The 72089-nt window shown below is 36.0% G+C and overlaps 1 protein-coding gene across 1 annotated transcript; it reads left to right on the forward strand.

The window, feature by feature from the left end:
* Positions 1-9984: 9984 nt before the first annotated feature.
* On the forward strand, positions 9985-34882 carry LOC138713507 (ankyrin-1-like). The gene is made up of 2 exons (XM_069845674.1): positions 9985-10100; positions 31406-34882. The coding sequence occupies exon 2, from the start codon at positions 31440-31442 to the stop codon at positions 33456-33458; it is 2019 nt and encodes a 672-aa protein (XP_069701775.1). The 5' UTR covers positions 9985-10100; positions 31406-31439; the 3' UTR covers positions 33459-34882.
* The last annotated feature ends 37207 nt before the right edge of the window (positions 34883-72089 follow it).

Consider the following 72089-nt stretch of genomic DNA (forward strand, 5'->3'; position numbering starts at 1 on the left):
AGTGTTGACGGTAGGACGTAAATCTGTGTTATCCCTTGATGTTGACAAGGTTGATATATTTATCCAAGAGAGGGTTTGGTTTGACTCCAAAAACTGTCCGTAAATACGCATACCAATATGTATCTACACGTGAAATCCAACATAATTTCAACATCCAAAATGAAATGGCAGGTGAAGATTGGTTTCAGGGATTTTTGAGACGTAACCCTGAACTTTCACTTAGGAAATCCGAAGGTCTTTCCTGAGCTAGAATTAATGGGATGTCACGTGAAAATATGGACCAGTTTTATGAGCAATTAAAGAAATTGACAATCGAGTGCAATCTTGAAGGAAGATCCGAGTGCCTCTACAATAAAGATGAAACTGGTCTACCAATGAACAATAAGCCACTAATGTGGTTGCTCAGAAAGGCTCTCGTGACGTTGTTTCATTGACGAATGTGGAACGTGGGGAAAATGTGACAGTTATGGCGTGTGTTTTAGCCACAAGTGCATATATCCCGCTCTTTGTAATATTTAAAGGGAAAAGGTTGAGAGTTGAACTCAGCGACAACATGCCACCAGAAACGGAGGTATGCATGACAGAATCTGGATGGGTGAATGAAGAAGCTTTTGGAAAATGGTTGAAGCATTTTAATAAGCATAGAACGCCTGGCAAAGTAATTCTCATCATAGATGGACATCATTCTCACACGTCGTTTGCAACAGCTGATTTTTGTGCGAAAAATATGGCATTGAAATCTTACTTTTACCGCCACAAACAACACATGCGCTAAAGCCCCTTGATGTCTGCATTTTCAAGCCACTGAAGATCTATTACAATTCACACGGAACGTCATGAAAACACTCTAATCCAAATAGAGCAATTTCAAAGTTGAGTTTCGGCAGTATTTTCAAAAAAGCCTGGGACTCTGCAGCAACAGTGGGAAATGGAGTAAAAGGGTTCGAAGTAACTGGCATTCACCCACTTAAAAGAACAGCTATTGCAAGCCACAAATTCGTATCAGAATTTGGACCCAACCAAGACAATTCATCAGTAGGCCTAAACGATGTGTCACCAGAACCAAAATCTCCTGAGCAACCTCCCAATTCATCGCAACTCAGTAGGCCTACCGCAACACATGAAGCATCCACTAGTCATAAAGACGTCAGAAGTTTGTTACCATCTCCAGCAAAGATGACGCCAAAGAGACCTAGGAAAACCATCAGACCTACTTCCTTGGTATTAACTTCACCAGAGAACATTTCCCCTTTGAAAGCCAAGGCGGCCGAAACTAAGAAGAAAATCGCCAGAGTTCAAAAGAAGGGGGATGTAAAAAAGAATTAGCAGAGTGTTAACATTCTCTGCGATTCAAGTGAAGAAGATGAAAAGACCGAAGAGGAAAGAGACGAAGATGAAACAGAATCGGTCTGCAACTTCTGCAAAATGTCATACAACGATGATAGATGTAGTAATGCAGGTGATTGGATTCAGTGCCAGAAATGTAAACTGTGGTACCACGAACGCTGTGTTAATGCTTTTGGACGTAAACAGTTCGTCTGTGGAATATGTATGTGGAAAAAGTGAAATTTCTTTCTGACTCGATTTACCCCAGTATTGATCCATTTTACCCCGTATCATTGGGGAAAATCGGATCAGAACAGACTTAGGTTTAACAATTATTATAATGAGTTATGAGATCATTATGCAGTCTGTTAAGCACCTCTTAGATACTTCAATATATGTATTTTGTATTGGTTATATAGATTGTTTAATAAAATTTCGTTTTTACCAAAATAAATCAATTTTTTTGAAAAGTGACCCGATTTCCCCCGGTCTACCCTATTAATATTAATACATAGTAGTTATTGTATGTGTTGCTTTGTGTTGTGGTTACAATTTCAAGATTAGAGTCGGGTAGGCTAAGTGTAATATATATATATATATATATATATATATATATATAACATATTTCGTGTAATTATGCCCTTGAGTAATCGATAGAAATACCATTTCACATTTTAATTAATTTCTTTCGTGTTTAGACTTTTATTACAATAATGTAGTAAATAATATTCTAAAGCATACATTTCAAAGTGGCATTCGTTTTCGGTATTCAAACTCATCATTTCACGTGATCAAACAAAATACATTTTTAAGTCAGGTCTCGTGATTCGTAAACTGTTTAATCAAAGCAACAGTAGCGGCTCGCGGTTACAAAAGTTGGTAGTTCTGCATGAAAAATAGTGTATTTAGCAAACGCATGCTGTTTATTGCATCTAAATCGGGTAACGCGTGTAATTACAGTCCCTTCTCGAAGTTGATTGTGCACCCGAAATTGTACTCCAACCATACGTGCGCTACACCTCACCTACCTGGTACAACTAGTCACGTAGTGGAGATGTGCCCCACATGCTTTTCTAGTTTTTTTTTAAGTCAAATTAACTAAATCCTTCACTCCGGTGTTTGTCCATGTAAACAGAAGACACGGGTGGGGAAGAAAGCGTTTTCATGAGCGCAGCAAAAAACCAATCGTTTCCATTACACATTTCGGTATTAAAATGACTAATAGGCTACATTATTTCCTCGACTTTTTCCAGAAATTTCAATATTTAAATTTTGTGTAGGACGTCCTAATTTCTTAAGTTAACATGCAATTTCTCTTTTAATTTCGAAAAGGGTTGGTCGATTAGGTTTTCATTTCATTCATTTTAATATAAAATAATTCCTTAGACACACTGACTAATCACATCACACCACCCACAGTACCATAACGCACTGGAACTGTAATGATATACAGTAGCCCAGAAGCCTATGTCTTCTAACGCAGGTCACAAAGGGCCGTCCGTATTCATAGACATTTTTAGCGCGGGTTTCCGGTGGATGATCAGCGTTTTTCGTATTCATAAACCAGTGTTAGCGATAGAATATGATTTGAATTCTGTACAAGTAACCAGTGGATAGCCGGGGCTAGCTTAGTACGCTCGTAGCGCGTGATGCGAAATGTCTATGAATAGCACCCAAAGAGATGAGGGTGTTGAAGGTTCTTTTGTATATTCGGAGAGAGCTGCTTTGGTTGCAGCTCTAATGCAGTCTTATGGGACGGTGAAGAAAACCAGTTTTCTGCTGCCGACTACCCTACGTTGAGCTTCAGGAACTGCCGATCACAGATCCGAAAAGTGCACTACAGATAAAATTCTCGAGCAGTTCAAGGCTCCTACAGACAGTAAAATCTCGAATCGAAGGAGAATGAATTGGAAAAATAAATAAAACGAACTAGATTACACAAAAGCACGTTTTACATTTTTAATTTTTTCAGGTCCATTTAAATGGCGATTCTGCAGCTCTGCAGTTCTTATTGTAGAGTCGCCCTGCAAAGCAATTAATTTCATGTTGTCAGACAAAATATATTTTAATTTTAGATCATACACTAATCTACTAACATAATGTGCGAGAGGTCCAGAAGAAAAATATACTCTTTCACAAATTATTGAACCTTTTAGAAAACACCTCTCCAACATAAAGATGAGATGTAGTAAATAAGCAAGACATCGTTATTGTTAATACTATGTTATTATTATTATTATTATTATTATTATTATTATTATTATTATTATTATTATTATACATGGCATTGTGTAATTTTATCCTCTTTTGGTGATATGTAGTATTAGTTGGCAACACTGCAGAGACGGCCAAATTAGTCTTTTAGGAATTGCTCTTACGTGATCTTCAGTATAGTAAGAATGAAAGGAGGAGAAATGGGAGGAGAAGAATTAAAAAAGGTACGCGAGCCCGCGTCCTTGCAAGGGAAATTGGGGCTGAAAGGAAGTCTTTATGTGAGCTCCAAGCATATTGGCCACTTCTCTGACTCTAAATTTTCGACGTTCCGTTCAAAGTAACATAAGAAAGTTTTGAGGTGGTAAGCCCAAAATGGAAGTAATCTAGTAGCTATTACCTGAGAGGATTAGTTAAAACTAGATTATCGTTTATCTTTCGAACGTGAATAATTATGGTTTTATTTAAAATATTTTTGTACAAAGACGTGTGTACCACCACAGTATTTCAATATTGGAGTGCTGGGTGATGAAACAGGTGTATGAGTTCAAACCATTCTGATTATATACTTTGTTTCAGAAAACGTATTAGGTATCTTTCTCGTGTTAAATTTTACATTACTTCGTTAACATGTTTCAATCTGTTATCGGCCATCTTTAGAACTGGTTGTTGCTGGTCTTGGCGCCTGTTGTTTCTGTTTCCTGTGGGGGTGTGTTTGTGTAGTGTAATGTGTAATGGACTCTTTGACCCCACATTACACTACACTAGTAGTGTCAGAGTTGTAAGCTCCAAAACCGATTGTGGAGCTAGAGAGTGCAGTCGGAGCGTGAACTTGCTTATGTCTGTGGAAGCACCGGAGCACGCAACGAGGCATAGTGGAGCGCTCCGCTCCGTTTAGGCTCTGTCTTAACAACGCTGCACTACACAAACATACTCCCACAGGAAATATAAAAATAAGGTGCCATGACCAGCAACAATCAGTTCTGAAGATGGCCGATAAAAGGCTGAAACATGTTAATAAGGTAATGTAAAATGAAATTCTCAACACACAACTCAATTTCAGAACACACACACTTTTCGACTCCACATTACACTACACAAACACACCCCCACAGAAAACACAAACAAAAGGCGCCAAGACCAGCAACAACCAGTTCTGAAGATGGCCAATAAGAGGCTGAAACATGTTAACGAGGCAATGTAAAATTTAATACGAGAAAGACATATAATACGTTTCCCGAAGTGATATAGTGTTAAAAGTTGTGTAATAAAGATGTATGTATACTTTGTATTGGGCAACCCTGTGGTCCAGGAAGCACAGGGGTTTTCTCTGGGTACTCCGGTTTCTCTGTGACATACCCACAATTCTCCATCAACATTCATTACGAATGTAATGTGGATGTACAGCGTGTAGTGCATTCTGGATAGTGTCTGACGAACTAAGTGGTCCACCCTTCTTGACATCTATGAGCCACTCATAGAGTCAGTGCGAATACCACAAGTTAAAGGCCTCCCTCTAATGCAAGAATTAATTCAGTGTTCAACCTCCACTCGCTACAGTCAGTTCACATATCTCCTTCACTGGTGAAGAATAAAGAAAGATGAAAACGTCAGTTTCACATTAGCCATACTTTGCAATACGACTGCGAAAGGCAAGGGTCCGTAAGAGACCTAGAATTTATTTAAACATGTGCGCCGAGTTAGCTCTGTGGTAGCATGTCTGCCTCCAGACTAGCCAGCCCGGGTTCGATTCCTGGTGGGGTCAGAAATTTTCATGTAAAATTTCTACCTCGGGACTAGGAGAGATGGCGGTGCGCAACTTCTAATCGCTAGATTGTGCGCCAATATGCCTGGGTTAAATCCCAAATCTCTCCGCAGTGCATATGAAGAGAAGGCACTGTTGATAATGATTCGTTCGTCGGACGGGGACGTTAAGCCTGGCGGCACCCTTGGTGCTATTCGACAGGAATAGACTACATGCCGGCACCGGGTTTCCCCTTCTCCCTTCCTCATCTCCATCATCATCACTCATTCCAGACACTACACTAACATAATACACTCACCCTAGTACACGACATAACTTTCCACAGATACACATCATGTACAGTGTGGCCCGCCGAAGTGGTGTACAACTAGAAAATGTGTCACAGTCCTGCCATCTGTCCGCAGTATGCGGAATCCGAATCACGTAAAGTGAAGTGGGTAGGCATTGGATACATACATACTTATTTAAACAGACATATCAAGTGCTACCAATATTTGTGTGTGTATAAAGTTAAGGGCCCTGACATTATGTAATGGTAATATTTCATTTAACAAAGTTTTCAACTGTGGGAGGAGGGGTAGTATTCAGCATTAAAATACAACTTGGACTCACCGTTCGAAAAGGAACTCTATCTCTGGGAGTGAACACCAGATACCATTTTGGCCGCCATTTCCTATAAAAATTGAATTTCAAAGCTGCACACTCTCTGCAGTTTAACGCCTTTTCTTTTTTTACTTGGTTATTTAATGACGCTGTATCAACTACTACGTCATTTAACGTCTATGGAATTGGTGATAGCAAGATGGTATTTGACAGGATAAAACCGAAGATTCGCCGTAGATTACCTGACATTGGCCTTACGGTTGGGGAAAACCTCGGAAAAACCCAACTAGGTAATCAACTCAAGCGGGAATCGAACCTATGCCCGAGCACAACTCCGGATCGGTAGGCAAAACGCGATGTTAAATGAAATGCTACTTAGGCCCAGTTTCTTCAACTTTTGTTAAATTATAATAGAGTTTTATTCCATTTTAACTGTAAACTTGACAGAAGAAGCATTTCTTCAACTCCTGTTAGTATTAACAGGCTGTTAAAATCCATGTTAATTTAACTGCCCAATTTCATGCAGTTAAATCATTTAACTCCCTGTTAGCATAGAAGTATTCAATATGACTGGTGTGTTAGATGCTGAACTTCTATATCTTGATTATTTAGAAGATGATATCCATGAATACGAGTACATAAACAGAGCGGAGGATTTCAGTGATTTGACAGAAAAGAAGTTCATACAAAGGTATACGCTATTTTCTGCCAACCCTCACTTTTCGCTTTCAACGTAGATCAGTTTGTATGTTCATTCTCAATAATTGGTTTATACTGCGAAATTATTTCCAGCAGAAGGCTTCTCTCGAACAGTAAGAAATTAGTCCCACGATATCTTTTCGTTCCAGTGTTTTCTATTTCACAACAGCAATACCAATACACCGCTACATGTAATTGTGATACAGACGACGGAAAGAAGCATAAACCAAACCTGAGAGAATAGAAAGATTTCTATCCTCTCTGAATCAGAAACAAGCGAGAATGGCAATTGTCAGAGTTCAGAAAACAGAATTGAGCCTATACTAGGTTATAGGTTATGGTTAAACTCAAGAATCTCTGGTCCTAACAAAGAGTTAACAAACAAAATGTTAAAATATGAAATGTAAAGATGAAGAAACGCAATATTTTTAACAGCAATTTATACCTTTGACTTACAGTTAATTAATGCTATGTTAGGTGCATTTTAACAAAGGTTGAAGAAACCGGGCCTTATAGTATTAACACATACTATTCTGTCACATGCAATCTGAATAATATTCTGGGTCTACTTGTGATGGGAAGACAAAACAAATGGAAATATACAGGGACATCATTTTATTTTTACTTCAATTTTTATTGTACCTGAGTTTTTTAATGTACTTCACTCCCACTCCTTCAACCGTCTTCCACATAGATCCAAGACCGCATATACAGTCATAGTAGCCACAGTACGTTCCAAAAATATGTTCGCATTTTCCAGTGGCGAAAGAGCTTTCAATATTGAATCATTTTCGCACAGGTACTGTCGTCCATTTGCCTACGTCGTATCCCGGTTTCCCCAACCAGCTTTTATATTCGCCAACTAGTGGCTGGGCTGTCTTAGCTCTTTTCTGAGAACATTAATTTCTGTTAGGAATTGGACGTCTACGTAATATTATACAACTGTTTAAAATAACTTAAATAAAAGGGCCTCGTTAAGTAATTAACTGTCACTTGATTTCCCTCCTTTCTAAGACCCTACGACATAACCACTTGGACGGACAGTAGATAGTATGTCTGAGTAATTTTATCTTTTCGGGCAGAAGTGAAGATTGAATTTACAGTACGTAAGGTACTCTTTTATAGAGTAGGTACAGAATTATTTCAACATGAGTTACTAGTACGAAGAACTGGTAATTGGAATTAAGTACAATATGCTATAGTGTGATAATATGCACATTAGAACTGAAGCCTATATCGAAATGTGTTTAAATATCCATATTGTGATTATTTTTCAATTTAACTTCATTCTCTATATTGTACGCTAATGTGCTGTAGACAGTATAATATACACTGCATAATGAATACGTCCACATGGACAGCTCAGTTCTTGAGTAAAATCACGCATTGTTAATACTGTACTGTATTTTGATTAAACAAAAACCTAATGAAAATGATTAAACTCAAAAGCGCAATATTTTCTAGTTTATATAAATGGATGAACTACTTTTCTTCCCTCCTATACCTAGTAAAGTGATTTGTTTGTATTTTACGTCAGTATCATCGAACTCCAGTCGTGGAAGGGGATAGCAAACGGCGTTGATCCAGAGGTATAGGCAAGTTAATATTAAAAATGTTAGTAAAAATAAAATGATGTCCCTGTATAAAACAATATGAAGCAGTGAACTCTGATTTTTTTCTTTGATTGTGCTACCAAGGGACGAGCCGTATCAGAAGCAGGTCGTTGCTGTAGGTTTGTTGTTATCAGTTTGTGGTTAAACTGCAGGTCTACTAACTTTCATATATTCCACGCGAGTCATCCACAATTAGCTCACGACTTCCGCTCTCCTGTATTCACATGATAATCCCCGGAATTTAAAGATGATTGCATAACTTCCGTGTTTAATACCATGTTGTCGTCCCAGTATTATGAAGAAGATGATGATGATGATGATGATGATGATGATGATTATTATTATTATTATTATTATTATTATTATTATTAAAAAGAACATCAGCCACCGGCGTAGCTCAGTCGACAGAGGCGTTTGCCTGCTGAAGTTTCGCTCGGGCGTATGTCTGATTCGCGCTTAGAATTATTACTCATACTTAGTTGGGGTTTTTGAGAGATTTCTCCCAACCGTAAAGCGAATGTCAGGTAATATATGATGAAATCTCGGCCTCATCTCGCCAAATATCAACTCGCTATCACCAATTCTATCGACGTGCTAAATAACTTAGTAGTTTATTGTTCATTTATTGTTTTATTGTTCATTTATTGTTTTATTGTTAGTAAAATAACATGTACAAAAATACAGTCTTAATTCTTCCCTGAAGGAGTAAAAACTCATGCTCAGGGAGTTATCTGAACACATACTTAACAAAAATAGGGATAATTATTTGACACAAAGCGGATCAAGGAAAAAAAAATAGGAATAAATTAACTTTAAAAATACAATTTCAATTTTAACAATTTAACTCTTACAAATATATATATACATATTAAATCAATATATATTCTTTAAAAATTGAACTCATAACGCTTTTTTTAAATTTCTGATACTAAAATTTTCCAAATTTAGGTATTTTTCAATTATTTTATTATATAACAGGTACCATGGCTAAGAGCTGTGCTTGTGAAACACTTTGGTTCCTCTAGTCGTATAAAATCGGATCTTTTAGTTCCATATTTATGACGATACAATTTCAGTTTATTGTGATTTTTATGTATGAAGTTTAATAAGGGAATATAATAAATTTATTTAATTTTCAAAACATTAAAATTAGTGAACAAAAAACTCGGATGAGTAATCAACTGGTTTATTAAGGTATATTTTAAATATTCTCTTCTGAATAAGTATTAGTTGATACAGCGTTGTTAAAACAACTAAAAAAAGGGGATATCCAGGACTAATTTTAAATCTCCCGCATTTCATCTCTCGTTGGTTCGTAGGTCTGAAGTTATATGCGCTCTGCGATTATCAAGGATGAAATAAGACGTTTAGTTTACTATTTTGCCAATACTGCGAGAAGCTTGGTCGCACCACAGTCTAGTATATACATTCAAGATGCTCAATACGTAGTAAATATGCATCCATAAGATAGTTGCTAACCACTAGGATCGCTAACATCGCCTCATTACAGACAATGCGAAATAGTACCGGCACAGTCTATTGTTCCTAGCACCCTCACATCTCAATCTTCGTGACTGTATATACCAGACTGTGGTCGCACTATACATTTGAAAGAGCAGTACATTGAGGGTGAACATGAACATATTACAGGATCTAGGCGGAAGTAAAATAAATACAGTAACTCTAAGTTGTTGCTGATTTGACTGCAACCTATTCGACGCTACCAAGTGATCTTGACTTGAGCAGTATTCAGTTGATGTTGTCGGAGTGAGTAACGGACGTCTGTGTGAATGACTTCATAAACTCCTTCCGAAGAAGTAATGTTCACGAATATTACAGCATTATTTTGGAATTAGTTTTATTCAAGAGTAATATTTTAACGAGTGAGTATTACAGACAGGAAATTTGTACACATTCTTATTTATAAGGTTCACAAAGTTCAAAGTAACTTGTTGGTGTTTCACTTCGTATAGAGATAGCTCCATGGCAGTACATTAAGTCATCAACATTTAGATAAGATTTTGAGGACTTTTTGCATTTAAATATAATATTGATTTTAACTTTATAGTAGTTTACTTTTTTTCTGTTAAAGATTTATTTCGTAAAACTGTTCTGTTGTTTATAAAGTTGCATACGCTTAAGACATTTAGACAATTTATTATAAACTTATGCAAGGTGTGCTCCAGTGCTGAATCCTTGTTATAGAACACAACCGCATAGGTTTGGTTTGTAGTTTTACTTTTATTATTCTTTCTTTTACTTTATTTTAAAATTTAACTAAAGTGAAAGTTTTAAAACTAGGGTATGTCTGTTCAAACCATCTTTTTCTTGGCGGCTTGTGCTTCTAGGTACCCTTGGTGACTTATCTCTTGGTGTTTTCACTAATATTTTGTCGTTCGTTGTAGTAATATGTGCGTCTTATTTATTCCTTCGTACTTACATATAAGGTGATTCACGAGGATTTACCGTTCCTTACAGAGCTTATTTCCGAAGACATTCTAAGCAAAAAAGTTGTATAAAATTTGTCCTAATCTCAATATTTTCAGAATTACACTAATTTGAAGTTGTTTGTAAAATACCATCATTCTTGAGTTTTAAGGATAAAAGAATATTACAGATAAATAATGAACTATTCAGGAGTATCATGTCTTTAATTAGCTAGTATTCTGAAGCTAAAAATGTGTTGTGAATTCCATAGTTGCTTCGTACATATTTTGTAGTTAAAAATCGGAAAAAAAATTACATTTTCTTATGCACTTATCACAACAATTGTTACAAACAACGCCTCTCTTGTATGATTTGTAACAATTTTTGTGATAAGTACGTAAGAATGTCATTTTAGTTAAAAATTGAAAAATAAAATTTGTGAAAAACAATTAACACATTTTTAGCTTCAGAACACTAGGCAATTAAAGAAATTACACTTCTCAATAGTTCATTCTCTATTTGTAATATTTTTTTACCCTTAAAACTAAAGAAAAAAGGTATTATACTAACAACTTGAAATTAATGTAACTTTGAAAATATTGAGATTAGGACAAATGTTTGACATTTTTTGCTCAGAATGTCTTCGGAAATAAGCTCCGTAAGGGGCGGTAAATTCTCATGAATCCAATCGTGTATCCAATCGTTTATTGGTTGAATTTTACACCAGTACCTGATTGTATTATTTCTGATATGATATCTATGTGATTTATTCACTATTCTTCGTAATATTTTTATTTCAGTAGTTTCGTATATTTGTTTTGTTTTTGCTGCTTCTAACCTAGTGTCTACAGCGTTCGCGAATGTGGTATAAATTTATAAATTCTCGTTTTTGTTTCTATTTGTGAACATTTATTGCTCCATGTATTATTTTCTAGGGCTCCTGATATTCTCAGTGCTTCATTAGCCTGAGTGGAAACCTCATGATTAATACTTAATATTTATTTATTTAAGTTATTTACGGCCATCAGACCACCTCTTCCACACGAAAAGGAATGTAATGTAACTACAAGAAAAAGTGATGATCATCATGTAAATTAATCTAATTTTGACAAAAGAAATCATATAAAAAACAACGGTAAAATCAAAGAATCACTCGCTGCTTTTCCAGACCAATAAGAGATCGATGAGGCAATATAGGACGTCACGCACAATGACAATACTTCAAAATACTTTCTTTCTCTCGCCCTACACCATTCCACTGCACTCCCTTCCTCACATTTTCCTCTACTTCTCTCTTTCTCCCTTTACCTACTTTATTCTACTAACTACATTATATTATGAAAACAGAATACATAATAACCCTTGAATACGTCGGGATTCCATCCTATGACCTTTCGTTTAGTAGATCACTATCATAGTCATTTCGCTACGAATTCGTTGATGAAGAAACCTTTAAAAATTATACTTGCGCACAATTAACATCAAAGATATTAAACATACGACTTTATTATCATATAATCGAACTGAATTCATTATTCATTGTTCTATATACACTTTTAAGTTAATCAGTGAAATCGTTAGTTTGCTATTAACCTTATTACAGTTAATATGGCAAATAGATCACGGATTAATTAACTTATATTGTACAAGGACAAGGACTTAATATGATAAATTTCTGAATGATGGCGTTACTACACTTATCCCCTATCAATTGTCTTACTATAATTTTATTAAATCGATTCACTATACTACTCCCTTTAGTGTTCTATTAATATTATTGAGGTAAGTTCATTTTTTAAATTAAAACGGTGTTTTATTTCTGCAATGTAATGTGCGGACATACGTGGCGTTATACAGGATGTTTCTGGAATGGTGTTACTAACTTTCAGGAATGATGGGGAAGGGCACATGTATCAATTTGAGATAAGGAACCCTGGTCCGGAAATGACTGAGTCGAAAGTTATAAGCAAAAATAGTTGTGTGGAAATGGAATTGTGATTTCGCACCACGTGCCCTCCTTCCCTTAACCTTTGGAACAGTCGTGGAAAGATGGTATGGACCGGATGTCTCCTACGTGGGCACTTGTCTGATACAAACTGTGAGCTTGTCTACTGTTCCCATTGGCTCATCCGTATTCGAAAATGAGGTCTGCATATTCCACTCTCTTGTACTCCTCCATTTCACTAGGACTGATCGACTGGACACTGCAACTTGTACACATACACTGCTGTCTACAGACGTGCATATCAGGACCGACCATGTCCGTTACACATTACGCTATCTGCATTGATTTTAGTGTAGTTTCCTGTCCCCACCCTCAGACAGCGCACTGAATGGATACTGTAAGTACGAGTAGACAACCTAAACAAAGTCAGATGAATACAGTATGTGTAAGATGTACAGATAAATACACATAAATACACATAAATAAGATGTACAGAGAAATAAAATTATTTCATTTCATACAACAATTTTTGCTTGTAACTTTCGACTGTCATTTCTGGACCAGGATTCCTTATCTCAAATTGATACATGTGCTCTTCTCCATCATCCCTGAAAGTTTGTAACACTAGCCCGGAAACACTCTGTATAGGCCTATTACCTCATCCAACTTCTTGACCGGGAAAACAGCGACTCTTTCTTGGATTCTACCAAAACAACTGCACATAAAAGTATAAATTCAAAATAATAACAATTACCCTAAAATATTGAAGGGGTGATACAATGAAATAAAACAGATGCAACAGATATTTGTTCCTATTTCCCTCCTTCCTCTTTGTCTCCACATACTATCCATATGTATATCTTAATGTTGTCTATTAATCGGTATCTTCTTCTGTCCCGAACTTTCCGCATCCTTCAGTAAACAGTTTATTCTTAGCCAGTGATCCAACCAATTTATTTTTCTCTTCCTGATCAATTTGTACATTATTCGTTCTTCACCATCTCTTTCTAGCACAGCTTCATTTCTTATTCTGTTTGTCCATTACACACGATCCATTCTTCTCCATATCCACATTTCAAATGTTCTAGTCGCTTCTCTTCACTTCGTCGTAATGTCTATGTTTCTACTACCATACAATGCCACACTCCACACAAAGCACTTCACTAGTATTTTCCTTAGTTCTTTCTCCAGAGATCTGCAGAAGATTCTCCTTTCCTCACAGCTGTCATTTAGCTCCAGGAGCATGTTGCTTAGTATTCTCTCTTCTGCTAACAACGCCATATCAGCAAATCTTATGCACATTATTCTTTTCCTCCTACTAAAACCCTCCAAGTAGATGTTGAACACAGTAGGTGACAAAGGTGACAGTAGGTGACATTTCTTCTCGGTAGATGTTGAAAATGATCTCCTTATTCCTGTACACACATCCGTACCTGTCGCTCCACGTTTCTCTTAGTTTTTCTGCAACATTTCCTCGTCAATTCCATTGATTTCGGTTGTCATATTGTTCTTCAATTCGTCAATTGTTCGTGGCCGATTTTTATAAACTTTATTTTTAAGATAATCTCAAAAGAAATTATCCGGTGACGTTAAATCAGGTGATCTGGGTAGCCACAAATTTTTAAAAACTACTCTATCATCAAAGTAACTTGTGATCAGGCTGAGATATTCATGTGACGTGTCTGATGTCGCCAAGTTCTTCTGTTTCACTTATTGTTGTTCATTTGTTTTTTTTTTGTGATCAAAATGTCATAAGACTAAAGGACAATAAATATGAAATGAAAGTGACACTCAGCTTCAGTATAATTAATCAAAGGAACATAGGCTGTTCTTGTGTCGTGGCACAAACAAGAGAATGGGTTACTCTAACACAGAGAAATTATTACTAAAATACTAAAGATAAAAACATTATCAGCATAAATCTAGCAACATCTCAGTAACAGATTTCGTGAGATAAAACAAAATTTTCTAGTTTAATTTTATTTAAATCACTGTAAGAGGTTATTGGTCGCAATTTCGTGTCTATATTCCTTACTCTGTGGCTTAAAACACTTCAGACAAGATTTGCTTTTGGTCTCTACCGACTTCCTGTACTCGTACTCCTGTCTTCGCTTCTTATCAACCAATCACAACTTGACTTTCGGCATCCTTTCTTGCGCTAGACGTCATTTACCATACATTTTAAGAGGTTTTCCTCAACCCTAAGGCAAATGTCGGGTAATCATGGCGAATCCTCGACCTAATCTCGCCAAATACCATCTCGCTATTACCAATCCAATAGAAGCTAAATAATCGAGTAATTGGTATAGCGTCGTTAAATAACCAACTAAAACAAAAACACATTTTAAGGATTGTATTTAATTCGTAATTCTTCACCTTTATGCTTAATGATGCAAATGCAAGACTGACTTGCTATAAACCAATAGTCGCAATTTAGAATGCACCCGTTTTCATACTACAACATATTTTCTACTAAAAGAGAGAACTTTAGGTGGAAATTAAATCCACGTAGCTACTTTTTCCCTTATTTGCCTGTTACGGTAACGGCTTTTATTGCGAACGATAGAAAATCTACATGGATGTGATTCAAAATATTAATGTAACCATATAGGGGAGAGTCGGGTAGTATCGGATATCGGGTAGTATCGGACAGCGCGTTTCTTTCATCTACCACCATATGGTAGTACCTGAATGACATGGTTACGTTTTTCTATGCGAAATCACAGAAACTTAACTATGTCAATCGTGTACTATAATCGTGTGGCACATGAAAGAAACTCACTGTCCGATATTACCCGATGTCCGATACTACCCGAATCTCCCCTACACGTTATGAAAATGTATCAAAATATATTTTTATGTAAATACATTATATTTTGTGTAGACAAAGCCACAAATACTCCAAGAAATAGTTTCCCAGCACATAATTCAAAAGCCCAATAAAATCCGAATTACTATCCAGGATCGGTTTCTTGTAAAGGGATGAATTTATAAATCCCCCTCCCCCAGTTTGATTTCACAATATTATTGGATAGGTGATAAATGATAGAGAGTGATCCAGAGAGAAATAGACAACTACAGACCACTCTAGCGCTGACGGTAACAGGCCAGGACAAGTCTAATTATCCATGCATTAGGGATGAGAAAAGTAGTTATTTTCTCGTAACAGTTCCAACAGTTCCAGTTCCACGAAAATACTAGGTTCCAAATAACAGTTCCGAAATAACAGTACCACCATAATTATAATTATAATAATAATAATAATAATAATAATAATAATGATTTATTTAACCTGGCAGAGTTAAGGCCATACGACCTTCTCTAACACTCAACCAGGAGTAAAGACTGCGTTACAAAAACACTACAAATTTACAAATTACACTACAATTTTACACACAAAACTGAATAAGATAATAATAATAATAAAATATAAACAACAAATAAGAAGAAATCAGACATAATATATAACATACAGAAAGAAAAAAACATAATATGTGAACAGCAGGTCAAAATAAATGAGGCATACAAAAAAAGACAATTATTCATAATAATAATAATAATAATAATAATAATAATAATAATAATAAATAAGAATAGTAATAATGATAATGATAATAATAATAATAATAATAATAATAATAATAGTAATAGTAATAAAATAGTGCAGTACAAAGTATACAGTGAATACAATATTTCTAAGTACACACAATAAGGAAAATTAAGATTATATATAGCTCAACTTATCACATTAGAGATATAACATTATCGGAAAATATGAAAACAAAAATATAAAATAAGTTGAATATCATTAGAACATAAAAAAATGTGAATACGTGGAAACATGCAATACAACACTTGTCATAATAGTAAGTTAGTTTGGCAACTCGTCATAAGATAATTTTCTAACTTGGATTTGAAAGAATTCAATGTTCGGCAGCCCTTGACTTCAGGCGGCAGAGAGTTCCAGTGACGAGAGGTAGCAACAGTGAAGGATGAGGAATACAGAGACGATGCGTGAAGTGGAATTTCTAGCGTGTTATCGCGTTGTGATCGAGTATTAATATTATGATAGCGAGAGAGAGTATGAAAACGAGCGAATAAATAATAGGGGGATGAAGAGTGCATAATTCGATATAAGAGAGAAAGTGAGTGCAGATTTCTCCTCTCATGTAACCTAAGCCATGATAACTTCTTGAAATAAGGTGAGATATGATCATAGTATCGAACATTAAAAATGAAGCGGACGCATGCGTTATGAACACGCTGTAGTTTCTGAGCGGAATCAATCCTGAGATCACTGAACAAAACGTCGCAATAATCGAAGTGAGGTAGAATGAGTGTCTGTACCAGCGTCTGTTTTAATTTAGATGGATAATGATACAATCCTTTTAGTGAATGGAGAATAGAGAATGCCTTCTTACATGTATATTTAATATGCGTATCCCAATTGAGATTATACACTACGCCGAAGTTCGATCCACAGCACCGGATCGAATCCCTCTCCTCCAGTGGCCTGACCTTTGTGGTCTGACTCCATGTTGTTACCATAACAAATTCTGTAGGATCAGAAATTATATTATATAATTTGGAAACTGCACCAAAATAAAACATACCAGGAATGCACGAAACTTCTCCAGAGTTAAGTCCCTAAATTCAGTTCTGTCATTCTGTGAAGCGTATGATACAATTTATGTTAAAACCCTTTAATCAAAGTAGTTTATGCAAACATTTGGGTAAAAAAAAAGGGAGAAGTCCAGGAGTCATACTGACAGTATTGACACCACGTTACCAGTTATGTTATACGTATTTATGCACGACGCCAGTTCAGGATTAAAAGTTGGTATTGATTTTGTCCCTGAAAATTGTTAAAAGTAGGCAGATCTACGAGACTCGTAAGCAACGGTTGTCATAATGTAGTTCCATAACATCGAGTATATTTTTGTAACAGTAAGTATTTTGGAACTGAAAGTATTTTGTATAACCATTCCGGCATCATACAATAACGTGCGGTGTGCTTTCAAAACATAATTTTGCCGACCGACATAATTTTGCTCTGTAGGTTTCACTCAAAGTCACGTTGTCACGTCTACGTCCTCGATAAGAATAAGCACTAGTTTATGTTGTTAAATGGCTATTATTATTATTATTATTATTATTATTATTATTTCATTTACAAGTATGTTGACATTCTTAACTCTTAATAATAACTCTTTAATAATAATTTTTAAACACATACCTTAATGTTCGTCTTCGATTTTAGTCCACGTGGATCAGACAAGTAGGTGTCATTTTACAATAGAAGCAGCTTATTGGTTGCAACATTGAAATTGATTGGAGCGGCGACACAAAAAATTGGAAACAATAATACAATTAAATTTCAAAGACTTGCCGAATGTTAAGCATGAGACCGCGGCGATAATACTACAGTACTAGTATGTAATGTAACAGTGGTGTTTCGGAACAGGCCGTTACGTTATTTTATAGTCATAACTCATAATGTAGTTCCACAACATCAAGTATTTTGTAACAGCAAGTATTTTGGAACTGCAAGTATTTTGTGTAACAGGTAGTATGTAATGTAACAGTGGTGTTTTGGAACAGGTCAGTGAGCATAGAGCTCCCTGGAAGAGCCTCGCACGACTAGTATGTAATGTAACGGTGGTATTTAGGAACATGTACGACTAGTATGTAGTGTAACAGTGGTGTTTAGGACGCTAAATGATCACATGTATGTCATGTGATGCAGTATGATGTCATAATGAGTCGAGTTGTGAATTCATGGATAAGAAATCTTTTCTAATGCTAAATTGACTTCGTAGGTCAGGTTTGTTCGAAGCAGGAAATGTAATGTAATTTTAGATTATTTGTAAATTGGTCACGAAATCGAAGTGGATCCCAATGGTAAATGAAACCTAAGCTATTCTTCCTCTTCACAATAGTGTTCAATTTCTCCAAAAATTAGTAAATAAAAGCTATAATCATTTCGGCCGTGTTAAAATTAATATTAATACCGTCATGCAGAGTAATAATCTCATTATAATGAAATATGAAAATTTACCGTTGTATTTTTTAAATGAAAGAACTTCAACAATGCAGTCACGTTTCAACAGACTTCTGTTTCATTTCAAGAATTGGTAATGAAACTAAAAATGTAAAATATTTGGAAATAAAACATAATCTATATATTTTCATCTCCCTTGATAAAATTCACAATATGGTTTCTATAATACAGGCATTGTTATTTGATAGACTCTTATACTCAATAACATAATTTCCAAGATACATAATGTGTACAGCTGTCAAAAAAAGAAAAGTGGCCGCACTCGTGAACAGCGAATATTTTCAAAGTCCACTTCGGGTCGCGGCGATGTTACACGATGCATGTGCTTGTACAAGCAGTTCCCGAACTATGAAAGTGTTCCATGTCTGCGCCTCGTAGGCCAGCGGTAGAGTGCTTGTTTAGTGATTCAAAGGTTGTGGGTTCGGGCCTTCAAGTTTTCATTCTATTTTTTAATCGTTCTTTAGCGATGTAAATGCTATTCAAATTATCATTTATATTCAGTTATCGTTCTTTATGGATATCACGTTATTTATATTTTGTTATCGTTCTTTAGAGATATGAATAAAATTCAAGTCCTCATTTGTATTCTGTTATCGTTTTATAACGATATAATATATAATATATAATATAATATAATATAATATAATATAATATAATATAATATAATATAATATAATATAATATAATATTTATTAATATAATATAATATTTATTAATACTATACACTTGAGCTACATTAGGCACTGCAGCCCGAAAGAGCAGAAGCTCATGCTCGGGCGCAGTTCAGATCAGTTATACAAAATATATCACAAAATTACGAGAGTTCATTGAGCACAATAACATTAATAAATGGTAAAATACATACAGCATGTAATAACAGGGTCTATATACAAATAGAAAATACAGAAGTACATGAATATTAGAGTAACAATTTTAACTCAATTAGCTTAAACAATTAAATAATTAATCTGATTTGTTTCTTAAATCTATGTGTGTTAAGTGTACTTAGCTCAGGGTAAGCTCTAATTAATGTATTATATATTTTGGGTCCAAAATTTCTGCTGTGTTTTAATCCAGCAGTTGTGTGGCATTTGGAATAACAATTTTTATTATTGTATCTCCAATGGTGGTTAGCCCTATTTTACATATGTATGTTAGGGCTATAGTTTCATACACAAAAACGATAAGCATAAAGAAAATTAGAAAAGAAAATTAAATTAGCTTACGCGATGTAAACAAAACGTAAACAATCCGTAAATTAGGCACTGCGATTGCAAAATAAATATCAGGTATCAATTTGAAACATACAAAAACATTAACAACACACATACGTAACACTTCTATAACACAAATACGCAGCCTTCCGTACCATACATCATAAATTGATACACAATAGTCATACAAACACAATCAAACTATAATTACGACATTGCGACGACATCAAGCATCACATAACTGATTCACATACATAACAAATCAAGCATCCGTTACAACACATACACTTCAACATAGTAACCACACTTTTAAAAGTTACAAATTTGGCTCCAAGAAGAATAAATATGACACTGTTACTAATTACTATTCTTCTACAATTTCTTAAATATATCTGTAATAAATCTGTGAAATTCCGATATGAATAATATTCACGTTTTTTATATTGTTATCGTTCTTTAGCGATATAGATAATATTCAAGTTATCATTTATATTCTGTTTTCCTTCATTAGCATTATAAAATAATATTAAAGTTATTTATATTGTTATTGTTCTTTCGCAATATAAATAATCTGTATTTTATGTAAGTAATTATTATAACACAACCATCCTTCTTTGTAAAATAGGTTATATTATTTAGATAATGAAATAAGTATTATATAATATCTTATATTAATTAAACAAACCGATATTTATCATTTATATTCTGTCATCGTTCTTTAGTGATACTGTATAAATAATATTCAAGTTATTTATATTGTAATCGTTCTTTAGCGATATAAATAACATAAATTTAATATTAGGTTTCGAAAAATCTAGTTGCATAATACTGGTATTAGTTTTTCTTTTTGTATTATTACATTATACTATCTTGAACCACAATAAAATGAAAAGGAGTAACGAGGAATTGAACCTGAGACGTTGACATCTAAATTTCGACGTTCGTCCGCTGAGCTACGGTGCAAAAGTGTGGAAACATTTTCGGAAAAATTGGCCCAATCACACTCTAAGATTTTCTGATGATTCGTAGAAGCTAGTCCAGGATGCGAGGAGGGGGGAAAAGGCTAATTGAGATTTCCCGGTCTCTGATCGGGTCAAATATCCTGATAGAATTAATATTTAACCCTTGCCGTGACTTTCGGTGAAGTCCGGAGGGCCCAATTAGTCAAATCCACTCTCCTCATCTCCATGCTTGGGTCTCCTGGAATTTAATAAGATGCGAAAGAGATAGTGGTGTGCGGAAAGCAACGGGATGTTACCGCATTTAGGCCTATCCTTCCCAAGAAAAACTGCAAACATAAACAAAGGAATCTTTTAATAGAAGAAGAAGGATATTCTGCGGACCTCTGGAAAAAGAACTAAGGAAGAGACTAGTGAAGTGCTTTGTGTGGAGTGTGGCATTGTATGGGGAAGGAACATGGACATTACGACGAAATGAAGAGAAACGAATTGAAGCATTTGAAATGTGGATGTGGAGAAAAACGGTACGTGTGAAGTGGACAGACAGAATAAGAAATAAAATTGTGTTTGAAAAAGTGAATGAAGAAAGAATAATGCTGAAACTGATTAGAAAGAGAAAAAGGAATTGGTTGGGTCTCTGGTTCAAAAGAATAATATTCGACATTAGGATATGTGGATCATATGCGGAGACTAAGAGGAAGGCAGAAAATAGGAAAGATTTGGAGATTGCTGGGTTTGCAATGAAAGACCTGCCCATGGACAGAACATTTATGTATGTGGGTATGTTCAGAATGCCTGGAATATCGTGTCTAAGAACAGTCGCTATTTGCAAAGACTAGTCGATTCCATGCCCACTCGACTGCAAGATGATCGAGATAAGAGGAAGATAGACTAAATATTGAATTGTGGCTTTTTGTTTTGTTTTTCGAACGCTTAATTGTTTGAATGTTTTAAGGCCGACGCCAGTAAATTTGTTTTGTTTATGCCACGAAAGATATTTTTATTGAGAATAAAATCTTTTTTCTTTCAATTTTCATCCACAATATCATAATGATAAAGTCATGGCATAATATATTAATGAACCTGATGTTAATTACTAAACTAATCGTAAAAGAGAAAGGAGCCATTATGCATAGTTTGTCTCTCTCAAAAACATAACAAAAAAGAACATAAAAAGCACGAGGTTGTAGTCGAACGCAGGACCTCATGAATAAGAGGCCTGAACGCTACCATTACCCTATCGAATCACAGAATGAATACTTCAATTATAACTGTAGATATCAGGCAACGTGGTCCAACAACATGTAACATCGCCTGTCTCCGAATTATAGCGAAGATACCCGAAGGGAACTTTGTTCCAGGAGAGCGGCCACTTTTTCTTTTGACAGCTGTACATTTTTAAAGACGATCTTCGTATCTTTACTATTTATCTTTTACTTTAGTTTTCAAAATTTATTTCAGTACGACGAAAGGATTCCCAATTCTGCTTTCAAACAGTGGCGCCAACTTATATGGGCTCGTGGAATCCGAGGCCACCCAATAATTTGTTTATGTTATGAGATTTATTTAACTTATACCTCAAATGTTTCAGCCCACACACTTTTTTCCAAAAGTTGGCGTCACTGTTTCCAGTAGTGCCAAACATGTTCCGTTCTGTGGAACAGGCGTTGTCATAATGTAGTTCCAAAGTGAAACGAGTATTTTGTAACCGCAAGTATTTCGTACTAGCTCAGAACAACACTGTTATTTTGGAACGTAGTATTCTAAGGTGCTGTTACTTTTTGGAACAACTCCAAACAAGGAACTGTTCCAAAATAACCGTTACGTTATTTTTTCCCCACCTCTACCATGAACGGTCATTCAATCGAGCGCGTGCTTTATGTGGCCAAGATGCGAGTGTTTCTAGCTTTCCTTTGTGCTGAAGTTAATTCTGAACAAAGCTACTGTAGGTAGCTCAATTTAAATACTACATTCAACAAAGAATATTCCATGCACGGTCCATGTGTGTTAAGGAGTCAACACAGCAATTCAGAGACGATCCAGAGTTTTTATCGAATTAGGCTTTCACATCATTCACGGTATAAAACTTTGTGAATAAATTTAGAGAGAAGGTGGGGACGCAAAGAAAAACGAAGAATTGTCAATAGGATGTACAGCTGTAAAAAAAAAAAAAGTGGCCGCATTCTTGAACAGCGAATATTTTCTAAGTCCACTTCGGATCACAGTGATCTTACACGATGCTCGCGCTTGTAGAAGTAGTTTCGGAACTATGGAGTCACTCGATATGTGCGTCTCGTAGAGAAGCGGTAGAATGCTTGCTTCAGGATTCGAAGGTTGTGAGTTCGAACCTTGTTTGTTGTTTTATTTTGTTATCATTCTTTAGCGATATAAATAATATTAAAGTTATCACCTGTTGTAGTTCTTTAGCGTTATAAGTAATATTCAAGTGACCATTTATATTCTGTTATCGTTCTTTAGCGATATAAATAATATTGAAGTTATTATTTATATTCTGTTATGATACTTTAGCGTTAAAAAAATATTAAAGTTATCACTTGTATTCTGCTATCGTTCTTTAGCGATATAAATAATACGAGGCGCTTCCAGAAAGTATGTTTCCCGATTTTTTCCGCTTGAAGGTAAACGTGATTAGCCGTGTCAATTGCGCATGCGTAACAGATCTTTGACGTATCAATCATATGCCAGCCGGACAGGTCCCGCCTGGTGCCAGTAGCGTGGCAGCAGTGGTCCGAAATGGAAGCTCTTATTCCTTCTCCCGCCGCCTGCGAGGTTCGGTCAGTGATAAAATTCTTTAATGCACGAAGCATTGTGCCAATTCAAATTCATCGGCAGCTCTGTCAGGTCTATGGACCGAACATCATGAGTAAGCAATGGTGCGTCGCTGGTGTAGGCAGTTTTCCTAAGGTCCTCAAGGTGTCCATGATGAAGAGCGCAGTGGGCGACCGTCCCTCATCAATGATGATCGTGTTGAGCTGGTGCGGCAGTGCATCAAGAGAACCGTCGCTTCACTATTACGGAGCTGAGCAGCCATTTTCCGCAGATATCGCGATCCTTGTTGCATGAGATTGTCACTAAGCACCTGCTGTTCAAAAAAGTGTGTACCAAGTGGGTGCCGAAAAACCTGACACCCGAACACAAAATGCAACGTTTAGGAGCAGCACTGACATTTCTGCAACGGTATCACGATGACGGCGGCGAGTGCCTCGACAGGATCGTCACGGGCGATGAGACTTGGATTTCGCACTTCACCCCGGAAACAAAGCAGCAGTCAATGCATTGGCGGCATAGTGGATCTCCGGTCAGGACGAAATTCAAACAGACGCTGTAGGTACGCAAAGTACTGTGTACGGTGTTCTGGGACAGGAAGGGCATTCTGCTCATTGACTTCCTTCCAAGAGGTGAAACAGTGAACGCTGACCGTTACTGTGAAACACTGCAAAAATTGCGACGTGCCATTCAAAAAGCGTGGGATGCTTACTGCAGGTGTTGTGCTCCGCCATGACAATGCTCGTCCACATACGGCTCGGCGCACAGCAGCTGTTTTGACGGAATTTGGCTGGGAGTTGTTTGATCAACCACCCTACAGTCCTGATCTTGCTCCCAGCGATTTTCACGTTTTCTTGCACCTCAAGAAATTCCTGTCCTCCGGTGAGCGTTTTGGCAACGACGAAGAGCTGAAGACGTCTGTGACACGCTGGTTCCATTCACAGGCGGCAGAGTTCTACGACAGAGGGATACAAAAGTTGATCCCATGATACAAGTGTCTCAATTCTGATGGTGGCTATGTTGAAAAATAGCTGAAACATTGCTGTACCTGTTGCCAATAAAGGTTTTCCTAAAAGTGTGTTCTTTTTTTTAAATAAGGAAACTTACTTTCTGGACGCGCCTCGTATTAAAGTTATCGTTTGAGAGGGTCAGAAGCAAAGGGGTACAAATGACATTTATAAAAACATGAGTTAAGAGCTTCCTGGGCAAGCTAAGACATTAAAAATTTTAGTGGCAAAGGGATACATCTTTTAACCACATCACACACTAAAACTGAAATTTCACGGAATTTACGGAATCTTAAGTACTTTGAACTACATTTTTTCACAAATAATTTAAGTACACTTCTGCTCACCTCTCATTTGTATTCTGTTACCATTCTTTAGTGATATAAATAATATTAAAGTTATCATTTGTATTCTGCTATCGTTCTATAGCGATATAAATAATATTCAAGTTACCATTTATATTCTGTTATCGCCCTTTAGGGATATAAATAATATTCAAGTTAACATTTATATTATGTTATCGTTATTTAGCGAAATAAATAATATTCTGTTATCGTTCTTTAGCAAAATAAATAATATTAAATTTATTTATATTGATATGTTCTTTGGCGATATAAATAATATAAATTTAGCGTTAAATTTGGAAAACTACAATTGCATAATACTAGTGTTAGTTTTTTCTTATGTTATTACATTATACTATCCTGTAACTCAATCAAAATGAAAAGGAACGACGAAGATTTGAGCCTGAGACGTTGACATCTACGATTACGCTACAAGTGTAACATGTAGAATACTTTAATTATAACTGTATAAGGCAGGCATCGTGGTCCAACAACATGTAATATCGCCTGTCTCCGAATTGTATCGGAGATACCCGAAGGGAACTTGGTATCTAGAGAGCGGCCACTTTTTCTTTTGACAGCTGTACAGGATCTCACTAAATTATAGTGATCGGATATATGACTTTCTTTAAAACACTTTTGTTAAGGGGGCTGTGCAGTTACCTTTCAGTGCGACAAGGTTTTATGTGATTAATTGGGCAATCTTACAGGACGAGATTGAGGTTGTCAATTATTTGAAAATTAATTAATGAACTTAATAAACAAATCATTAATGATTAGGGAACGGATTTTTAGATGCCGAAAAGAGAGATTTAAGAATTTATAAAATACAATTTAAGGGGAGTTTGTGTGAAATTAATAATTCATAATTTTAATATTAGTAAATATTCCATTTCAGGTGAAGTTTGAGTATAAAGAAAATTCTACCAGTGAAAGAGACTGATTGCTGAGTGATCAGTTTCATTTTGCATAACGGGGATGAACTGATGCGGAAACTAATTAGTAAGCTGTCGCCTAACCTGAACAACCTTCAACCCCTTTTATGCTATGATGAATTTTTCCAAACAAACTTTGGTTTTAGAAAATTAGGTAAAATCTTCCTCCATCTCCTTGTAAGATCAATATGGAATGAACTTGCCAGACCAATGTTTGTAAGTGATTTTTCTCTCTTGCGTTTTAAATAGTATTTTGGGAAATTTTTGCATTTTCAGTAGGCCTACTGGCGCATTTTAGACAAAACATAGTATAGGAGTTTATGGTTCATTTAGACATTTAAGGCCCTATAGAATTTTAATAGGGGAATCCTGTTTACATGAAACGTAGACATATCTTCTGTTGTCCACAAGATGGCCTTAAATGAATGTTTTGTTTATTATTAAATAGATATGACATAATGCTGTAAGTCCACTTATGTAGAGCAACAGCTAGCTTGCCTGGCCGTGAAACGAGCGGGCCCGGATTCAAATCCTGGCTTGGAAAAGTTAGCTGGTTGGGTTTTCCGAGGTTTTCCTTCAACCACTTGAAGCAAAATTGCTGGGTAACTTTCGGCGTTGGACCATTAACTTCGTCATTATCATCTTAATAGTTTCAGGTCGACCAGAAGATCCAGGAAGACGTGGTTCCGAAATTCGCCTACGTGTGTCGTCTGTCTGGGGGAGCTGCACAAATCCCAGGGAACTGTAGGAACTCCTACAGTGGACTACGGCAGACCGAGGAGTGTAGCTCCCTCTAATAGATGGCGTCTTGATGAGTTTTGGTATCGCGCTTCCGCGATCTTCGAGTCGAAGAATGCAACAAAATGCAAGCATATGCCATCGAGCTGAGGAAGCGGCATATCAACGAGGAGACATGGACGTTTCTACATGGGTGTGGACTTGTCGGAACTGGATGCCATAGTCGAATCGACAAGATGGCACTAAGCGGTGAATCACGTGCTTGAAGAGCTGTCCGAAGGACTTATATAGTTAATCATCCCAATAAAAGGAGGTTGCACGATAAGCTTAAGGTTGCAGTGCTTGCCTACGGACCTTCTCCGAAGAAAGAAAACAATATTCTAGTACGACTAAAAGACTTCAATCATTCTTTCAGTGCCTTGATATGGTAATCTTACCCCTAGCTCCCACACATCACACGGAATGTACAGACGCATTACTGGACTTGATAATTACTAACAATGCCGACAAAATACTGACGCATGGACAGTTGCCTGCACCAGGACTATCAGGGCATGATATCATCTATCTATCGTTTAATATGCAGTGTCCTAAATCGACTCCTAGAGTAATTACTTACAGGGATATTAAAAGAATAGATGATATTGCACTGAAAGAAAACGCTGCACAACTTCCATGGCACATGTTCTGGACATTACGAACTGTAGACGAGAAAGTAGACTTATTCAATACGTTAATACTTCAACTTTATGACAAACACGCACCATTAAAGACCAAACGTACCAGAAAGACCCCAGCCCCTTGGATGACGACTGAAATACGTAGCCTGATGTCCGAACGCGACTTAGCGTATAGGAAATACACCCGCAATAAAAACGACGAATATTTTAACTTATATAAACACCTAAGAAACAGAACGACTCAACTAATAAGAAACGCTAAACTCAAATACTCCTACAAACTTATAGAGCCCAACACAACCCCTTCCGAGTTATGGAAAAATCTGAAGGTTATTGGACTTGGAAGGGCTAGTGAACAAGCAGAAATACCCATCCCACTTGACCGATTGAACGAACACTTTGTAAAGGACCCGACCTTAAACAACACAACGAAACAAGACACAGTTTTGTCTGACTCAGCTCCCCCAACTCGAGACAAATTCTATTTTACTGACGTCACTCCTATTGACGTAATGAAAGCCATCCGACGCATCAAGACGAAAGCTCAAGGGCCAGACAACATTAGCATATTACTCATACAGAAAATACAAGATATAGTAATACCTACAATTGCACACATATTCAATAGTTCCTTAATCACTTCAACTTTCCCTAAAATATGGAAGCAAGCTTTCGTTCTTCCTCTTCCAAAAGTCAAAGTTCCCACCGACCCGAACGACTATAGACCAATCAGTATCCTGCCAGCCATATCAAAAGCACTGGAAAGAATCGTACACAGACAAATTACTAACTACATGAACGAACACAAACTATTCGACAAGTATCAGTCAGGTTTCAGAGCTGGACACAATACAAGCACTGTTCTACTTAAAGTGACAGAAGACATTCGTGAAGCAATCGACTCTAATAAAGTAACAATACTAACACTTCTTGACCTTAGCAAAGCTTTCAACTCTGTAAATTTTGACATGCTCACCCATAAATTGAGAAATCTGCATTTGTCAGAGACTGCTGTGAGTTGGTTCGAATCCTACTTACGGGAAAGACAACAATGTGTTGTATCCGGGAATCGAAGCTCTTCCTGGCTTAACATAACATCAGGTATACCACAGGGTTCAGTACTCGGACCATTGTTGTTCACAATATATGTCAATGATATTACATCTCATGTAAGGCATTGTAACTATCACTTGTATGCTGACGACCTTCAATACTACATCTCTTCCCGCTTAGATCGAATAAATGGACGCTATAGATAAATTGAACGAAGACATTGACTCGATTGTGACATGGACAAAGAAATTCCATCTTAATATCAATCCTTGAAAGACACAAGCAATCATATTAGGACACAAACGGCAAACCGACGCTGTAAAGCACCTCGACATTTCCCCCGTTAAAGTAAGTACAGTGCATATCCCTTTCAGTTCTTCGGTAAAAAATCTTGGCATTCACATGGATAATAATCTCAACTGGGACATGCAAATCACAGAAACCTGCAGAAATGTATATTCTATTATCCATGTGCTAAAAAGGATAAATGTTCATCTTCCCTCTTGCTTAAAAAAGTCCCTTGTGCAGACCCTTGTATTTCCCTATTTTGACTATGCTGACATTTTACTGACTGACCTTTCCAGCGACAACAAAACGAAACTTCAACGTGCTCATAATTTGTGTGTACGTTTTGTAAGCAATTTTCGTAAATATGATCACATTACCCCATCCCTGGAAGCAATAGGTTGGCTTAAACTAGATAAGAAAAGAAATTTACATTCACTTCTCCTTCTCTTCGAAATCTTGAACTCTTCTATTCCTTCGTACCTGTCGTCTCGCTTCACTTACCTTTCTTCCCACCACAATCTGAACACACGCTCTCGCAATGAAACAATACTAACAATACCATCCCATCGCACCTCCTCATACTCGTCCTCTTTCACAATAGCCCTGCCAAGACTCTGGAATTCGTTACCTGCTAGCATCAGGGACTGTCGAAATAAAATTGAATTCAAACGCAAACTTACTAGGCACTTGGTCAGTAATTGAGACTCGTTCAGACATGGTTTCTTGTAAATAGTTCTCTTAATCTATCACAAAATATTTCAATATCCGGCAATTTCATCACTATAGAATTTTGTTATTCTAGGTTTAATTTGTAATTTAGTAAATACAAAAATATTCTGTGTTCTTAACTTCTATGATAAAATGTCTAGCTTTCATTAATCAAGTATTCTTGTCGTACTTTAATTGTTATTGTAATTGTAATTGTAAATTTAATATTAATTGTAATCTTATTGTTCATGTTATAGTTGTAATCCCCTGGTAGAGGGGCAGAAAAGGCCTGACGGCCTTATCTCTACCAGGTTAAATAAATAAATACTAATAAATACTAATAAAATAATATGGTTGGTTTGTTTCTAATATGGAGTTGCTTCTAGCAATGAAGCCATTAGTGATCAAGCTTCTTAATATTTGCACGCGATGTTTTCTCTGCTCTACAAGATACGAGGTTTTGAACATCTTCGTTACACAACAGATAGTTTGAATAGTTGATAATAATGCAGTCAATGTAAAAGTTTCGCCAGGCAATCGTGTCCGGTCTGCAGATTGAAAGTGGCCACTGCAGATTTTCAGGGATGTTATGATATGAGTTTTCTATTATTAAGTATTTTGTTGTTTCGTGCTTGTAAATATTGATTGAAATGAAATCGTATTTGCCTTTCTATAACACATTTGAATTTAGCTTGGGTGTGAGCTTGAGCGATTAGTCAACTGTTCGAAGACAATTGTGGACCCCCACAAGTAACACCAAGAAGGCATCACTCATGTGACAACTAGGCCAGGAGATAATGGGATAGAATGGCCAGTTCCTTTCCCTCTTCATTGCATACATTGCCGACTAGCTACATATTACACTAATCAGACTTAAGACATATACAAACAAATTTTTCTTCCTCAACTGAGATGTACTGCCTGATAATAGATGTACATATCAGCCAGAACCTCAATTAGATTTTACTTCAGCGATATCACTCTTTTGTTCCTTGTTATGCCGCTATACGATGGAATCCATTGGAAAATTATTTTTGTTTCTGGAGCTGGGTGACAAACTTAATAATATCCAAAATTAAGGTTGAATTTGCATGTTTGGATAGAGCGTGAATGGTTGTTTTGGAATCCGAAAGAATAACTGCTTTTTGGAACGTTTCAGTTCTAAAGAGAAGGTTTTGCACAACATTTAATATTATTTTCTAAGGTTTCCCCGTCAAAGTTGATAGTTTGTGGTCTTTCGAACAGTAAAATGAGAACAAAGAACATGTCAGCCCTTGCACCTGCTTCAATATCTGTGAGCGATCCGTCTATATAAATTTGAAGCTACTCTCCTTGTGCGTAGTTTGATTAATAGTATCTAACGCTATATGCGAGTGCAATAGGATTTTCATCTGCCTTTTTCTCATTGTTCACATTAAGTTGCGGGCTATCTTCAATTGGATTTTTATGTATTGAATTTATCTTGAAATAGGTATAAATTTTCTCTGTTGATTGGTAGGCTATAATTCTGAGTTTGTTAAACTTTTTCAGGCAAATAAACTACATCTTCAGGTTTCTTTTAGATATTTCTTTAGAGCTTGTTCTTGTGCGATGGGATGCATTGCATCTATAGGTAGATTTAACAGCATCTGTAATTAATCTAAGTTCTTGGTTTTGTACTAAATTTAATTCATTTAAATTTTGATAGGTTGTTAATTAATGTTTCTCCGCAGTATGTTAATGAAATTTCTATGAATTGTTACCATGTTTTGTTTACTGTCTGTCTGGAACTTACTCACTTGGCTCCAACTAGTTTCTTCAGAATTTTCAGTCTCTTTGTGGCATTCTTATTTCGTAACAGTAAATATTTAAGGACGATTTTTTGGTGGAAATGTTGGCTACATTTCCATGCTCCAATTTTTAATAAATCAGGATCATAATGTAGTATACTAACATTATGTGATGGGTATTTGAAACGTTTTGCATATTATTATTATTATTATTATTATTATTATTACTATTATTATTATTATTATTATTATTATTATTATTGTACTTTTCAGATTAAGTATAAGCTGACAGGAAATCTGTGGAGATATGGACGAAAACATTACAATTTATGAACTTGAACGGCCTCGGAACCTTCTACAAGGAGCATCACTTCGTGGGTCCATTTATGAAGTAGAAGTCTTGCTTAAATATGGGTTTGATGTCACAAGGGATGGAGGTGCACTGGAATTTGCTGTACATAGTGGGAATGGTGACCTGGTAACTCTGTTGATAAAATATGGGTCCGTTCCCAATCCAAGAAAAAGGGGACTATTAGTTAATTTGGCTGCAAAATTAGGTCACGTGAACTGTTTGGAAGCTCTGTATAACGCAGGTTACAGTATGGAGTGCACGGATGGTACAGAAGAAGACCTAGGCCCTATCCATATGGCAGCTCTACACGGAAGAATAGCTGCTCTCGCCTGGCTTCTTGGAATCGGCGTTTCCATAGACATGGTGAGCGGAAGAGGATATACGCCTTTGTCATACGCCATTCTTCAGACGGAGACAACGGTTTTCGATCATTTGTTGCGTCGTGGCGCTTGTGTGAATGCGGTAAACCACCTCATGTATATGACGACGCCTCTTCACTTGGCTGTGAAGAGGGGACAGCTGCGTATAGTACGAAGTTTGTTAGAAAGTGGTGCGAGCTATGGACTGTACTGCACTGAAAACTATCAGACACCTGTGCACTGGGCAGCTATGTTAGGACGCCTAGACGTGCTTGAGGAGTTCGGAAGAAGAGGTGCGAATTTGTCTGTGGAAACAAATGATGAGGACGGAAACCATCCCATACATATTGCAGCTAGGAGTGGCAAGTCGTGGGTCGTTCAGTGGCTTGTGAACGTAGGGGTATCTGTGAACAGCGTGAACAGGAAGGGACACACTCCTCTGCATATAAGCGCCTATCACGGGGAAGTAGATATGTTGAGAGTTTTGGTTAACTTGAAAGCCAACGTGCATGCCACAGATTTCAGCAACAGGAATGCTTTGCATTTGGCTGTAATTAGAGGACACGAAGAGGTAGTCAGGCTCCTTCTAGAGCTGTCTGTCAGCCCTAACGTTGTTGACGCAAAGTTTTATACCCCAATGCATAATGCTGCAATGAGAAACAGAGAAGACATTTTATTTCTTTTGGTCAGTAGTGGAGGTAATGTCGATTTGAGCCTGGAGAATGAAAGGTTCGAACCTTTGATTTTGACAGTTGCGAGAAATAATTCTTTGAACACGTTGCTTCAAGTAATGGACTGTTGTAACAGTTTGCGTGTGAGGGATAGATTTGGACGGAACCTACTTCACTACGCGGTTTTGTACGGAAGTATGTCATTGGCGCAGCGTCTCGTCAGTCTCAAAGGTTTAGCAAATGTCCAGGACTCTGTAGGTCAAACTCCGTTGCATGTCGCAGTTCGCCACGGTTACATTCCACTGGTGAGACTGATGATGAAGAACCACGCCTCGCCCTACGTCCGAAGTTACAAGAAGTGGAATGTAATGCATTTTGCAGCGTACACGGGGCAGGAGTACTGCATGAAGGAGATGCTGAAAATCGACAGGAAGCTGAAAGATCTTCTCTCTCAGGTTACGACTGACACAGGGTTCACTCCTTTGCATTTAGCAGCCAAATACGGGAATATTAGTGTAGTGGAGTTTCTCGTGAGAAGTGAGATCAACATAAACGCGAAGGGCAAGCATGGAAACACGGCGCTATGCGAAGCGCTGATTGCCCGCCATCTGCATATTTGCATGCTTCTCATTGAACACAAATGCGACGTTAACGTGACGTTCGGAAAGACTAAAGAAACTCCTTTCCTCGAGGCGGCAAGATGGGGAAATTTAGACTTAATGTCTGCACTTGCAAAAGCGGGCGCCGATGTTAACGCTGTCAATAAACCTGGGGGTTATTCTGCATTGCATTTTGCAGCATTGGATGGCTGCATGGAAAAAGTTATTAAGCTTAGGGAGTTAGGAGCTGACGTGACTATTAGAAATAGCGATGGATTCATAGCCAGAGACTTAGCTATAGCGGAAAAGCAATTTTATATTCTTCGATTCCTAGATGAGCAGTAGTAAATATTTAATTCATAAATGTGTGATGCAATTATAACTGAAAGTTTGTATAATAGCTGCTTTGTCAAACGATTGTTATCGTCATATTTATGTGCTAATATAGTGATATGTACAGAATTTCAGTAGCGGTGGGGGGAGCTTAAATGTTCGCAAATTTTATGCGTCTTGGATGTGAGAAATGTGAAGCAAGGAACTGAAGGTGATGAGAATATGACAATTATTTCACCAGCATTTTTTAATTAACGTTATGTGAGATGATCGAAATATTGACTATCTTCTGACATACATTCGGTATGAATATTTCCATTGGAGCTGTTGTGCAAGCTACAAGATCATATTTTGATTTCACAACTGTAGCTAGTGTATGAACTATGTTTCATCCTTCTTTGGAGAAAAAGATTAATAGAATTTAGATTCGGCGATATTTTGTATTTTACACATTTTACATAAAAACTAAAAAGAAAAAATACTGAGCTTTCCAGCTTTAAATCTCGGAAAAGTTGCATATTTGAACGATATTACTTAGGAAGACTGGAAATTACACCTACTTGTTTACACGCTTACATTACTGTTTTCTTACACGTCACCTTTTAGAACATTAATGTAGCTTATTTGCAAATTGGAGTAATATGTTAAACATTTACTATTGTTATGTTTTATTAATATTAAAAAAAAACACCGTTTGATTTGGAATTGAAAGTAACTACGTAATTTTATTTTTAGAATCAAATGTTCTGTTATAGAGTTGTGAAATTAAAATAAAGCAACAGAGAAATATATTACATTTTGAAGTTTTTGGTCGGATATTCAGTTCCTAACGGGCATCAGCTTTTCGATGCTACATACATGTAATTTAACAGGACTTACCTTGAATTTTTTAGGCATGTTACTAATGTGTGATCTGCACTCACATGAATTCTTACCAGATTACCCTTGGAACAATCCAATGAGACAGGACGTTCGAAATATTTTGAGAAATCACCTGATTGAAGAACCTTAATTTGTTAAGTTAGCCAAGAATGAACAGGTCTAGTAGATAAAAAAAAAATAAACCGTGCTGTTGAAATTGTATTTTTCACTAGTGTTTTGACATTTGGCTAGATTTCTGCTATGAAAACAATGATATGGCTAGTTAATTAGACTCCTCTTACTACAAGTAAACTTATCTTAACCGTTTTGTCTGTACCAATAATTCTCCATAGTGTTCTGTCTGAAAACTTCATTATTAGAAAATGTATAATTAAAGGTCATATTAAATAATTGTTTTAATTTATTTTATCATGGTGATAGTTCCTAATAATTTAAAATTTTATTGTGAAAACGGGTTTTAATATTTTAAAACATATGCGTGGTAAATTGATGAACACAGTTGCTGTATAGACTATATTTTTAATCATCATCATGACGGCCTAATACTCTGTGTCACTATAAAAAAAAATGTTATATTTTATTTAACGACGCTCGCAACTGCAGAGGTTATATCAGCGTCGCCGGATGTGCCGGAATTTTGTCCCGCAGGAGTTCTTTTACATGCTAGTAAATCTACTGACATGAGCCTGTCGCATTTAAGCACACTTAAATGCCATCGACCTGGCCCGGGATCGAACCCGCAACCTTGGGCATAGAAGGCCAGCGCTATACCAACTTGCCAACCAGGTCGACTGTGTCACTATAATCTAAATGTCTTTTCATTGGTCTTCCGGGAAGTCTCGATCCAGTAGGATTACAATTTATCATTTGCAAAGTGATTATGTAATTGTTCATTCGAAAAACCTGCTGCAACCAATTACTTTCGTAGTTTTGAATTCTTGCTTCAGATGAAGTCGCTTTTAATTCTCTTAAAATACCTCAATTTTTTATGTTCGAAAAGTATGTAACCTGTTATTTTGTCTGAAAAACCTAATCTCAGCTGACTACTTGTTGTATCATCGTCCAGATATCACCAAGTACTATAAAAAAGAATTGGTAGAGCCAGAAGTTGTGTATTTTTATTCTTGGATATGTTGTAAAAGTCTGGGTTTTAATATGTTGTTCAGAATTCCTAAAATTTGAATGTATTTTGAGAGTCTTTGGTTTATATACTGTATGCTTCATTAATGTAAGATTATTATTCACAATATAGTATATAAAACGTTCAGAATTTTCTAAATTTTAGTTATCAGCCATTCCATGTCGAAGTGAGTCTGTCAAAAAATAAAATAAATAATATCAATCTAATTCTAAAAGTAAACCAAAGAATTATATTTGAGACATTTGGCTGTTAACGAAAATTTCAACATCTGACGTGAGTTGTTTAGCAATTGCAAAGAGTTACGTCACACTATACTGACGTAGGTTGCTTAGGAATGACGCATCACACATATTTTGACGTCACTTTCTCAGCAACGGATTATTCAGATGAAATATAATAATTATGTCTTGTTAATTTTAAATGCGGGAAGTATAAATACAAAAATGAAAAGTAATATCAAACTCTTATTTCAAATCCCAAACATCCTTACTATCTCAACCATGCTCACAATAACAATCACGAACAGTAGGAAAGTTTCACGCAATTACAGGGATTCAATGAAGTCCCCATCACTTTTTAAGAAATTATTTATACTCTTACGTTTTTATTACGTATCTATTTTTGTAGCTTTATTATTGTACAAGGTGATTCACGAGGATTTACCGTCACTTACGGAGTTTATTTCCGAAGACATTCTGAGCAAAAAATGTCATATAAACATTTGTCCTAAACTAAATATTCTCAAAGTTACACTAATTTGAAGTTGTTAGTAAAATACATTTTTTCTTTAGTCTTAAGGGTAAACTAGGTACGATAGACTTTAACACAAGGAAGTCATATAATATATATTCCGAAGGTAAAAGAATATTACAAATAGAGAATGAACTATTCAGATGTGTATCATTTCTTTAATTGGCTAGTGTTCTGAAGCTAAAAATGTGTTGTTAATTGTTTTTCGCAAATTTTGTATTTCAATTTTTAAATAAAATTACATTATTCTTACGCACTTATCACAAAAATTGTTACAAATCGTACGACTTTAGGAACTTGAATCTTTACAGTTCAATTATGCATCGTAATGTACAGTCTTGAAAAATTTACAAGAGTGGCGTAACAATTGTTGTGATAAATGCGTAAGAAAAATATAATTTTGTGGTTAAAAATGAAAAAAAAATTCTGCATGAAGCAACTGTGGAATTTACAACACATTTTAGCTTCAGAATATTAGCTAATTAAAGAAATTATATTCCTTTAATATTTTTTTACCCTTAAAACTAAAGAATAGTGGTACTTTACAAATATCTTCAAATTAATGTAATTGTGAAAATATTCATATTAGGACACAAGTTTGTTTGACTTTTTTTTGCTCAGAATGTCTTCGGAAATAAGCTCCGTAAGGGACGGTAAATTCTCGTGAATCGCTCTGTATTTCGTTAAGGGACCCGAGTAGTGTGACCCATAACATGAAACGTTCATGCTGAAGTTTCAAATAAATATTGTGTGGATAAAATTTCAACGTGGCTAACAGAATTAGTCAATGCTTGAGAGAGTTTAGAAGCCTTTAAAATTAACGACAAATTTCAACATATGACGTCCGTTGCTTAGCAACGCATTATTAATATGAAACATAGTAATTACATTATAAACACTTGTAGAGATATATGGCATATTTTAATAATAAAAAAGGAAAATAAAAAAAGTTGATGCATAACACAAACTGCAATAATTTCACTCTCAATCACATTCACAACCCTTATTGATGAGAACAAATTCCTAAAAAATCTAAGTATCACAACAATGCGTTTCTTTTATTGAGTTTCTGGCTGATCTGTAGCCTACATCTATTATCAGGCAGTACATCTCACTAAACAATTTGTTTCGGAGAAAGAACAATTTTTTTGTATACATCTGAAGTCTGGCTAGTGTAATAGTAACTAGTCAGCGATGTATGCAATGGAGGGGAAAGAAACTGGCCACCCTACTCTCTTATCTTCTGGCGTAGTTGCCTCAAAAGTGGTGTCTTCTTGGTATCGCTTGTGAGGTTCAGATCTGTCATCGAACAGTTGATTAAACAAAAACATAACAATGCCGAATAAATGTTCCTCTAAATACAGAACCTATGAATTCAATGGTTTTCTTCTCGTGTTTTATGTAACAGAATACTCATAAAAGAGAAACGGATAAACGAAGCTGTTGAAACAATTTACATTAAATATTCCATAATATGAATCCTGGAAAGAAACAAGCAATTATATTAGGACACAAACGGCAAACTGACTCTGTAAAACAACTCTACAGTTCCTCCGTTAAAGTACAGTGAATATTCCTTTCAGTTTTTCAGTAAAAATTCTTGGCATTCATATGGATAAGAATCTATACTGGGACATGCATATCACAGAAACCTGCAGGAAAGTATATTCTATTATCCATAAGCTAAAAAGGATTAATGTTCATTTTCCACATATAGTATTGCTTAAAAAAATTCCTTTGTGTAGACGCTTGCATTGTCCTATTTGGACTACGCCGACATTTTACTCACTGATCTTTCCAGCGACAACAAAACGAAACTTCAACGTGCTCATAATAAGTGTGTACGTTTTGTAAGCAATGTTGGAAACTATGATCACAGTCTACTATATACAGTCACGAAGCTTGAGTTTTGAGGGTGCTAGAAACAATAGACTGTGACGGTACTATTTTGCATCGCCCGTAATGAGGCGATATTGGCGATCCTAGTGGTGAGCAACTACCTAATGTTTGCATATTTACTACGTATTGAGCTTCGCAACTGTATACACTACTAGACTGTGCTATGATCATATTATCCCATACCGAGAAGCAATAGATTGGTTTAAACTAGATAAGAAAGAACTTTACATTCATTTTTCCTTCTCTTCGAAATACTGAACTCTTCTATTCCTTGGTACGCTGACGTTCAAAGATATCTGACCCTACTAATCGATAGTGACCGATAATTTGTTGGTGTAAGTGTGGATTCTTTAGTTATTACTTCTATGAATAGATGGCAAAAACAATAGTCACTGTTGCCAATGTCGGTAAATATAGCGTGTTATGGAATTCAATGTTTCATGCCATTCTACTGATTGTAAATCAACACTGAGTTTGGGTGGAAACCGCTGATGTTGTCTATTATAAGAATAATTTAAGCTTAACCTACATAATCATTTTTCCTGATTTTTTAACGGCTCCCAATAATGGTGCCATCTATTGAAAACTAGCGGAACTCTTTCAAAGCTTGTCAATTTTTCATATCTTTGGTTCTGACATCCCGTGGCTGGAAAGTTCGCTTACACGATCATAAAATCGTAGGTCGGACACCTTTGAACGTCGGTGTACCTGTCGGCTCGCTTCACTTACCTTTCTTCCCACCATAATCTGAACACACGCTCTCGCCATGAAACAATACTAACAATCAGTGCTGTGGTTGGAAAAAAAAGTAGGAAGTAGTGTTGAAATCTCCTTGATTAGAATAGGCTCCTTACGGATTCGTACTGCACTTCTATTTCAAGGTTATTTCATCGGCATGCAGTCTCCTCTGCAGACCTCCTTCCAGATCGCATCACAATTGCACATAAGGCATGGGGTTAAATGCTGACACTGACGGCGCAACACATTTTTGGGAACAAAAGCCTAGAAATTCTTTTACTAGAAGAGTATTCATTTTCTTAGTCCAGATATCGTTCATTACACTAATACTCCTTCGCATTCTGAAGTTGAAATTTGAATAGAATTTTTTTATAGGTCTATGTAACAAACCACAAAGCTCTGTGGTTTCACATTGAAGTCAGTATATATCCCCGAAGGCCTGAATGTAGGCCTACTTTCACTTCTCTTCGAGATGGAAATGTTCATAAAAGTTTGAGATGCATATATCAGTACAGGTTATAAATGTTTGTATTTACAAGTCAAAACTTTCAACAGTTTCTTTTTTTTTTATCCGTCTTTCATTTTGTATTACTAATTTTATATCGTCAATGTAAGTAGGATGTTTGTGTGGGATTGATAAGCCTCTGCTTGAAGTTTTCTGCCAGCCTTCTGTAAAATTTAATTGGCTTTATTTCAACTAACTTTGTCCTGCTGTATCTTTGAAAACTTTCTGTTTTGAATCAGAGAATGCTTCCTCAACGTAAGATGTACCATAGATTCAAAGACCTTAACAGTAAAATACGCTTTTAATCTTCTGGAATTGTAAGATCTCTGACAATAAGGTCATCACAGACTACTGCCATATTCTGAACAAAATCAACAGACATCGTAATTTTAGCCAAACTTGCGTATTTAGATCTTTATTTTGAATTTCTTTACTTATTATTGGAGGCTTCAGTCTTGAGGCGCCATGTTTTGAGATTAGTACGCCTATTAATTAGGAATACCACGACGGTCTGCAAGCTTTAAATTAACAGATCACAATTATTCTTGAGGTGCCAGATCATGGCTTTCGATAAAACAACGAATTTACTAGTGTTTAAGTAAGGGATATGAGATGTCAGCCGTTATTTTTTATGCCAGATATCAAAATTAAATATTTTCAGAAATCTTACATCTTCCATTTCAAATTGTATTAAAGACTAGTTGAATATAATGAATATTTTCGAGTCTATATATTTTTTCCGTGTAACAGCGAGTTTTTATTTTAGGCGGTAAGACGTACCGGCCCAACTACAGCACTGCTAACAATACCATCCTATCGCACCACCTCATACCCATCCTCTTTCACAATAGCTCTGCCAAGACTCTGGAATTCGCTTTCTGCTAGCATCAGGGACTGTCGAAATAAAATTGAATTCAAACGCAGACTTACTAGGCACTTGGTCAGTAATTCAGACTCATTCAGAGATGGCTTCTTGTAAATAGTTATCTTATTCTATCACAAAATATTTCAATATCCGATAATTTCAACACTATGTAATTTTATTATCCTAGGTTTAATTTGTACTTCAGCGAAAAAAAAAAATATCTTCCTTTTTTCTTAAATTCCATAATATATTGTCTAGCCTTTATTAATCAGGTAGACCTAATCTTTTAGTACTTTTATTTTTATTGTGATTGTAAATTTAATATTAATTGTAATTGTAATTATATTCCTAATATTGTAGTTGTAATCTCCTGGTAGAGGAAAAGAGAAGGCCTGATGGCCATATCGCTACCAGGTTAAATAAATATATACAGAGACATCACTTTATTTTTACCAACATTTTTAATATTAACCTTGCTATATCATTGGATTATAGGTCTAGAACCGAAAACACCGCTCCCCCTTCCAAGACTGGAGTTCCATGATACTGGCGTAAAATACAAACAAATCACTTTACTAGGTATAGGAGGGAAGAAAAGTAGTTCATCTATTTATGTAAATAGAACATACCGCAATTTTGAGTTTGATAATTTTCATTAGGTTTTTGTTTAATCAAAATACAGTACTGTATTAACATTTAGTGTTTTTACTCACGAATTGAGCTATCTATTCGGACGTATTAATTATGCAGTGTATATTGTAGCCTACTGTTACAGCACATTAGCGTATAATATAGAGAATGAAGTTAAATTGAAAAATAATCATAATATGGATATTTAAACACATTTCTGAAAATGGTGGCCGTTCATTTCGATAGAGGCTTCAGTTCTAATGTGCATATTATCGCACTATAGACTATTGTACCTAATTCCAATTACCAGTTTCGTCCTTCGTACGAGTAACTCATGTTGAAATAATTCTGTACCTACTCTATAAAAGAGTACCTTACGTACTGTAAATTTAATCTTCACTTCTGCCCGATCCGAAAAGATAAAATTACTCAGAAATGCTATCTACTGTCCGTTCAAGTGATTTTGTCGCAGGGTCGTAGAAAGGGGGGATCACGTGACAGTTAATTAACGAGGCCCTCTTATTTAAGTTATTTTAAACAATTGTATACTGTAATATTACGTAGAAGTCCAATTCCTAACAGAAATTAATGTTTTCAGAAAAGAGATAAGACAGCCCAGCTACTAGACTTTACAGAGGGGCGAACAGAAGCAAGTGGGGGAAACCGGGATGCGACATAGGCAAACGGACGACAGTACCTGTGCGAAAATATGATTCAATATTGAAAGCTCTTTCATCACTGGAAAATGCGAACATATTTCTGGAACGTACTATACTCACTAACTCAGTACTGCATACGCGGCCTCGGTTCTGTGTGGAGAACGGTTGGAAGTTTGCTAGTAGAGGGGGTGGGAGTGAAGTACATTGAAAAGCTCAGGTACAATAAAAATTGAAGTAAAAATAAAATGATGTCCCTGTACTAAAATAATATTATAGGATACAAACTATGGTAGAGTTTTAACAGTGCTTTATTATTATGTTATTGATACATTGAAGATCTTGGCGGCCAGGAAATGTCTCCAAATCGTGAAATTATTCGTCCTGGAAACATGTTTCGCAGACAGTTCATTGAACCATGAGCACTGTGAGCTGATTACTTCCTATGGGGTTATCTCAAAAGTAGGGTGTATCGCAACAAGCCTCGCACCATCATCCAGCTGAAACAAAACTTAAGGAACGAAAATATTATCACCGAATCTGTTCTGTTGGGGCGAATTATGCAGAACTTTCATAGCAGATTGGAGGAATGTATTCGTTGCCGTGGAGGCTACTTATGAAATGTAGTTTTTAAAAAGTAATCAGACAGTAATAAATTGCATTGTACTAGATTACTTTCAGTATATGTGTTTTCTTTAAATTCGCCCTGAGTGTCCCGCAAAGGACTATAAAAACCGTCATATCCCACTGTCGCACCCTATATAATTGCTATTCAACCAATGTGAGAGATGTATGCTTACCTTGAAGTTGGGTGAGGTTAGAACGCTTCAGACCGCTCAACTTGAAATAAATAAATGAGACCTCTCACATTCGTTGAACAGCAATTATAATTCTCTCCTCCTCTGCTGGCAATGTTTACATCTCCTGTCATACATTATTGAACGAAGTATAGTATCCATATTCCTGATTTAATTTATATCACGGTAATAATATTTTCCTCAAGTGCGTAATAGTCTTCACTTTGCCCTTCCTATGTTTAAACTGAAGTGACAGGAAATAAATTGCTGATGAGTTATGTGCAGTGTAGCGCAGTAAAGAGCTTTATATTGGGATATATTTTATTTATATAACGCAGTAACTCATATTCAGTAGACGTTAAAAGCAAAGACGATCGGAAATATATATATATATAGACCACTTCATATCATTTTATGATGGTCCGAGGTCGTTCACAATATGGGGAACATTTCTGTGCTTGTCGTTGCACTCCAGGTATGTGTATATGTATACGTGTATGCATGTAATAATGTAATGTATTATACGAATCTATTGTGTGTGTGTTCGCGCTCGAGAGCGTGTGTGTGTATACGTCCGTCCGAACTGCAAATGTCCGTACTTCCGTCGTTTAGTTGGTCAACCTCCTTTAACATGAAAGATCTCATTTGGTGTTCATATTTACTTATTTACAAATGGCTTTTAAGGAACCCGGAGGTTCATTGCCGCCCTCACATAAGCCCGCCATCAGTTCCTATCCTCAGAAAGTTTAATCAAGTCCCTACAATCACATCCCACCTCCCTCAAATCCATTTTAATATTATTCTCTCATCCATGTCTTGACCTCCTCAAAGGTCTTTTCCACTCAGGTCTTCCAACTAATACTCTATGTGCATTTATGGATTCACTCATATGTGCTACATGCCTTGGCCATCTCAAACATCTGAATTTGATGTTCCTAATTATGTTAGATGAAGAATACAATGCGTGCAGTTCTGCGTTGTGTAACTTATTCCATTCTCCTGCATCTTCATCCCTCTTAGCCCCAAGTATTTTCCTAAGCACCTTATTCTCGAACACACACAACCCCCTGTTCCTCTCTCAAAGTGAGAGTCCAAGTTTCACAACCATACAGAACCGGTAATATAGCTGTTTTATAAATTCTAACTTTGAGATATTTTGACAGCGGACTGGATGACAAAAGCTTCTCAACTGAATAATATTCTGCGTTTAATTTCGTCTCGAGTGCCATTTATGTTAGTGTTGCTCCAAGATATTTGAATTTTTCTACCTCATCAATGGATAAATTTCCAATTTTTATATCTCTCTTATTTATTAGAAACATATATTAATTAAATCTAACTTTTCAGTATTTATTTCAAATAAACATTCTAGTGAACTCTCCCATCCTAGTAATGTTTTGAAAACATCCTCTATAATCCGGTGTTGGAGCATACGTGTTAACACGGGGAAACATCACTTGTTTAAGTGACAGTTGTATAGACCGATATTTTAATTGGTTATTTTATGACGCTTTATCAACTGATGTGGTTATCTAGCGTCTGAATGAGATGAAAATGATAATGCAGTGAAATGAGTCCGGGACCCAGCGCCGAAAGTTGCCCAGTATGTCCTTTAAAGTGTTATTGGAAAACCCCGAAAAAACTCAATCAGGTAACATAGACCAATTTACCGTCAGAGTCGTTGTCCAAGGTTCGCCGTAGGAGGCTGGTCTATAATACACCCGCAATGTGATGAGATGATAATGGAGATTTTTTTGGGCTGCATAGGGCAGCCATGGGCATGTGGCATTGTGTACAGGATTGTCGGTTTGTCGCTAAGTATCCCCGCTCCACGTTCAGTTATTTTAATACGGTACGCAACTCATTGTACTATAGGACAGTATGTTTCAAACAATGCAGCGGCGGATATCAGTTCCAGTGGAGTGTGTAAAAAACGAAACGTCGGTTTTTCGAAGAAGAATGGAGAAATGCATATTTTATGACTTTTAAACATAAAATATGCATTTCTACATATATGTTTAAATGTCAGTGAAAATTTTATGCACTTCGCCTTGTCAAAAACAATTATCAGGTAATAAAATGGATGGTGTTTAGTTAAAAGGGCTTATTTCACAAAAGATAAGTTTTCCAGGAACAATAAAAATTAAATTTTAACATATTATTATTAGTTACCTTACGTGAAGGAATGCAAACATAATTATCAGAAAACATATCTTAACGTTTTGTAATTACAGCAAAAAAGTCACATTACCTAAACACCATCGAAATTATTGAACGCAAATAGGCAATATAAAACACATCCCGAATTGCAATGAATAAAAGGTATTTATTTACAAGATTAGCTGTTTTCATCTACATATAAACGATTTAGGATTAAGAAATTGCAGCGTAATAACCTCAAACTAAACTATGTAGGCCTAATTCCCTCTGTTTTATCAGAAGTGAAGCAAGAAACTCTAAACACAAATGATTAAACATGAAAAAAAAAACACAAATAAGTTGATTGATCAGTTGATTTGATATGAGAAAAATATATTACATGAAATATAATGCTCATTTATGGCCTCGGCGGCTGCTGTGACACCATTTTTATGTGTGCACAGTTTTTTTAAATGGCACCAAAGTTTGTTTACAACTTCCCGTATCTTTAATTTTTTGCTTTATTCCATCAGAAAGTTCTATATCTTCGGAGCAAGTTTGATGACTGTTCCGTTTTACATGTGTTTGTGTAAGTTTAACAGCAGCAATGAGTGTGACACAGTGTCTTCTGACATTGAGAGGTAATATTAGTGTTCTGTGCATTTTTAGGTTTTTATTTTGGTGAAAATACAGTATGTTCATTGTAAGTAGGAGTGACGTAAGTTCTATTTCAAAATGCACAAACATTAACTTTTCTTAAACACATTTTATAAATTAGAGTTATCCAAAACTAGAAAATATCTCAACAGTATTTTTTTCTCGCTGTTATTTATACTCGCTTTAACATCTATGGTCATATCGCGAGTTAATCTTTGGTTGAAATCCGAAGGCCTGTGTACTATTGTTGAACCTGGTTCCATTGTTGTGAACTAGATGGCGACTGTATATGTATTACTGATTTGTTATGAATGTGATTTCGGTGATGAATGAAGGCGGTGATTTTCAGGGATGTTGTGGCCCGAATTTCCTGGCATTTGCCTTACGGTTGAGGAAAAACCCTAAAAAACCTCAACCAGGAAATTCAACCCGACCGGGAATCGAATCCGGGCTCTCTGCGTAAGAGACCAGCATGATGACCCCCCTGCACCACAGAGGTGGTCCTCAACAGTATTGTCAATTTTGTTTATGTCTATTTATGTAATTTATGTATTATAATGCTTTGGTCGGCGGGAAAAGGCACTTAAGTAAAAAAAAGTCGATTTTTCTGTTGTATCTAGTTATATATAAGTCAAGTATTTTTTTTTCTAATTTTTTAAATAATAAAATTTATTGTATTTTAAATTTAAAAGGGTCTTACTTTAACCAACATACATGAATTTCATTATTATACTAATATTCAGTTAAGATTAAATTTAAAAAAAGTCTCTCCTGAAAAATTCATTTTTTTTTACTTACGTGCCTTTTCCCGCCGACCAAAGATTATGAAGAGTAGGTTTATTATTTTCTTCTACAGATGAATTCATTTCTATAGCCAACATCGTGTCCATGGCTGTCATAGAGAAACCGTGACTCCTGCAGGAAACCCTTGTGTTACCTCAGGCCTTCACAAATGATCAAAATTGCACGCGCGAAAATAGCCCTTGTGTTACCTCAGGCCTTCACAAATGCTCAAAATTGCACGCGCGCAAATAGCCGTGCAGTGGTGCAATGCGCGGTGCAACGAGGTAAAGAGTACTGCTATGAGGTATCCAAATATATCTTCCGCCATTATTGCAATAAGACGTCTAGGGGGCGGAACTAGACGGCGAAGCCTGAGTCGAAAGGTTACGCAGTTTAGCGATCGATCTTTTTTTGTTCTGACCTTCAGAATAGTGTTGTTTAGATAAATAAAAAACACGTTTGTTGTGTTTGGTTACGCTACATTAGATAAATAAAATCTTAGGTTGGCACAATATCTTAAGATAATTGTGTGCTATCAATCACTGAACGGAGCTTAACTTTGTTTACTTTAAGTTTTACTCAACTTGTATATGAGCCGATCAGAGTAAAAGTGGTATAAGTTAAAATTAGGTAATGAGGTTTAAAATAAAAATTCTGTAAAATACAGCGCAAAGTAGCAATTAATATGTCCTTCTTGCTATCCATTGACTAATAATAGTTTAAAGAAATTGAATATTAATTGCTATTTTGCGCTGTATTTTACAGAATGTTTACTTTAACCCTCATTACCCATTTTTGACTTACACCACTTCTGTTCTGAACAGCCCATATGTGAACGATTTTTTTTCTCTCTTCAAGTGTACAAAAACAAAATTGTAGTCGAGTATTTCAGATGCTAATTCAAACCAAATTCTCAGAGTTTCTGTTAGTCGTACTGTTACTCCTGATATAACTGGTATCATCGCAAAAAAGAACAACGAAAGAATATCAATAGGCTACGTTTTATGTTAAGAGTAATGTTTATGTCAATTAAAAAAAAACATTCAAGTTACCTCAACACACTTCCTGTCACATATTACTTAATAAAAACAAAAATTGAAAATAAATATGTAGGCCTAACTTACATTTATTTATTTCACCGTCACGTATACAGTTTGCACTGACACTCCCTCAGTATTGTCTTGTTAACGCACGTGCAAAGTGCATTGCGCAGTGCAGTGCACTCTGTGAAGCACTGTGTTTCCTGGACCACGGGCTTGCCCATCACAATTTATAAATCGAGGGTGTACCGGGGATCGAATCCGGGTCTGTAAGAGCATACGCCCAGCGCTCTAGCCACTAGACTACCGTGGTGGCTCACTCTAAATATAGCCCTTCTGTTTTTTTTTTTTTTTAGATTGTTGCACTGTGCTCTTCTAGACCTCAGGATTATGGTAAGCATTCTTCATGTTCAGTTGATTTGGTTGCTAGATCTCAAGAATATTACGCAGCATATTATTTTATTTTATCTGGTGATGAAGGGTCATAATACATGGCGTACATTATAGTTGGAGTCTCTTTGAACTCCGGAGTAGTCTCTATGTCGCAAGGAAGTGATTGGATCGTTGCCCTGTTTTGCGAATTTATAAAAACTGTACTCTAATTTTATTTATGCTTTCGTTTTCCATGTTTTATTCGTTTCATTTTTACTGCTAACATACTTCAAGATCTATCAGGTCGCTATAAATAGAGACAATTGTTAAATATGAAGAGAAAGAAATAAATTGAAATACTCTTTGATATGAATAAAATATATTACAAGAACTATAATAGGTATTTATGGCCTTGTCGGCTGTTGTGACAACATTTTTGTCTGGTGCACTAAAGGTTGTTTGCAACTTCCTGTAACTTTAATTCTTTGTTTTATTCCAGACAGAAAGTTCTATACCTTCGGAACTTTTAATGCTACATGCATTATATTTGGTACACACATTCTCTAGACCAGTGGTTTCCAACCGGTGTGTCGCGCAGCCCCATGGACTGTGTCGCGAAATTTTGGAATTGAAAAATAAATTTTATGCCATCCAGAAAGTTTCTTTACAACGCATTTTTTATCTACAACGAAGTCTTTGGTATGGTACGTTTTATTTTGAGACAGACTTTACCTATGAAACGTGAACACCTGTAATAATGCTCAGTTTAATTTTTCTGCCTGGCGATAATTCGAATGTAAGTGAACACCTGAACACCTACAACAATGCTTAGTAATTAGTCTACTCTTCCCACTTAGTAATAAACAGAGTTTAGAATCATCAGAACATATCGGTCAGTTTCAGTAAATACGTGTGAGCGGGTCATATTTTATGAAAAGTGCTTCATTTGTATTTTATCATGGACAAATTTTTAATTCGAAAAAGACAATCTGAATCAAGTTCTGGGTATAGGTGACAGCAGTGCTAATTCAAATAATGCGAGCGAAAATTCCCTTCAAGGTTCACAAAAACGTACACTCAGCGGCAAAAAGAATGGGCCGACTCTTGGTCGATAGAAATGCTAAGTACTGTCGCGCGGTTCACTCGTGTAAACGTAACCCACTTCAAGACATTGCTGTGGTGTCTGTTCATTGAAAGTCATCGGCCTATGATGTAGTAAATCTTACGAGCAGTGTGTGGCCCAGTGGTAAGATGTGTGACATCCGTACGAGAGGTTGTGAGTTCGCTACTCGGTACGGTAAAATTATTAGGTATTTTTTTATTTTAACTTTTACTTAATTTATTAGTTTAAAAGTGAAATGGCATTTGTTAACAAAGTTCGTTATGCCTGCCTTGTAAACATATTATTGCCCATCACCTGTGGGCTATTAATAGGCGAGACTTGGCTTGTATAAACAAAAATACTTGTTCCACATCCTAAAAAACCGGACGCATATCAAACACAAATAAATAATTAAATTAACAAAAACAAACAATTTTTAATATATTAACAAAACAAGGCCTGTGGTGGGGACTAGTATCTCGTCCACAAATCACCTGCGTCAACAACTGCCCTCATTCTGCACAGCATGGAGTCCACAAGATTATAGAACAGGTCTAAATTCTTGGCCATCTCCTCCCACGCATCTAGAACTCTGTCCCACAATTCCTCAGGTGTCCGAACGAGTGGTTGTTCTGCCCAATTAGAGCGTAGGATCCTTTTGACTGCAGCCCACAAATTTTGAATCTGATTCATATCTGGTGAATTTGGAGGCCAGTGGACTGGGTCGACATCACGCCTCCTCGTAAACCATCATTGAATCCGGTTGGCGGTGTGTATCGGATGATTATCCTGCTGGAAGAAAAGTGTTCCTTCTGGATATCGTTTTCGGGCGGAAGGGATCATTACATTTGCCAAAATGTGTTCGTAGACTTCTGCCGTAAACCGCCCGTGGATGCGTTCCAGAAGTCCTGCCCCATCGTATGACATCCACCCCAACACGCGACCCTCACGCAACCCGACATGTTAATAATTCTTCTCACGAAGCGTTTATCGTATCGGTGGCCATTCATACAATAAACTAGGGCAGTACTATCGTTACTATTGGAAACAATTACCTCGTCGGAGAAAATGACATTTCTCCAATCGAAGTTCTGTCGGAGAGTAGCATACGCAGAATACTACTGGAGACAATTACCTGGTCGGAGAAAATGACATTTCTCCAATCGAAGTCCTGTCGGAGAGTAGCATACGCAGAATAACCTATGCGAACCAGGGCAATGAGTTATTGTTTCTGTGGCAACTTCAAGCGTAATGATGAGACAGGACGTTATATTAACAGATAGCAGTATTGCTTGAAAAAGAGAGGGTGGTTCATTATTTATCAGAGTTTGGGCATATTCTAAGAGGTATCGCCACATAATTATAGTTTTTCGAGGCACATATGATGGCAAATTTGTAATAAAAAAAGAAGATGGGGGGAGATTCGAACCTTGAGCTACTACTACCAACTTGTTCAATAGACCAATGCCGTAACGACTTACGCTACTGTGACTATTAATATCGGTTCGGCATAATACGTGGTTTTTCTGTTCATATTCGCTCCGGTTGATTTTGTATTTATCAATTTTATTATTATTTCACTCTTCAAGGGCCCTGATGTATCTAGAAATTAACCCGCCATTCGATATTTTTTTTTTACATATTTTAGACTCTTAAACAAAATACAGCAAATTTAAATGGTTTAATTATGTGTTAACTGGTGAACTATGGCTTTGACGAGACGAGCATGCGCAATGTTATGTCTCTGGAACTTAGAAATTGTTGGCCGGCCCATTCTTTTTGCCGCTAAGTGTACCTACTGCGTTTCGTAAATATAGTGATGAATATTTGCAATATGGTTTTACGTGGCGTGGATATGAATATAAACAAAATCCTGAGTGTCTTATGTGCGGAAATGTTTTGTCAAATCAGTCGATGGTCCCGAATAAACCAAAAATACATTTAGAACTGCCGTTTTCAATGTCATACTTATGTGAATCAACATTTTCTACCATAAAAATACTGCTGCGTTGGCCTGTTAACCCTAAGAGGGATTATTATTATTATTATTATTATTATTATTATTATTATTACTACAGTAAGTGTGTCGCGATATCGTGGGCGTTTAGTAAAGTGTGTTGTCAGTCAAGAAGGTTTGGAACCACTGCTCTAGACTATCAGGAAACTTTTGTCTGTAATAGAAATTTATCATTTTCTTTCATTTGAAAAGAATAATAAATCTAACCATCAACTCTACTTCAGAGGAATGTCACTTGCGATAATTTTTTTTCCTATGTATAGAGAAGAAAGTAATGCATATCTTATATATAAGGAGCGCAACCTGTGGTTACACAAAACCACTTTAAGAATAAGACTACGTTGTATGTTTTGAAATCTGGAAGTACAATTCACAAGATGGTAAGGTGGCTCATATTCGTTGTTTTGTTTCCTGTAGTTTTTTCTGCTTTCTTATGTGTTGGGGTAATTCCATTTTCTTCTTTCCTCGATCTTCTTCAACATGTTCCCTGTGACTTAAGGTTTTCTTAATACTCACTTAAGAATCTGAATGCAACTTCTTAGATGAGCCACGACTGTTTTCAGATATTGATTCTAATTTAGCGGCTTTCTCTTGAAAATGTTTTGAAATTTTCTTCTTTCTTTCCGTTTTTTAGTTTTTTCATGTTCGATTTCTTCTTTACCTGTCTTCTTCTATGTTCTTCAGTGGAATATCTACTTCGCCTACAGGAGGCCATGATCTGAGTTGATTATACGCTCCTGATAGAGTCTTTGAATTTTTAAACAATATCGGAATATTCCGTGTACCAGTATAAGACTACGAATCCATCTATACACATAAATAGATTGATCTCTTTCCTATGGCGATCTGCTCACTTAAGTTGGGTCTTGCAACTAGTGCTAAATAGAAGGTTGTGATCACCTAATAGCAAATAGATAGAATACTAGGAAATTTTGTGTTTTTTTTTTTCTGGAATTAATGATCTTTTGTTTAGTCGTCATCAATTATTTATAATTGTGTTATTTCTTTTTCTTTTCCTTCTCCATTGTTTTTTTTTCATTATAATTGTGTACCTACCATTTACTCAAAAAACAACAATTTTTTGGTAAGCTTTGTCTTCTAGGCAGCCTTCACTTGGAGTAAGCTGAATAAAATTCAAAATAATCTATCTGATATCTCCTGTTGTTCATTAGGTATGTATTCATGTTTCTTCTTTTATGTTATAGGAATAATGTATTTCCAAAAAAAATTGCATTCCTCTTATAAAAATCACCAAATATTGTACTCTGTCATTTATTTCTCCCAGTCCATATTTCCAGCTACTTTTCTTTCATGTTGTCTTTATGTATTTCACAGAAACAATTTATCTAAAGACAAATTTATTCTTATTGCAATTTTACTCATATATATTAACATAAAACAAGACTATTTGGTTACAGGAAGATACAGTAAAATAGAATGTGGGCCCAATGGTGAAGATCTTTACTTCGACGGTTGCAATTGGTGTACATGTGATCTCGACTTGATTCCTTCTGTCTGCACGAGATTTGGTTGTTTTGGGTAAGATATTTCGTGTCTGTTTCCAAGTACATCATTAAGAATAATAAAATTTTTAACTTTTTCTCTCATCAGTCATGACGAACAAAAAACAATATATACAGGTATGTAAAACTAAAATTTGAATTTTGTTTTTGTATCTTTATACTGTCAACAATCAATGAAATTCTAGCACTAGAAATATTTCGACACATAAGAGACATAATCAGTTATCAATAACAAACAGTTGATATCTAGAATCTGCTCAGTGATGAATTCAAATAGAAACCATGGAGAAATGCCATCAAACATAAAATATCTTCGCTCCGGATGTAATGATCAAAAAATAAAGTAAAATATTGCTTTTCCTACATAGAGGATACTATTTGGACATTATTATTACTCGCATTAAAGTTGTTTTCGAAAAACAGTAATCGCCATATCGACTATATGCACGCAGTGGACCCGTGAGTTTTAATGTAATGTTAACTCTTTACCATGTTTTGCTGTATGTTTAAGTTTATTTAAGTTAATGTCTTCAGTCACTGCCTTGAATGTACACTCTTTAACACGGAAAATGGTCGCTGTCCTATAGCGTGAATTTATCTGTGTCGTTCGAATTGATGCGAGATTCACACGGGGAAATATTAAGCATCGAGATCTGAGGATGAAGTCAAGTCGTAGCAGCGACGTATCTGTACGTCACGAAAGTGTGTGAACACAGCACACATGATGATTCTCGAGTTATTCTAAGGTGGGACTTAGTCTGTAAATAGCGATCAATTTCAGTGTATAAGGGTGTACAGCAAGAAATCTCAAAACTGATAATGCTATATAACTACTTTTTATTTGTTCCCAGTAATTAATTTATTACATCATTAGTGATGAAATTCAAACAATGAATCGTAACTTTCTCTTAAAATGTCCTAAGTAAGCAGTAAAATTGACCGGGGGAATAGAACCGTGGGTCCCGTATTGTAGATTTACAGTACTTTAAAGAACACTGTTCTTGATAGAGAGCCCAGTAAACTTTGCAGGCATTTCTCGCCCACTTTGAATTTCAACGCTTCCAAGGTCTGTAAATTTCTTCCTTACAGGAAGTGGGCCATGGATCGAAGCGTATGGTAATCTGAAGGCCCAAGATAAGGGCTATATGCCGGCTGTAGTAGCAGTTTGATTCCTCTCAATTCCTGGATTTTTTTCCACGGTTGTTCGAGCGGTATGAAGTTCCGTATTCTCCTGTTGCATTATTCTATTTTGACTAATGCCGGCTATCGCTCTATCAAAACTTTATCACCTCGCTATACAGAACTATTATTATCATACGTGCCCTGCGTGGTTTCCGCCGCGCAGTAACCTTTTTTCCCGCACAATCGAGCTCCAATAGTCATATGGCATTCAGTATGCTTATAAGTCGTGTAATGAAACTCTCGATTATTCGAGTGTATAAAGTGTAGTGATTATTGTGTATTTAGGTAATGCCTAGCAACAAATTCTTACTATGTGAACGTGTGTATTCGTATGCGAAAACAAGACCAAAATTTCGAATAAAGTTTCCAAACAGACCTGTGCCTCCTGCAAAAACAATTAGACGACTCGCTAAAAGATTTAAAGAAACAGGCTCAATGAAGAATCGAAAATCAAGTAGAAAACATAGTGTTCTTGTGCGGAACGATTGTCAGTTTATTTCCAACAAGATTCTGCCACTGCTCATACAGCTGCCGTGTCAATGAGGGAATTTAGGCGTATTTTTGATACGCGACTAATCAGTAATAATTTGAGGCCTCCACGAAACCCAGATATAACACCCTGCGACTTTTATTTATGGGGAATACTAAAAATAGGGTTTATAGGAAAAATCCTCATTCTATAGATGAACTAAAGGACTATATACGAGAAGAAATCCAAGCTCTCAATGATGTAGAACTTCAGAATGTTGTTCATTCATTTATCAGAAGATGGCACTTGTGTGTGGCGGCAAATGGAGGCCATTTGCAGCAACGACTGTGAGCATGGTAAGTCCAAATTATTAAACACTTATTGTTAGTACTGTTATATATTGGCGAAGCGCCGGAGAAATGGTTAAGCGCTCGGCGGGAACCAAGTAGGGCGCGGCCGGCTGCTCTTTTCTGGGACGTATGATAATAATAGCTCTGTAGCTGTTGAGAATAAAGAATGTCATAGACTGCACGTCTGTTTGGAACCAACTTCCACTGAATCACACATTCAAAATTCCACCGGATACATACAAAATTTATTTTTGGCAAAACCGATTTTATTTAATGACTTTGGCAGGCTGACGGGGTTCCAACCACTCTGTTTTCAGGTGTGAGGATTGCGGTATTATGCCGATTTTTCATCACATGTGATAATAATTCTCCTGATAAATCTATCATCCATGGTATTAGCGGTAAGCTGACAACAGATATCCACTCTACGTTGAAACTGTTTAGGTGTGAATTCATGAGGCACAGATCTAAAATTTCTGCTTGATTTTCTAAGGGCCTTAATGAAACGATTTATTGTATGTTTTTAAATTCCAAGCTGTTTTGACAACCTGAGAATCTACATTTTTAATTCTCTTTAAAAAATATGAATATATTCTCAATATTCACACCTTAAGTCTTTTAGGACCTTGTAAATTTCTAATATATCCTTCTCTATAATTGAAACACTGGAACCATCGTTATACACTCACTAACGACATCTTCACCCTCGACTTCACATAGTCTTCAAGGAGCAGCAGCAGTTTTATAATATTGTTTCCAGTAGGACTCTGGAAGGACTCTAATCTCAAACTTTATCTTCTCAATTTTATAATTGATGACTGTCATATGCTCACAGAACGCAATAATAACCATGGCGTCCATAGCGTCCTATAAATTTCCTTACATACTAAAGAAAATCATTAAAATCTTACAAAATACCAAACTTAAAAATCGACATCACTTAAAAGGCGACCTAATATTACTAATTACTTCTTCTGCTCCTATTAATTATTATCGTATTATTGCTTTGAATATTTATACAATAATGTCTGGATAATAAATTATCATTACGGTACGTCATATGTAAAGAAGTGAACTCAAAATTCCTCCACTTGCAGGGAAACACTGGAACCACCAAGGTGGAAGAAATCAAGTGACCCCGACTTCTCTTAGTGACGTCTCCACGTGCGAGAGAGCTGGACGTCGAGAGAAGATCATTTGAAAAAATGCCATATTTATGAGGATTTTCAATAACAGCAATACATTTCTTTATGTTGAAGCAAGTGTAATCCAATTTGAAAGCAGAAATGCCTTCATCAGTTATAAGTAGGGGGCGGATTTCTATGACCTAAAAAAACGAATATATGCATTCATTTATGACCTAAAAACATAAAAATATAACAAATAAAATTCGAAATATGACTTTATCAGTAACACATGTATGTTAGACTTTTTTAATTCTTGGCATTATACATTAATTAAAATACAGTGTCTAACCAGTTGGATGTTATATTTAAGCAAATTACTTCAAATGTCCTCTGTCTTTAGAAAAGGAACACAACATAGCATTCACAGCTTCAACAGGATTCTGAAAAATAGCACGGACCCTCTTAAAACTCTTATGCAAACCTCGTAAAAATCATACCTCAGTCTACATTACCATCTGGATTGTTTTAATTGACGACAACAAGCATTTTAAGGTTGTCAAAAGAAAACTCTCTCGTGTTGTCACTGAGTATTGTCTTATAACGAGAGAAACTTCTTTCCACATCAACTTTCATAGTATTACATTTCCCCGAAAATGTAGGTATTTTAGGGCTATCGCGTAAAACTTAAATAGTAGGCCCTATTACATTTTACCACGGCTCGTTATGGTTTGAATGAATGCATTAAATATGAGAAACACGCAAAATATAGCATTATGACACGATTTTTTACTAAATATGCTACACACCTTAAAATGCCTAAATATGCACACAGTTATCCCCAAAATATAACGTTAATATGAAGTTTCGTACTAAATATGCAACAAAATTAAAAACGGTCCAAATATACAATTATATGCCCAATAAAATCCCTTCCATTTTATTTAGAATGCTTGGCATCAAGTTTAAATCAGTCTGAAAACCGAAACAATCCCATAGGAGAAAAATATGATATGTCATAGAAATCCGCCCTTTAGTTATAAGAATGCAGTCAGTTGTTGGTTTGCTATTTTCCTCTTGTGACACAATTATATTGAGTTTAAATATATTCTGATACTAGAGTTAATTTTATAAGTCGTATTAGTGATTTATTATTATTGTTGTTATCATTATTCCTAATTTTTTATTTCACATGCTTGTAATGGTCAACGTATCTTTTGTTTATAGTGTTATGGAGTAGAGAAAGATCGTAAAAATACGGATACATGCGTAATATGAGGTTCATAGGCTCCAGAAAGATCATCGACAAAATTTGAAAACGCTATTCATTCACAACAATTTTCTGCCCAAGGACAGGTCTTTCACTGGAAATCCTGATCGTAATCAGTTTCAGCATTTTTCTTTTCTCACCCACTCTTTCTAGCGCAGCTTCATTTTGTCTGTTCATTTCACACGCTCCATTCTTCTCCATAACAACATTTCAAAATGCTCCTAGTCGTTTCTCTTCACTTCGTCGCTATGTCCATGTTCTGTCACCACACAGTGTCACACTCCACACGAAGCACTTGACTAGTCTTTTTCTTAGGTTTTTTTCTCGAAGGTCTGCAGAAAATGCTCCATTTTCCATTAAAAACTTCCTTTGCCACTTCCCTCTGACATTTCTTCTCCTACCCTGACATTGATTTGTTTCATATAAAGATTACATAATGGCCTCTTCTCTTTCCAATCCACACCAATTTTGTTCAGTGTCCCCATTAATTTTTGATCAGTCGTAATTCCATATACTCCTCCCGCCTCATTTAAATTTTATAGTACATAATGCAGTAGTCCCACCTCATTATCTCCTAGCTTAGTTGCCTCGTGAGTGGTGCCTTATTCGTGTCACTTATAAGGTTCAAACCTGTCTTCAGACAGTTGACTAAACAAAAACAACAATAACGACAACAGGAACAAGAACAAGAACAATGCAATAGTCTCCAAAATCCTACTCGCGAGAACCCCTCTGAAGATACGGAACTGAATCAAAAACTCATTTATTGAGTGCTCTGTAAACATCCAATCCCTCTTTCCATAGGTATATAAGATAAGATAGAAAAGAAACTGCGCCACAGACCACTTATCGTTACTGCGCAGAACGTGGTGGAGGAGATCAGTTGTGTTCTAAAGCCGCTCCGTGGCAGATCGTCTCACATCAAGTACGTTTTACACATTATTGTATTTTGTGATTCAGAGTGTCTATTACAGGTTTACGCTGAGTTCTTCATTTTCATGCGACAAGCTCATGTCAGTAGATTTACTGCCATGTAGGCTAAAAGAACTCTTGCGGGGCAAAATTCCGGGACATAGGCGATGCTGATATAACCTCGGCAATTGAGAGCGTCGTTAAATAAACCATATTTTTTTATTTATTTTTTTTAATCTACCCCTTATCTATTTAGTACATGGGCATCATTTTATTTTTACTAACATTTCTAATATTAACCCAGCTATACGTTTGGATCAACGGTTGAGAACGGAAACACCGTTTGCTACCCTCTTCCACGACTGGAGTTCGATGATACTGGCGTAATATACAAACAAATCACTTTACTAGGTATAGGAGGAAAGAAAAGTAGTTCATCCATTTACGTAAACTAGGAAATATCATTAGGTTTTTGTTTAATCAAAACACAGTATAATATTAACAATGAATGTTTTACTCACGAACTGAGCTGTCCATGCGGACGTATTCATTATGCAGTGTATATTATACTGTCTACAGCACATCGGCGTACACTATAGAGAATGAAGTTAAATTGAAAAATAATCATAATATGGATATTTAAACACATTTTTCAAAATGGTGGCCGTTCATTTCGATACAGGCTTCAGTTCTTTTGTGCATATTATCGTACTATAGAGTATTGTACCTAATTCCAATTACCAGTTTCGTCCTTCGTGCTAGTAATTCATGTTGAAATAATTCTGTACCTACTCAAGAGTACCTTACGTACTGTATATTCAATCTGCACTTCTACCCGATCCGAAAAATAAAATTACTCAGACATGCTGCCTACTGTCCGTCCAAGTGGTTATGTCGCAGGGTCGTAGAAAGGGGGAAAATCACGTGACAGTTAATTACGTAACGAGGCCCTTTTATTTAAATTATTTTAAACAGTTGTATAATAGTACTTAGAAGTCCAATTTCTAACAGAAATTAATGTTCTCAGAAAAGAGCTAAGACAGCCCAGCCACTAGCCTTTACAGAGAGGCGAATAAAAGCTGTTGGGGGAAACCGGGATACGACGTAGGAAAATGGACGACAGTACCTGCGCGAAAATGATTCAATATTGAAAGCTCTTTCGTCACTGGGAAACGCGAACATATTTTTGGAACGTACTGTTTACTATGACCGTAAGGCTACTATTACTGTATATGCGGCCTTGGTTCTGTGTGGAGAACAGTTGAACTTCATTAGTAGAAGGAGTGGGAGTGAAGTACATACAAAAACTCAGGTACAATAAAAATTGAAGTTAAAGTAAAATGATGTCCCTGTATTTTAAATTGTATATTTTCTATGGACGTCTTGATTTTAAATATTTTTTTTTGTAATAACTAATTTCCTTCCATTTGTTTAAAATGTTCATTTAACACCGTTTGAAACCAAAGTTCTGAAAACGTATTATTTCTTTTTAAATATTATTTAATACTTCCTTAATTGTAATTATATCTCCATGAAGGCATAAGAACTAATAATAAGCGTAGTGTTGCTGGCAGACCTTTGAAAAGAGATGCTGAGGCAATTGGTGAAAATGTTGCAAAATATTGGCACGAATAAAAGGTTTAATTGAGGGGTTAGCTGGAAGAAGGCCGTAATTCGAATTACGACGTTTATCCGTAAAATGGCTATATGTGTTCTTTGGCGGCGTTTCTTCCAACCACCACAATATTATGCCTCTACTCCCAATAGATTACAATAGAGAGGTATTATTGAATTGCGGCCGTCTTCCATCTCACTATTGTGGTTCGAGGAGCGGCGAAGGTAACTGTAAGGGTGTTCGCGTTATCTAACGAATGTTCTGATCTATCCTATCTTTCGCCTAATGGAAACGAATATAACCTTTCTATGTTGAAAGTATCAGTGAAAATGAATTACATACAGAAAGGTGGAAAACGGAAACGGTTTAACAAACTATGAAAGAGAAATCTAGCAAGCGATGACGAAATTACGCCAAAACTTACACAAGTAGGTGAGGAAAAATGGTGAAAAAGTTCAAATATAAGGTACTAATAATATAGGCGTATGCAGTGCTATAAAATGTTACATCCAGGCTAGCAGTCAGTCTTTTAGGAACGACCATATTTCTGACAGGTTAGCAGCAAAACATTTAAGCCAGTTGCTGGCAGAAAAAATATGAGATGTCTACAGAGGAACAAGCCATTTTCCACTGAGGACTTCGGGAAATTGGAATCAAAAACCAACAGGATACATTTCTTATGGGATATTTGGAGAGGAGGACCATTAAGCAACGTCAAACAACTGTAAAACCACAGCACCGAGAATGTTCTTGGCTATACAGTAACATGACTGATAAGAATTTTTATGGAAGTCCTTTATTCTGCCATTGTTTAAAATATCTAAGAAACGAGTGATAACTGTACAAAATATAGTGAATCTAGGTGATACTGTAATAACAGATATGAGAAACAAACACTACAATAGGTCTCACAAGATTCTAGGTGTTGTTTACGTTAGATTATTAGATCACTTAAAGGGGTATAATGTTTATAAGGCTATATTCTAGGTACTTTCAGTTAAAATAATTAAGTTAAATACGTGGGATTTATTATTTTTACTGTTATGATAACAATTTAGTAAACGAGCGTCTATATATATATATATATATATATATATATATATATATATATAGTAGAACATACATTATAATTATCTTCATTATTGTAGTATAGACCTATATTTAGCCGGGCTTATAACCGTGTCTTGGCTACAAGCCTGTACGTGAATGGAAAGGCTAGAGACCAGACTTAATGGACATTTCGTACCGACACGCTGCTATAGGAGCTACCGAGACAAGACAGTGACAGCAGCAGTCCAGAATGTAGATCCCATAGCAGGCGTTTGCCATTCGGTACAGAGAAGCAATGATATTTTGTGACTCGAGCTATGTTGTGAAATCGTGGCCATAAATGGCTATCTTCTTCGTGATTCTTATTCTGGTTCTTGTCCTTGTTGTGGTCCTTGTAACAATTCTTGTTGTATATGTCATGGTATTTATTGTTACGTCGATATCGAGTGAACCGCGCTGTAGAACTTTAACTTCCGACGACCATGAGTCGTCTCACTCCTTTTAAGGGTAACTGTACATCACGAGCCAAAGTCCAACAATGGTTTGCTAGCATACTGGTACTCCACTGTCTTTGGTATCTTATTTCCATAGTTTTCCCAGAAAAAATGTTTATTTTCTTATTTTATTTGCTTTATAATGCTAGTAAAATTGCGAAAACAATTACATGAGTAAGTATATCTAGCAAAGAGTTAATATTAGTTTAAATAAATATTTGTGTGTTCAATTACGTTTTCGTGAAATTAAATAAAAATGCATGCTTAAATTTGTTAATATTCTGGCGTGAGAGGCGAGGCAACATTCAGGGTATTCTGCACAGACGTAAGTACGAGTCAGCTGAGTTCAAGCTCCCTGTCCACAGCTCTACTGCCGAGCTGATGGAAGTTTAGTACAGGATATTCGATAAACAACTTACAATGTCATTCACAGTTTAGGAATATCATATTATGTCATTAATTTATGGAGAAAGTCGTCGTAATTCAAGTGAGGCAAGAAGGATGTACCGTCAACGTTTTTCGCAAAGAAGGTTACGTAATCGGCAGTTCCTCAACGATTATTAGAAACTAGAAGTCTCTTATCCCGTTTCGAAAATCGCACGACCAGAAATTTGTTTAAAAAATGATACCGGAAGCGGGAGAGTTTAAAATGTTGCATTATAAAAAAGTTCGTGCGATTTTGTGCAGAAAACCATTATTGTTTATTTTTTAGACGTACAATAAAAAATGGAGCAACATTCTTACTTAAAATGTGAATTTACCATGATGTTGTATTAATGAGATTGGAAGTTTGTATTTGCTGCTCGTTTTATGTAAACAACAGAATTGTCATGGTCTGCTCCTGCATTAGAACAGAGCATCTGTTTTGAATCGAAATGTCTGTACCTGCTTGAGCTGTACTGTGTACTTCTAAACCCCCCTTCCCGCTAGAGCTGTACTGTGTACTTCTAAACCCCCTCCTCCCCATCCAGCAACGTTGCGAAACGTCCAGTATTGTGAACTTGAATAATTAGTTAAATATTGCAATTATAAAAAAATTGTAAGGACATTTTTTCTTATGACATGAATAATCGTCAGTTAAAGTAATGGCACTTATACCCCTTACACCCTGTATATAATACATAAAATAGTAATATGCTTTACAAGAACGGTATGTTGAAGTTTTCATGTTCGAGGAAAAGTTTGAAAAAGCGAAACGTAGTTGAGCTTTTTTAATTTCCGAGAATTGAAAGAAAACATACCGCTCGTGTATCGTACATTATTTTGTGCGAAGATCGTTTATTACATACCTGAAAGAGGACTTTCTAATTAGTTGCAATGAAATCTCCATCTTGGTTTCTGTTCAATGACGGCAATTTTGGAAAACAAAAATATCTATCTTCAACATTGTTGCTTTAAAATGTTTTCTGTGTTTACTATACTCCAGCAGGCCGTGATATACGTCTGTCTTTTTTTTCCCCCAGTCTATAAATGCGAACTTAAAACAAACGGCTTCCTTAATGTTACATGCATCACGAAATGCAGTAACTTTATTGGAGTTGTAGAGTTTACTTAATTTTTGCAAATATTTAAAAACAATAATTAACAGTGCAATTTAGCTGAAATTGCAGTGGTAAGTTTCCAATTTATAATTATTACTATATTGAACGTCTCTAAAAATAATATGTTAAAAGCCTAAAGTTCGGTTTTAGACAGAATCAAATCTATTTTTCCCTCTTACAGTGATTCGGTTCAGATCCCTTTTGTGCAGGAGGCTTTAGTTCGATGGGGTGAGGTTTCCAATAACTCTGATCCTCCATCTTTTCCAGCGGATCAAAAGAATTGGGATGAAATACTAATCTCTCTTGTTAAGGCTTGTTAAGGAGTCCCTTCATCATCTTTTTCTTCAGATACAGATCGTGCTCTTTTTTGGCTCTCCAACAAAATGTTTCAGGATCTTGGCTTCATGCAATTCCTTCCCCTAACATCGGTACCCTTATGGATCCCAGATCCTTTAAAGTTTCCGTGGCTTTACGACTCGGTTGCAAAATCTGTCACATTCATAAATGTATCTGTGGCAATATTGTAGATTCTTACGGCCACCATGCCTTAAGTTGTGTCATGAGTAAGGGGCGTCTCTCTCGTCATTCATCGCTCAATGACATCATTGAAAGAGCATTAACATCCTCAGGGGTTCCATCCATCTTAGAACCTTCCGGGATCAGCCGTTCAGACGGCAAGAGACCCGATGGTCTGACTCTAGTCCCGTGGCGTGTAGGCAAATCCTTAATTTGGGATTCCACATGTGTGGATACACTGGCCCCTTCTCATCTGTCTTCAACCTCTAAGACACCAGGATCTGCAGCAGAAAGTGCCGCTGTCAGTAAACACCATAAATATAAACATCTTGCAGATAATTATATTTTTGTCCCTTTCGCTGTTGAAACGTTTGGATCATTGTGTAGTGAAGCCAAAGCTCTCATCTCCACCATAGGCAGAAGTTTAGTGCAGCTTTCTGGGGACCCTCGAAGCAGTCAATATCTACGTCAGCGCATTGGTATCGCCATTCAGCGCGGTAATGCTACAAGTATTCTTGCATCCTTCCCCGAGTCCTCTTATTTAGATGAGATTTTCTTCCTTTAATTATTCAATTTATTTGTTTTTTATTAGGCCTATACATATTAAACATAAGATTATTTAGGGCCAAATTAAAGAAGTGCCTAATTTCTCACGCCTTCTATTCTTACCTTCAAAGCCTAAAACAGTAAAATGAATATGTCACTTAAGAAGAGGGAAATTGTTATGTGTGTTCGGTTGGGAATACTGAATGTGGAATTTTAGACTTACTGCGGGTTGGTTTTGTGCGGAAACTAAGCAAATACGCACGATCTCGCACAAAATAATATTACAGCTAGTTTATGAATGAGGAATAAAGAAAACCTGTTAACTTGTATTTACTAGAAGCAAAGTCGTTGTAAGTGCTTACTGGATTATGCTACAAGGTATGCGATATTTGGACCCTATGTATCAATTCTTACATTCAATTTTTTATCTAGATACTCTATCTTTTTCCACGGTCTGGAGATTACTGCTACCTCTCACGTATAACTTAAAAGCTTGGGATTACTAAGTGCGATGGATCGAACGGCAAGTCCAAACCTGTGGAGTAACGGTTGGCGCGTCTGGCCGAGAAATGAGATGGTTCCCGGTCGCGGCAACATACCTGGTTGAAGTTTTCTCCGGGGTTTTCCCTCAACCCATTATGAGCAAATACTGGGTAACTTTCGATGCTGGACCCCGGACTTATTTCACCCGCATTATCACTTTCATCTCATTCAGACGCTAAATAACCTCAGATGTTGATAAAGCATCGTAAAATAACCTACTAAAATAAAAAAAATCGAACGGCAAAACAGCTGAAGAATGCTAGTCGTAAAATTGTGAGGAGAATAATATGATTGAAAACGATGAAACTTAATATAGCCTTACTTGACATTTAAAATAAAAAGTTAAATTGATTAAAATGTCACTCTTTTCCAAGATTCAATAAAACAATAAAGACTATACCCCAAGACAAAATATCTCATCTCTAGAGCGATTAGTCTCGGTTTTGGAAATTTGAGATTCACTTCCAAGGCAATTTGGGGGTTATTCTTTGACTTTATTATGAGGAAACACACTTATTGATTTTTTCCAAAAAAAAAAAAATACTAGTTTTAGCGTCTCTGGTGTCAAAAAAGTGAAGTAAAAAATATTAACACTACGTGACAATGTGAACTCTCTTTCTTTACTACATGAATGCATATATTGTAATGAAAGTAACCAACATAGCTGATATCTGAGTTAATAATGCCATGCCGGCAAATGTCTCTAATCTAGTTGAACACCACGCGCCGCTGGGATCGATGAAGTTTCGGTATTTTACAGAAAAGCGTGTGTTCAGCATTTCAGAATGCTGTCTGAATAAATTGAGTTTGTAGGTCATTTTGTGTGCAGAGTGACAAATTCAATTCTGACGTGTCGAGAATTTTCCGAGGCAATAGGAATTCGATTTGCAGTCACTTTATGAAAAAACTACACACTTTGTTGTTCTGGGACTTTGGGATGTACATTTTTTTTATCTTGTTTAGTGTTGTTATCAGACAGTAATGAAAGAATCGGATAAAAGATTATATTATATTAGATTTCTTCAGTAATATCCAACTTTCCTAGTCATAATTTTACGAATTTACGTAACTCATTTCTCACGAAATCTAATGAGGTGAAAAGAACAATCTTTGTCACTAAGTTGGCACACTTCTTGTGAGTTTGCAGCTCTTCAGTTCCTCTATTAAGTTACACATTATATTCACAGGAAGTTAGTTAAATCAATTTTACAAAGTAATGGGGAACATTCAATGCTTTATTATTTTAAGTAGATCATCATCATCATCATCATCATCGTCATCATCAATTTCTCCATGGTTTAGACCGGTTGGCCTGTTCGTCTTCAGGAATTTGAAGCACAGATTGGATCGGTCCGTTTTCTATTCTGAAGATTATGAGGAGGTTAAACTATGTACATAGAATGAAGTAGATTTTATGGTTCTTACTTATGGAGGAAAAGTACATGATTTGGTCAAAATATCCATTTACTGCACAAAGTTATACAGAGTATTAAAAAAAGTATCCAATATTTTAGGAGGTGTTAGTATGCATCAAAGCAAGAAAATAATGTCTAATAAACATGGGTCCTACATCACATACTTCCTGAGATCTGAACACTTGTTCATAGGAGGTGCTCAATGTGACGTACATTCATGACAACGCATTCCTCTGCCCTTCGGCGTAAGAAATCACGCACTCTTTGAAATTGACCTGGTTGTTCTTGATAACCAAAAGTCTAAGATTTTTAAATTTGAGGAACAAGCAGGCCAAGATGTGCCTCCCCCCAAATCAATTCAGCGGTCCTGAAATGTCAACGTCAGGTGTTCATGCTCATTGCGAAAAAATGTGTTTGTGCGCCATAAATCATGCATGAACCACATCTGTAGTCTTTGCTGACATGGCACATACTCCAGCATGGTAGAAAATACGTTAATAAGAAAGTCCTATTAACGAGCCCCAGTTAATCTCTGTGGTAGTACGTATGGCTCTTAATCTATCACCAAGAACGCCTGCCCATACGTTGATTGAGAATCGGTGCTGATGCCTTATTTCTTCAACTGCATGGGAATTTTCATCAGCACGAAAATTCACAACACCATCTCTGCTGAACCCAGCTGGTATCCGCAACCAAACTTTTCTTTTCAGTATTTCTTGCGACGTAACAGTATTCCATACCAGGGGTGTCAATGACGATATGATTATCTGGTAGCCTTCTGTATTGTAGAGCAGAGGAATGCATTGTCATAAATGGACGTCACATTGAGCACCTCCTATGGACAAGTGTTCAGATCTCGGAAAGTATGTGTTGTAGGTCCCATGTTTATTACACATTTTTTTCTTGTTTTGATGCATGATATCACCTCCTAAAATATTGGGTACTTTTTTAACACCCTGAATGTTTTAATTGTTATTTTTGTGAGGTATCTGGAAACAGATGAGACTTTACAGTACAAGATCTCTATACTAATATATTTGGTACAAAGAGTTATATTTTATACTTGGTCGTCGTTGAGATTATGCTCGCTTTCTGACGATTATTTATATTTCTCATATCAAATTGTAAAGCGACCGCTGATGAAAGATTCAGGAACGGATAATACTAGAATCTGATGTAGTTAGTTACAACTGGTCGTAAAAGAGAATAAAAACTTTATGTCCGTGAAAATGTGAGACGTCTAGCCAAAAGGTATTGTATGAGATACTCTTGAGTCAATAATTTTCTTTCTTGATATTTTGAGAGGTTGCTTTAAGTATTTATCCTCTAATAATAAACTGTTTAGGTAGATAGTTAAGAGGATAATGGAATTAGATACATACGTTAGTAAGGAACGAAAAATGCAAGTGGTTTTTTAAAAACATCTCTGAAAAAATCTAACCAATCAATCAGCCCAAACGACAATTAAACTTATGCCCGAGCGTAGCTCAGAATCAATTGCCTAAAAGCGCTACCCCCTGAGCTGCGACGATGGCTCATATATGCCTGTGATTTATTATATCAGTGATCAATCATCATTACTATTCCCTTTCGTGCTTACTATAGGTTTGAACGTTACAAACCACTTTTCTTAGAAAGTTATTTTGAATAATTTCAACTGCTTGTCTTTCTTTTTATCTTTTTGAACAGAGTCCTAAATTATTGTTGATACATGTTCTAATTTGGATTAACATACATCGATTTAGCTTCATGTACCTATGTCCAAAATCTAAAGGCTGGGGAGATATTGATGGCAAACATTTAAATGGGGAAGGTCATTAGGCCTATACATTAGAGATGAACAACGATCGAGAAAGCAAGACTAGTGCCCATGTGCACCATTCTCGATTAAAATATGACCATGGTTAAGTCGGCACTTGATCATCTTCAACGCCAATTTGCGGAGTATCATCCTCGATCAAAGTTAAACAAGCGAGTTGATTATCAAATTTGATCACGAGTGTGGGACCGATTATCTTGAATTGAACATGGTCAAGTCGAGAAAACCAAAATGGCGGCACGATTTGACGTACTTGATGGAATTGAAGATGAAATGTTGTATCTTGAACACGCAAATCACTGCGGAAATAACAGAATTGGTGTTATTGTAAAAAGAGTAAGTTTGTAGATGAATAATAAAAATGTTTTCTTTTTCTCGAAATAGACTAATGTTTTATATATGTTTCTGCTTTGGAAGAACGGGACTTTACTTGAGGACAAAATATTATTTAGGCCTAACTGTCCAATTTTGTTAACATAATAGTAAAGTAGTTATTCTATGCCGGTAAGAATATAGTAAAACTAAATGACTTTTGTAGTATGCGAGATTATCACTTATTAGCTATAGATTTGACGTTTGAAACTATTAGGACCTACATGACATTTTGGACAATTAGGCTATTTACGCTTGAATTAAGAGAAATTACAAGGATACCTTCCTTTCCCTCTTACTCCAAAATTCCAACCTTGTGAACACAAAATAAATGGATAAATTTCAAAACAAGAATACTTTCCTTTCCCTCTTACTCCAAAATTCCAACCTTGTGCACTAGAAATAAATTGGCACTAAAAACTTCCTTTTCGTATGCATGATGATGCGTATTCGACATACACAGACGAATTGCTTTTTTCTATTTTATATTGGCACTGAAATGTGTCTTTTCGTAAACAAGGTGATGAGCATTCGACAAACACATACAAATCTACTCTTTTTAGTAGCCTATTTCAACATAATTGTCAGTGAGGTATCCGTATACTGAAATTTTCCCAATTATTATCAATAATATGAAATAACCACTGTATAAATTACGTTACGAATTATGTAAACACGTATAACTCATATTGAATTGTGAAGTTAAATCCAACCAGATAGCCTGCTTTTCTCTTAGAGAACTTCCGTCAATACTTTTATTCTCTAATTTGGATGCAGAATTGCTGACGAGTTCTAAAACAATTCCCACTTCGAACTGTGAAAAGTTCGGTGCTCTTTTCTTTTTTTCTTCCATGATTATTGAAACTTGTTATTTGACAACTGCGAGGATGTTTGAAACAGTCCGACAAACAAAAACGAAGCGATAATTGACAGAGTGCGTTCGTTCGCTGTTTTATACGCGGTAACCTAGCGCTCAGATGATTCTTCTCAAGCGAGCGTACCGTCAGCTGACGGTACTGAGTTGATCGAGGGAAAATGTCGGTGCACCGCATCTGTAACTTGATCATTGTCAAGAATTAACCATGTTTCCGTGATTGCTGATAAACGGGCTAGATGATCGAGAATGGTGCACACGGCCATAACAGCACCCGCAAAGCCGAAAACCAGCACGACAATGTTGTATACGTCGCGTCGTTGACGTAAAGACTGCTTGTGAGTGTTTCGGGACGTCGAGATTGCTCACTCCCAAAGTCCCGAACGTCAAGCAGCCTTGAATCGCCACAGTTGTTTATATCTGAATGAACTTTTATCTACTTTGGCAACTGTGGCAAAAAGGATGAATAGAGTTGCCAGAACATTCATCGTCATATGCCATTGTTGTATGAAGCTTGGAAGGCAGACGGACCTAGCTGGTACGTAAACAGAGAAAGAAAGCAAATAGTACCATTCTACCAGTATATGAGTGTATAGTATACGTTACGTACAGGAAGAAAAGACACAATGTTATCAGAGAATTTATTTTAATAAACTTTGAGATCAGTCTGAAACTTGTCTCATCCTATACTGCAAATGTTACGGCGTGGATATACAAAGGATATGTTAAATCTGGTGTTGAAAATCTTTCTTTAACATCCATAAAACACATCGGAAGGACCTTATGAAATACACATTTCATAATTATTTTATGTTGTGATTGTCGGGAAGATATATTCGATCACTTTTTGACTGACCATAATGGCTTTTCCGTCCCTTGAATGATTTAATATGGTTGAGCACACTTTTGAAGACATCGTCAGATTTTTTGCTGTGGTGATTATGATGTTTGCCTCGTTGATCTTTAGGTGGCATACCTGTAGACTTGAGAGAGTTCTATAGTACCTGAACGCGCTTGTAAGAGATCCCATGCAAGGAAATGAAGGCTTTCGAAGAGACTGGTATTTCGTCCATGTCGTTAGATTTTAACACCTTTACCTTACAAGAATACTTCCTTTAATGTAATTTTAGCTGCCTCAAAGGAATATTTCAGAAGGTACCTCATAAGAGGAAGTTAGCCTATAATTTCAAAAGTCAATGAACTTTTGTTTTTACATGTGAATTTATTTTTATGGCAGTAGGCTACCTACTGCCTCTTTATTGCATTATGCATTAATTGTATCAAAGTACCTAGAGCGTATTAATATTTTTCCTTAAGAATTTATGCTCCTTAAAGGTTTGATTTAAATACCTAGTAGGCTATATTATAACAATTTATTTGGTTTTCTTCTTTAACTCGATCATTCATTCTCTTCTCTTATAAAGGTACATATTACTCTAATAGTTATTAAGTTAGTAAGTAAGTAATAGCCTATCGTAAATTGTATGCATTAAATATCATAGACCAGTTATAACTACATCATAACAAAGTACTAATGCATTGCAAACTCTGTGCTTTTTGCTGCGAGTTACTACAAGAGTAGGAGGGTAATAGAGCAGGGGACAACTCCATGGTTGCTGGTCCTTCCTCCGCGCAAGATAAGCACAAGGAACATCATGCGCTCGAATGCTTATTCATCCTTCTTGCCGTGTAGTCCTCAAATGTATAAACAATCAAGTAGCCTATTTGAAACATCAGCTCCACCTTTCAGTGTATAATAATCCTTTCCCCGGTCTTTATTTAATTACTAGGCCCTTATTAAAAGACTAGGAATTTTCTTTTAAAATGTTTGAGATCAAGATTGCAATCTCAAGTAAAAAAGATATTAACGTTATGTTTTATGTTTCTTAGAAATGCAAATTTATTTGAGAATTGTTTTTTTTCTATTTATGCTATATAACCATAGGTAATATCATATAATGGAACCAGAACATTTTGATAACTAAGTTACTGTTCTGTTTTGTCTTTTTGTCTCTTTTAAACATTTATAATGTTATTTATTTTAATTATGTATGTTATTCAAAGTTACGAAATCTTTCCACACCGACCAAATGCTATTTAGAGAATGATGAGCAAGACTCGAAGCGCACGAGAATGACGAGACGAGACTCGAAAGATAAATGCAACGAACACAGAGAGCCAGAGCGGCAGTTAGTTTTGTTAGTCTCTGCTATAAATGTATTTCTACGTTTCAGAACGATGTGATATGATGAATTATTGAAAATCCTTGATCTTGTGCTGTTCTAAGAAATTTATTTCACATTAAGCATAAACTGAGTAAGGAAATAAAATAACTACACAAGACAAATGACTGATATTACTTTTCTTATGGAATCCGTGAACTGTACCACATCTGTTTATGTGTATGTGACCCCTTACCTTCACACGAGCCCAGGAAGCCTCCGCCATAAGGATAATTAATAATTTACTCCTATAGAATTGCATTCTATTATCATACAAAATATGAAAAAGGCTATAAGACGCAGTAGCTTAGTAGAAGATAATTTCTTCTTAATAGATTTACAAGCTATCACCTATTTAATCTCGGCGATTATACTAACTCTGCAACGATGAATATTTTCAACAAATCACAAGGATATTGGAACTTTATATTTCATTTTTGGTGCCGATTGTTTTTCTTTTATCAGATGGATAAGCATAGAAACAAAATATAGCCTAGTAAACATACAGAATACTTACAAATCATATCACTGCAGCCTATATTAGAGTACATGCGAGAATAATATTCTTGACTAGTTCCTTTTAAAATCTTAACAAAAACTCCATAAACATAAAACATATATTACTAATTCCATCATAAATACAAACAAATAATAATTTAATAAAAAAATTACAATAAAACATTTAAATATTAATAAATCAAAACCTAACAAAATAAAATTTTAACAAACTTAAACTGTACTGTAGTACATTTCTTCACAATTTTAGAAAGAACAAGGTAACAATTACATTTCTGGTATGGTACGTTGTAGAGATGAACAAAACTAACTGCCGCTCTCGCTCGCTGTGTTCGCTGCATTATTTTGTCTTTCGAGTCTCGGCTCGTCATTCTCGCTGTGCTTCGAGACTCGCTCGTCATTCTCGAAATAGCATTTGGTCGGCGTGGAAAGATTTCGTAACTTGAATAACATACATAATTGAAATAAATAACAAATGTTTAAATGAGACGAAAAGACAAAACAGAACAGTATCTTAGTATTCTAAATGTTCTGGTTCTATTACATGATATTATCTCTGGTTATATAAATAAAAAAAGCAATTCTCAAATAAATTTGCATTTCTAAGAAACATAAAACATGACATTAATATCTTGTTACTTGAGACTGCACACTTGATCTTAAACATATGAGAAGAAAATTCCTAGCCTTTTAATAAGTGCCTACTAATTAAATAAAGACTGGGGAACCGATTACTATACATTGAAAGGTAGAGATGTTTCAAATAGGCTACTTGATTGTTTATACATATACAACACTTGCCAAAGTAGATAAAAGTTCAATCAGGTATAAACAACTGCTGACTTCGGGAGATGATCAATTCGAGTCTCGGAAGACTTCAACCAGTCTTTACGTTAAGGACGCGACGTATACAACATTGTCGTGCGGGTTTTCGGCTTTGCGGACGCTGTTTGTCTCGTTTTTTCGATCGTTGCTATTTACACAGGCTGCGTTTCAGTTCCCAGACGTGCTCGTGGAAACGCAGTATGTTCCAATATTTCTCCCGTCAGTTTCTCTACAACTGTTACACTTTGGACATAGACATACAGGTTTAAGTCGATGAATTTTACCCAAACTGTATTATCCTAATATATTTTACATTCCTCTTGGAAAACACTGTATATGACATGATACAAAATCTACAAAACAGCACGTGGAAAATATTAGCTATTCTGATATTTCGGTTGACGAATGTGAAAGCACAGTGCGATGTTAGCAGTCTGTGCCTAGCGTACATAGGTCCCATGTCTCGGGGAACGTCCTATATTAAATCTTCTT

The sequence above is a fragment of the Periplaneta americana genome, chromosome 14 (assembly GCF_040183065.1).
Source record: "Periplaneta americana isolate PAMFEO1 chromosome 14, P.americana_PAMFEO1_priV1, whole genome shotgun sequence".
NCBI classification, from domain to species: Eukaryota; Metazoa; Arthropoda; class Insecta; order Blattodea; family Blattidae; genus Periplaneta; species Periplaneta americana.

Excerpts from the sequence above, each read along its gene's own strand:
- LOC138713507 (XM_069845674.1), top strand. The coding sequence starts at position 31,440 with ATGGACGAAAACATTACAATTTATGAACTTGAACGGCCTCGGAACCTT.